Source organism: Oncorhynchus nerka, linkage group LG6, assembly GCF_034236695.1.
Source record: "Oncorhynchus nerka isolate Pitt River linkage group LG6, Oner_Uvic_2.0, whole genome shotgun sequence".
NCBI lineage: Eukaryota > Metazoa > Chordata > Actinopteri > Salmoniformes > Salmonidae > Oncorhynchus > Oncorhynchus nerka.
Genome location: NC_088401.1, coordinates 83,455,523 through 83,516,470, shown reverse-complemented (window position 1 = coordinate 83,516,470; position 60,948 = coordinate 83,455,523). Strand labels below are relative to the sequence as shown.

The following is a 60,948-nucleotide window of genomic DNA, read 5'->3' as shown; positions in this document are numbered from 1 at the left end:
GATCGATCTACCAATTTTGGAATGTTAGATAAGTGGATAATTATTTTTTATATATACACTTAGTCGGTGATTGAGAGACCGACCAAAAGCTGTGGGGCGGTATATAACCACATTGTGTCTAGTCTAGAAAACAACAAATATTTCTGTAAAGGCAGTGAATAGCCACCTCACAGTTTGGCAAGAACCCTTCCACCCCTCCTACCCCCCTCCTCCAGTCCCAGATCTCCCCTCCCCTCCCCCAGTCCCAGATCTCCCCCTGTCCCAGATCTCCCCCACTCCCCCTCCCCTGTCCCAGATCTCCCTCCCCTCCCCCAGTCCCAGATCTCCCCCTGTCCCAGATCCCCCCACTCCCCCAGTCCCAGATCTCCCCCAGTCCCAGATCTCCCCCACTCCCCCAGTCCCAGATCCCCCCTGTCCCAGATCTCCCCCACTCCCCCAGTCCCAGATCTCCCCCTGTCCCAGATCTCCCCCACTCCCCCTCCCCTGGCTGGACCGATGTGTTGTTGTTGTTGTTGTTGATGTGTTCATTACTTCTTGAACATGTCCTGCAGACGTCCAGGGAGGAACTTGAGGACGGTGTCCAGAATGCTCTCCTCATCCTCGTCGTCCTCGTCTCCACACCCGGCTGGGATGGCCTTCTTGGCGCGCGTCAGAGACCCCTCACAGGCCTGCTCCATGGCTGCCTTCTCTTCCGCCTCCTTCTCCTCCTTCTTCTTCAGTCCATACTGCGCGGATGAAGGGCAGAGAGTTAATACTATGCAGTATATACTGTATGAGGATGTCACTTTCAAAGAAGTAACGCCCCCCACCCCCCTGTTGAGGTCATATGGTGTTCCACAAGGTTTGATTCTTGGACCTATATTGCCTTCAGAAAGTATTCACACACGGACTTTTTCCACATTTTGTTGTGTTACAAAGTGGAATTAAAACATGTTGAATTGCCATGTTTTTTTGTCACCTGCCTGTTTTTTTTTAACTAATTAACACCTTTGTTATGGCAAACCTAAATAAGTTCAGGAGTAAATATTTATTTAACAAGTAACATAATAAGTTGTATGGACTCGACAAAACCTATTCCCCCTCAGGAGACTGAAAAGATTTGGCATGGGTCCTCAGATCCTTAAAAAGTTATACAGCTGCACCATCGAGAGCATGCTGACCGGTTGCATCACTGCCTGGTATGGCAACTGCTCGGACTCTGAAAGCAAGGCACTACAGAGGGTAGTGCGTACGACCCAGTACATCACTGGGCCAAGCTTCCTGCCATCTAGGACCTCTATGCCAGGCGGTGTCAGAAGAAGGCCCTAAAAATTGTCAAAGAATCCAGCCACCTTAGTCATGAACTGTTCTCCCTACTACCGCATGGCAAGCGGTACTGGAGCGCCAAGTCTAGGTCCAAGAGGGTTCTAAACAGCTTCTACCCCCGAGCCATTAGACTTCTGAACAGCTAATCAAATGGCAACGAAGACTATTTGCACCCCCCCCCCCCCCCTTACGCTGCTGCTGCTACTCTCTGTTAATTATCTATACATAGTCACTTTAATAATTCAACCTACATGTACATATTACCTCAATTACCTTGACTAACCGGTGCCCCCAGCACATTGACTCTGTACCGGTGCCCCCAGCACATTGACTCTGTACCGGTGCACCCAGCACATTGACTCTGTACCGGTGCCCCCAGCACATTGACTCTGTACCGGTGCCCCCAGCACATTGACTCTGTACCGGTGCCCCCAGCACATTGACTCTGTACCGGTGCCCCCAGCACATTGACTCTGTACCGGTGCCCCCAGCACATTGACTCTGTACCGGTGCCCCCAGCACATTGACTCTGTACCGGTGCCCCCAGCACATTGACTCTGTACCGGTGCCCCCAGCACATTGACTCTGTACCGGTGCCCCCAGCACATTGACTCTATACCGGTGCCCCCAGCACATTGACTCTGTACCGGTGCCCCCAGCACATTGACTCTGTACCGGTGCCCCCAGCACATTGACTCTGTACCGGTGCCCCCAGCACATTGACTCTGTACCGGTGCCCCCAGCACATTGACTCTGTACCGGTGCCCCCAGCACATTGACTCTGTACCGGTGCCCCCTGTATATAGTCTCACTATTGTTATTTTCTGCTGCTCTTTAATTACTTGTTATTCTTATCTCTTACTTTTTTGACTTCTCTTTTTTTCTTCTTAAAACTGCATTGTTGGTTAAGGGCTTGTATTCAGCATTTCACTGTGAGGTCTACTACACCTGTTGTATTCAGCATTTCACTGTAAGGTCTACTACACCTGTTGTATTCAGCATTTCACTGTAAGGTCTACTACACCTGTTGTATTCAGCATTTCACTGTGAGGTCTACTACACCTGTTGTATTCAGCATTTCACTGTAAGGTCTACTACACCTGTTGTATTCAGCATTTCACTGTCTACTACACCTGTTGTATTCAGGTCTACTACACCTGTTGTATTCAGCATTTCACTGTAGGTCTACTACAGGTCTACTAGGTCTAACCTGTTGTATTCAGCATTTCACTGTAAGGTCTACTACACCTGTTGTATTCAGCATTTCACTGTAAGGTCTACTACACCTATTGTATTTCAGCTGATGTATTTTCACTGTAAGGTCTACTACACCTGTTGTATTCAGCATTTCACTGTAAGGTCTACTACACCTGTTGTATTCAGCATTTCACTGTAAGGTCTACTACACCTGTTGTATTCAGCATTTCACTGTAAGGTCTACTACACCTGTTGTATTCAGCATTTCACTGTAAGGTCTACTAACCTGTTATATTCAGCATTTCACTGTGAGGTGAACCTGTTGTATTCAGCATTTCACTCTGAGGTCTGTTGTATTACATTTCACCTGTTGTATTCAGCATTTCACTGTAAGGTCTACTACACCTGTTGTATTCAGCATTTCACTGTGAGGTCTACTACACCTGTTGTATTCAGCATTTCACTGTAAGGTCTAACCTGATGTATTCAGCATTTCACTGTAAGGTCTAACCTGATGTATTCAGCATTTCACTGTAAGGTCTAACCTGATGTATTCAGCATTTCACTGTAAGGTCTACTACACCTGTTGTATTCAGCATTTCACTGTAAGGTCTAACCTGATGTATTCAGCATTTCACTGTAAGGTCTAACCTGTTGTATTCAGCATTTCACTGTAAGGTCTACTACACCTGTTGTATTCAGCATTTCACTGTAAAGGTCTACTACACCTGTTGTATTCAGCATTTTAACCTGATGTCAGCATTTCACTGAGGTGAACCTGTTGTATTCAGCATTTCACTGTGAGGTCTACTACACCTGTTGTATTCAGCATTTCACTGTAAGGTCTACTACACCTGTTGTATTCAGCATTTCACTGTGAGGTCTACTACACCTGTTGTATTCAGCATTTCACTGTAAGGTCTACTACACCTGTTGTATTCAGCATTTCACTGTAAGGTCTACTACACCTGTTGTATTCAGCATTTCACTGTGAGGTACTAACCTGTTGTATTCAGCATTTCACTGTAAGGTCTACTACACCTGTTGTATTCAGCATTTCACTGTAAGGTCTAACCTGATGTATTCAGCATTTCACTGTAAGGTCTACTACACCTGTTGTATTCAGCATTTCACTGTAAGGTCTACTACACCTGTTGTATTCAGCATTTCACTGTAAGGTCTACTACACCTGTTGTATTCAGCATTTCACTGTAAGGTCTACTACACCTGTTGTATTCAGCATTTCACTGTAAGGTCTACTACACCTGTTATATTCAGCATTTCACTGTGAGGTGAACCTGTTGTATTCAGCATTTCACTCTGAGGTCTACTACACCTGTTGTATTCAGCATTTCACTGTAAGGTCTACTACACCTGTTGTATTCAGCATTTCACTGTGAGGTCTACCTACACCTGTTGTATTCAGCATTTCACTGTAAGGTCTAACCTGATGTATTCAGCATTTCACTGTAAGGTCTAACCTGATGTATTCAGCATTTCACTGTAAGGTCTAACCTGATGTATTCAGCATTTCACTGTAAGGTCTAACCTGTTGTATTCAGCATTTCACTGTAAGGTCTACTACACCTGTTGTATTCAGCATTTCACTGTAAGGTCTACTACACCTGTTGTATTCAGCATTTCACTGTGAGGTGAACCTGTTGTATTCAGCATTTCACTGTAAGGTCTACTACACCTGTTGTATTCAGCATTTCACTGTAAGGTCTACTACACCTGTTGTATTCAGCATTTCACTGTGAGGTCTACTACACCTGTTGTATTCAGCATTTCACTGTAAGGTCTACTACACCTGTTGTATTCAGCATTTCACTGTAAGGTCTACTACACCTGTTGTATTCAGCATTTCACTGTAAGGTCTAACCTGTTGTATTCAGCATTTCACTGTAAGGTCTACTACACCTGTTGTATTCAGCATTTCACTGTAAGGTCTAACCTGATGTATTCAGCATTTCACTGTAAGGTCTACTACACCTGTTGTATTCAGCATTTCACTGTAAGGTCTACTACACCTATTGTATTCAGCATTTCACTGTAAGGTCTACTACACCTGTTGTATTCAGCATTTCACTGTAAGGTCTACTACACCTGTTGTATTCAGCATTTCACTGTAAGGTCTACTACACCTGTTATATTCAGCATTTCACTGTGAGGTGAACCTGTTGTATTCAGCATTTCACTCTGAGGTCTAACCTGATGTATTCAGCATTTCACTGTAAGGTCTAACCTGATGTATTCAGCATTTCAGTGTAAGGTCTAACCTGATGTATTCAGCATTTCACTGTAAGGTCTACTACACCTGTTGTATTCAGCATTTCACTGTAAGGTCTAACCTGATGTATTCAGCATTTCACTGTAAGGTCTAACCTGTTGTATTCAGCATTTCACTGTAAGGTCTACTACACCTGTTGTATTCAGCATTTCACTGTGAGGTCTACTACACCTGTTGTATTCAGCATTTCACTGTAAGGTATAATCTGTTGTATTCAGCATTTCACTGTAAGGTCTACCTACACCTGTTGTATTCAGCATTCCACTGTAAGATCTACCTACACCTGTTGTATTCAGCATTTCACTGTAAGATCTACCTACACCTGTTGTATTCAGCATTTCACTGTAAGGTCTACCTACACCTGTTGTATTCAGCATTTCACTGTAATGTCTACTACACCTGTTGTATTCAGCATTTCACTGTAAGATCTACCTACACCTGTTGTATTCAGCATTTCACTGTAAGATCTACCTACACCTGTTGTATTCAGCATTTCACTGTAAGGTCTACTACACCTGTTGTATTCAGCATTTCACTGTGAGGTCTACTACACCTGTTGTATTCAGCATTTCACTGTAAGGTCTACTACACCTGTTGTATTCAGCATTTCACTGTAAGGTCTACTACACCTGTTGTATTCAGCATTTCACTCTGAGGTCTACTACACCTGTTGTATTCAGCATTTCACTCTGAGGTCTACTACACCTGTTGTATTCAGCATTTCACTGTGAGGTCTACTACACCTGTTGTATTCAGCATTTCACTGTAAGGTCTACTACACCTGTTGTATTCAGCATTTCACTGTGAGGTCTACTACACCTGTTGTATTCAGCATTTCACTGTAAGGTCTACTACACCTGTTGTATTCAGCATTTCACTGTAAGGTCTACTACACCTGTTGTATTCAGCATTTCACTGTAAGGTCTAACCTGTTGTATTCAGCATTTCACTGTAAGGTCTACTACACCTGTTGTATTCAGCATTTCACTGTAAGGTCTAACCTGATGTATTCAGCATTTCACTGTAAGGTCTAACCTGATGTATTCAGCATTTCACTGTAAGGTCTACTACACCTGTTGTATTCAGCATTTCACTGTAAGGTCTAACCTGATGTATTCAGCATTTCACTGTAAGGTCTAACCTGATGTATTCAGCATTTCACTGTAAGGTCTAACCTGTTGTATTCAGCATTTCACTGTAAGGTCTACTACACCTGTTGTATTCAGCATTTCACTGTAAGGTCTACTACACCTGTTGTATTCAGCATTTCACTGTAATGTCTACTACACCTGTTATATTCAGCATTTCACTGTGAGGTGAACCTGTTGTATTCAGCATTTCACTCTGAGGTCTACTACACCTGTTGTATTCAGCATTTCACTGTAAGGTCTACTACACCTGTTGTATTCAGCATTTCACTGTGAGGTCTACCTACACCTGTTGTATTCAGCATTTCACTGTAAGGTCTAACCTGATGTATTCAGCATTTCACTGTAAGGTCTAACCTGATGTATTCAGCATTTCACTGTAAGGTCTAACCTGATGTATTCAGCATTTCACTGTAAGGTCTACTACACCTGTTGTATTCAGCATTTCACTGTAAGGTCTAACCTGATGTATTCAGCATTTCACTGTAAGGTCTAACCTGTTGTATTCAGCATTTCACTGTAAGGTCTACTACACCTGTTGTATTCAGCATTTCACTGTAAGGTCTACTACACCTGTTGTATTCAGCATTTCACTGTGAGGTGAACCTGTTGTATTCAGCATTTCACTCTGAGGTCTACTACACCTGTTGTATTCAGCATTTCACTGTAAGGTCTACTACACATGTTGTATTCAGCATTTCACTGTGAGGTCTACTACACCTGTTGTATTCAGCATTTCACTGTAAGGTCTACTACACCTGTTGTATTCAGCATTTCACTGTAAGGTCTACTACACCTGTTGTATTCAGCATTTCACTGTAAGGTCTAACCTGTTGTATTCAGCATTTCACTGTAAGGTCTACTACACCTGTTGTATTCAGCATTTCACTGTAAGGTCTACTACACCTGTTATATTCAGCATTTCACTGTGAGGTGAACCTGTTGTATTCAGCATTTCACTCTGAGGTCTACTACACCTGTTGTATTCAGCATTTCACTGTAAGGTCTACTACACCTGTTGTATTCAGCATTTCACTGTGAGGTCTACCTACACCTGTTGTATTCAGCATTTCACTGTAAGGTCTAACCTGATGTATTCAGCATTTCACTGTAAGGTCTAACCTGATGTATTCAGCATTTCACTGTAAGGTCTAACCTGATGTATTCAGCATTTCACTGTAAGGTCTACTACACCTGTTGTATTCAGCATTTCACTGTAAGGTCTAACCTGATGTATTCAGCATTTCACTGTAAGGTCTAACCTGTTGTATTCAGCATTTCACTGTAAGGTCTACTACACCTGTTGTATTCAGCATTTCACTGTAAGGTCTACTACACCTGTTGTATTCAGCATTTCACTGTGAGGTGAACCTGTTGTATTCAGCATTTCACTCTGAGGTCTACTACACCTGTTGTATTCAGCATTTCACTGTAAGGTCTACTACACCTGTTGTATTCAGCATTTCACTGTGAGGTCTACTACACCTGTTGTATTCAGCATTTCACTGTAAGGTCTACTACACCTGTTGTATTCAGCATTTCACTGTAAGGTCTACTACACCTGTTGTATTCAGCATTTCACTGTAAGGTCTAACCTGTTGTATTCAGCATTTCACTGTAAGGTCTACTACACCTGTTGTATTCAGCATTTCACTGTAAGGTCTAACCTGATGTATTCAGCATTTCACTGTAAGGTCTACTACACCTGTTGTATTCAGCATTTCACTGTAAGGTCTACTACACCTATTGTATTCAGCATTTCACTGTAAGGTCTACTACACCTGTTGTATTCAGCATTTCACTGTAAGGTCTACTACACCTGTTGTATTCAGCATTTCACTGTAAGGTCTACTACACCTGTTATATTCAGCATTTCACTGTGAGGTGAACCTGTTGTATTCAGCATTTCACTCTGAGGTCTACTACACCTGTTGTATTCAGCATTTCACTGTAAGGTCTACTACACCTGTTGTATTCAGCATTTCACTGTGAGGTCTACCTACACCTGTTGTATTCAGCATTTCACTGTAAGGTCTAACCTGATGTATTCAGCATTTCACTGTAAGGTCTAACCTGATGTATTCAGCATTTCAGTGTAAGGTCTAACCTGATGTATTCAGCATTTCACTGTAAGGTCTACTACACCTGTTGTATTCAGCATTTCACTGTAAGGTCTAACCTGATGTATTCAGCATTTCACTGTAAGGTCTAACCTGTTGTATTCAGCATTTCACTGTAAGGTCTACTACACCTGTTGTATTCAGCATTTCACTGTGAGGTCTACTACACCTGTTGTATTCAGCATTTCACTGTAAGGTATAATCTGTTGTATTCAGCATTTCACTGTAAGGTCTACCTACACCTGTTGTATTCAGCATTCCACTGTAAGATCTACCTACACCTGTTGTATTCAGCATTTCACTGTAAGATCTACCTACACCTGTTGTATTCAGCATTTCACTGTAAGGTCTACCTACACCTGTTGTATTCAGCATTTCACTGTAATGTCTACTACACCTGTTGTATTCAGCATTTCACTGTAAGATCTACCTACACCTGTTGTATTCAGCATTTCACTGTAAGGTCTACTACACCTGTTGTATTCAGCATTTCACTGTGAGGTCTACTACACCTGTTGTATTCAGCATTTCACTGTAAGGTCTACTACACCTGTTGTATTCAGCATTTCACTGTAAGGTGAATACACCTGTTGTATTCGGCATTTCACTGTGAGGTCTACTACACCTGTTGTATTCAGCATTTCACTGTAAGGTCTACACCTGTTATATTCAGCATTTCACTGTGAGGTCCTACTACACCTGTTGTATTCAGCATTTCACTTTAAGGTCTACTACACCTGTTGTATTCAGCATTTCACTGTAAGGTCTACTATACCTGTTGTATTCAGCATTTCACTGTAAGGTCTACTACACCTGTTGTATTCAGCATTTCACTGTAAGGTCTACTACACCTGTTGTATTCAGCATTGCACTGTAAGGTCTACTACACCTGTTGTATTCAGCATTTCACTGTGAGGTCTACTACACCTGTTGTATTCAGCATTTCACTGTGAGGTCTACTACACCTGTTGTATTCAGCATTTCACTGTGAGGTCTACTACACCTGTTGTATTCAGCATTTCACTGTAAGGTCTAACCTGATGTATTCAGCATTTCACTGTAAGGTCTACTACACCTGTTGTATTCAGCATTTCACTGTGAGGTCTACTACACCTGTTGTATTCAGCATTTCACTGTAAGGTCTACTACACCTGTTGTATTCAGCATTTCACTGTAAGGTCTACTACACCTGTTATATTCAGCATTTCACTGTGAGGTGAACCTGTTGTATTCAGCATTTCACTCTGAGGTCTACTACACCTGTTGTATTCAGCATTTCACTGTAAGGTCTACTACACCTGTTGTATTCAGCATTTCACTGTGAGGTCTACCTACACCTGTTGTATTCAGCATTTCACTGTAAGGTCTAACCTGATGTATTCAGCATTTCACTGTAAGGTCTAACCTGATGTATTCAGCATTTCAGTGTAAGGTCTAACCTGATGTATTCAGCATTTCACTGTAAGGTCTACTACACCTGTTGTATTCAGCATTTCACTGTAAGGTCTAACCTGATGTATTCAGCATTTCACTGTAAGGTCTAACCTGTTGTATTCAGCATTTCACTGTAAGGTCTACTACACCTGTTGTATTCAGCATTTCACTGTGAGGTCTACTACACCTGTTGTATTCAGCATTTCACTGTAAGGTATAATCTGTTGTATTCAGCATTTCACTGTAAGGTCTACCTACACCTGTTGTATTCAGCATTCCACTGTAAGATCTACCTACACCTGTTGTATTCAGCATTTCACTGTAAGATCTACCTACACCTGTTGTATTCAGCATTTCACTGTAAGGTCTACCTACACCTGTTGTATTCAGCATTTCACTGTAATGTCTACTACACCTGTTGTATTCAGCATTTCACTGTAAGATCTACCTACACCTGTTGTATTCAGCATTTCACTGTAAGATCTACCTACACCTGTTGTATTCAGCATTTCACTGTAAGGTCTACTACACCTGTTGTATTCAGCATTTCACTGTGAGGTCTACTACACCTGTTGTATTCAGCATTTCACTGTAAGGTCTACTACACCTGTTGTATTCAGCATTTCACTGTAAGGTGAATACACCTGTTGTATTCGGCATTTCACTGTGAGGTCTACTACACCTGTTGTATTCAGCATTTCACTGTAAGGTCTACACCTGTTGTATTCAGCATTTCACTGTGAGGTCCTACTACACCTGTTGTATTCAGCATTTCACTGTAAGGTCTACTACACCTGTTGTATTCAGCATTTCACTGTAAGGTCTACTATACCTGTTGTATTCAGCATTTCACTGTAAGGTCTACTACACCTGTTGTATTCAGCATTTCACTGTAAGGTCTACTACACCTGTTGTATTCAGCATTGCACTGTAAGGTCTACTACACCTGTTGTATTCAGCATTTCACTGTGAGGTCTACTACACCTGTTGTATTCAGCATTTCACTGTGAGGTCTACTACACCTGTTGTATTCAGCATTTCACTGTGAGGTCTACTACACCTGTTGTATTCAGCATTTCACTGTAAGGTCTAACCTGATGTATTCAGCATTTCACTGTAAGGTCTACTACACCTGTTGTATTCAGCATTTCACTGTGAGGTCTACTACACCTGTTGTATTCAGCATTTCATTGTAAGGTCTAACCTGATGTATTCAGCATTTCACTGTAAGGTCTACTACACCTGTTCTATTCAGCATTTCACTGTAAGGTCTACTACACCTGTTGTATTCAGCATTTCACTGTAAGGTCTACCTACACCTGTTGTATTCAGCATTGCACTGTAAGGTCTACCTACACCTGTTGTATTCAGCATTTCACTGTAAGGTCTACTACACCTGTTGTATTCAGCATTTCACTGTAAGGTCTACTACACCTGTTGTATTCAGCATTTCACTGTAAGGTCTACTACACCTGTTGTATTCAGCATTTCACTGTAAGGTCTACCTACACCTGTTGTATTCAGCATTTCACTGTAAGGTCTACTACACCTGTTGTATTCAGCATTTCACTGTAAGGTCTACACCTGTTGTATTCAGCATTTCACTGTAAGGTCTACCTACACCTGTTGTATTCAGCATTTCACTGTAAGGTCTACTACACCTGTTGTATTCAGCATTTCACTGTAAGGTCTAACCTGTTGTATTCAGCATTTCACTGTAAGGTCTACTACACCTGTTGTATTCAGCATTTCACTGTAAGGTCTACCTACACCTGTTGTATTCAGCATTTCACTGTAAGGTCTACTACACCTGTTGTATTCAGCATTTCACTGTAAGGTCTAACCTGTTGTATTCAGCATTTCACTGTAAGGTCTACTACACCTGTTGTATTCAGCATTTCACTGTAAGGTCTACCTACACCTGTTGTATTCAGCATTTCACTGTAAGGTCTACTACACCTGTTGTATTCAGCATTTCACTGTAAGGTCTACCTACACCTGTTGTATTCAGCATTGCACTGTAAGGTCTACCTACACCTGTTGTATTCAGCATTTCACTGTAAGGTCTACTACACCTGTTGTATTCAGCATTTCACTGTAAGGTCTACTACACCTGTTGTATTCAGCATTTCACTGTAAGGTCTACTACACCTGTTGTATTCAGCATTTCACTGTAAGGTCTACCTACACCTGTTGTATTCAGCATTTCACTGTAAGGTCTACTACACCTGTTGTATTCAGCATTTCACTGTAAGGTCTACACCTGTTGTATTCAGCATTTCACTGTAAGGTCTACCTACACCTGTTGTATTCAGCATTTCACTGTAAGGTCTACTACACCTGTTGTATTCAGCATTTCACTGTAAGGTCTAACCTGTTGTATTCAGCATTTCACTGTAAGGTCTACTACACCTGTTGTATTCAGCATTTCACTGTAAGGTCTACCTACACCTGTTGTATTCAGCATTTCACTGTAAGGTCTACACCTGTTGTATTCAGCATTTCACTGTGAGGTCTACTACACCTGTTGTATTCGGCGCATGTGACAAATATAGTTTGATTTGATTTGACTCACTCTATGTGCAATAATAATGTTTACCATGATTTTTGAATGACTACCTCATCTCTGCACCCCACACACAAAATGATCTGTAAGGTCTCTCAGTTGAACATTGAATGTAAAATAGTTTCAGACTAGTTTGTGGACTGCTGCAGTACTCACCTTGTCCCTGATGGACTGTCGTACTACTTCTCTTTCTGCCTCCATTTTCCGGTGCTTATCCTTCCTCTCCTCTTCCTGTTGTCTCAGTGCCTCCTGTCTCTCCTCCTCTTCCTCCTTCTTCTTCTTCGCAACCTCTGGATCCTTCTCCTCCTCTCCTCCTAACATTTTCCCCATGTCTTTAGTGGCCCCTTGAGGAAACAGTCACACACACAGAGCCAGAAGTCATTCAAATAAAAATACTGTAGACAGGTGTGTGCCCTTTCCAAATCATGTCCAATCAATTCAATTTACCACAGGTGGACTCCAATCAAGTTGTAGAAACATTTCAAAGGTTTTTTCAATAGAAACAGGATGCACCTGAGCTCAATTTCGAGTCTCATAGCAAAGGGTCTGAACACGTATGTAAAAAAAGGTATTTGTGTTTTTAATTTTTAAAACATTTGCAGAAATGTGTAAAAACTGTGTGTAGATCGACGAGGAAAAAAAATAATTGAATACATTTTATAATACGGCTGTAACGTAACAAAACTTAGAAAAGGGGGCGGGGTCTTGAATACTTTCCAAATGCCCTGTATATGATCATCCAGAGCGGCAGGGTAGCCTAGTGGTTAGAGTGTAGAGGGGGCAGGGTAGCCTAGTGGTTAGAGTGTAGAGGCGGCAGGGTAGCCTAGTGGTTAGAGTGTAGAGGCGGCAGGGTAGCCTAGTGGTTAGAGTGTAGAGGCGGCAGGGTAGCCTAGTGGTTAGAGTGTAGAGGCGGCAGGGTAGCCTAGTGGTTAGAGTGTAGAGGCGGCAGGGTAGCCTAGTGGTTAGAGTGTAGAGGCGGCAGGGTAGCCTAGTGGTTAGAGTGTAGAGGGGGCAGGGTAGCCTAGTGGTTAGAGTGTAGAGGCGGCAGGGTAGCCTAGTGGTTAGAGTGTAGAGGCGGCAGGGTAGCCTAGTGGTTAGAGTGTAGAGGCGGCAGGGTAGCCTAGTGGTTAGAGTGTGGAGGCGGCAGGGTAGCCTAGTGGTTAGAGTGTAGAGGCGGCAGGGTAGCCTAGTGGTTAGAGTGTAGAGGCGGCAGGGTAGCCTAGTGGTTAGAGCGTTGGACTAGTAATCGAAAGGTTGCAAGTTCAAACCCCCGAGCTGACAAAGTACAAATCTGTCGTTCTGCCCCTGAACAGGCAGTTAACCCACCGTTCCTAGTGGGTAAAAAAAGAAAAATAAGGCAAAGATCTTGATCCGTATTTAAAGAAGAGTGGTGAATTCCCTCCTTAGAACGCTAAAGGGTACTTTCAAGCTTCAAGAATGAGATATTAATCAATTAGGCCTAATGCTAATTCAGTTAAGGTCCATTTGAAGTAAAAAGAGAGGGTGGTCGTAGTGAGATTTCCATGAACTTGCTGGATCGAATCCCTGAGCTGACAAGGTAAAAAAAATCTGTCGTAAGAGCTGTGTAAAAAACAAAAAAAAAAACACCTGAAATGTCAGCCTGTTTTGGCGGGATGGAGTTTTGGCCTGCCTGGTGACATCACCTGTCAGTAAATGCGTTAATAGACCAATAATAAACAGTGTTCCAAACTTCGCAGAGTAAGGCAAACAACTTCTTCAAGAGGGAGTGACGTCAACGATTGAAATGCTATTAGCGCACGCCGCTAATTAGCTAGCCATTTCACACCGGTTACAGAGACAGCCTCTCTCCATTGGATATCACTGTCATTGTCCTTTTGCACATATCCTCCCCGTCCCTTGTGTCCAGCTTGCCCTACACCATACCGTTAGTAGTTGGGTCACCATTTGTCCTTCCACACAAAGAATGCAATTTGGAGCTAAGTGCTAAAGTGATCTCTCGTCATACATTCTTTGACTTGATGGTAATTATTTTTTTAATACCTCAATTATATATTCTAACAAAGCTCTCGTTTGATATATTCAGAGGAATGGGAAGGACACAGACTGGGACAAATCATCCTTCAACAGTCTTATGAATCACCATAACTAACCCTTTGACTGCATGGCAAACAGCGTGTTTTGTATAGCCTAGCGTGAAAACAGATAGAGAGAGAGAGAGAGAGAGAGAGAAGGAAGGGGGAGAGAGAGAGAGAGAGAGAGAGAGAGAGAGACAGAGACAGAGAGAGAGAGAGAGAGAGTAGGGAAGGGAGAGAGAGAGAGAAAGAGAGAGAGAGAGAGAGAGAGAAGGGAGAGAGAGAGAGAGAGAAGGGAGAGAGAGAGAGACAGAGAGAGAAGGGGGGGAGAGAGAGAGAGACAGAGAGACAGAGAGAGAGAGAGTAGGGAAGGGAGAGAGCGAGAGAGAGAGTAGGGAAGGGAGAGAGAGAGAGAGAGAGAGAGAGAAGGGAGAGAGAGAGACAGAGAGACAGAGAGAGAAGGGGGGGAGAGAGAGAGAGACAGAGAGACAGAGAGAGAGAGAGAGAGAGAGAGAGAGACAGAGAGAGAAGGGAGAGGGAGAGAGAGAGGGAGAGACACACAGAGAGAGAGGGAGAGACACACAGAGAGAGAGAGAGAGAGAGAGAGAGAGAGAGAAGGGAGAGTGAGAAGGGAGAGAGAGAGAGAGAGAGAGAGGCAGAGAGAGAAGGGAGAGGGAGAGAGAGAGAGAAGGGAGAGGTAGAGAGAGAGAGAGAGAAGGGAGAGACAGAGGGACAGAGAGAGAGAGAGAGAGAGAGAGAAGGGAGAGGGAGAGAGAGAGGGACAGAGAGAGAGAGAGAGACAGAGGGAGAGAGAGAGACACAGGGGACATGGACCATTGGCTTCTACAGGCTGCTAGTCAAAAGGCTGTTGCTGCTGAAAAATGTGTTAGGGACAGGGGGAAGATTGGAGAATGGAACTCATTTGAATAATGGATGACCCTCATTGGTAAATCATGCCCTCGTATGTCAAAAGTAAACCTAAATGTTGGACACTTTGGGATTAACTTTTAAAATGATGACCAGCATCAAGAAGAGCTAATGAAGATGAACTGTAGCTGTATTCTATGATAGAGAACTGTATTCTATGATAGATATAACTGTATTCTATGATAGATATAACTGTATTCTATGATAGAGAACTGTATTCTATGATAGAGAACTGTATTCTATGATATATATATATATATATATATAACTGTATTCTATGATAGAGAACTGTATTCTATGATAGATATAACTGTATTCTATGATATATATAACTGTATTCTATGATAGAGAACTGTATTCTATGATAGATATAACTGTATTCTATGATATACATAACTGTATTCTATGATAGAGAACTGTATGGGGCGGCAGGGTAGCCTAGTGGTTAGAGCGTTGGACTAGTAACCGGAAGGTTGCGAGTTCAAACCCCCGAGCTGACAAGGTACAACTCTGTCGTTCTGCCCCTGAACAGGCAGTTAACCCACTGTTCCTAGGCCGTCATTGAAAATAAGAATTTGTTCTTAACTGACTTGCCTGGTTAAATAAAGTTTAAATTATTATTTATTTTTTAAATTCTATGATAGATATAACTGTATTCTATGATATATATAACTGTATTCTATGATAGAGAACTGTATTCTATGATATATATATATAACTGTATTCTATGATAGAGAACTGTATTCTATGATTGATATAACTGTATTCTATGATATATATATATAACTGTATTCTATGATAGAGAACTGTATTCTATGATAGATATAACTGTATTCTATGATATATATATATATAACTGTATTCTATGATAGATATAACTGTATTCTATGATAGAGAACTGTATTATATGATAGATATAACTGTATTCTATGATAGATATAACTGTATTATATGATATATATATATATATATATATATATATAACTGTATTCTATGATAGATATAACTGTATTCTATGATAGAGAACTGTATTCTATGATAGAGAACTGTATTCTATGATAGATATAACTGTATTCTATGATAGAGAACTGTATTCTATGATATATATATATATATAACTGTATTCTATGATAGAGAACTGTATTCTATGATAGATATAACTGTATTATATGATAGAGAACTGTATTCTATGATAGATATAACTGTATTATATGATAGAGAACTGTATTCTATGATATATATATATATATATAACTGTATTCTATGATAGATATAACTGTATTATATGATAGAGAACTGTATTCTATGATAGATATAACTGTATTATATGATAGAGAACTGTATTCTATGATAGATATAACTGTATTCTATGATAGAGAACTGTATTCTATGATAAAGAACTGTATTCTATGATAGAGAACTGTATTCTATGATAGATATAACTGTATTCTATGATAAAGAACTGTATTCTATGATATATATATATATATATAACTGTATTCTATGATAGATATAACTGTATTCTATGATATATATAACTGTATTCTATGATATATATAACTGTATTCTATGATATATATATATATATATAACTGTATTCTATGATAGATATAACTGTATTCTATGATAGAGAACTGTATTCTATGATAGAGAACTGTATTCTATGATAGATATAACTGTATTCTATGATAGAGAACTGTATTCTATGATATATATATATATATATATAACTGTATTCTATGATAGAGAACTGTATTCTATGATAGATATAACTGTATTATATGATAGAGAACTGTATTCTATGATAGATATAACTGTATTATATGATAGAGAACTGTATTCTATGATATATATATATATATATAACTGTATTCTATGATAGATATAACTGTATTATATGATAGAGAACTGTATTCTATGATAGATATAACTGTATTATATGATAGAGAACTGTATTCTATGATAGATATAACTGTATTCTATGATAGAGAACTGTATTCTATGATAAAGAACTGTATTCTATGATAGAGAACCGTATTCTATGATAGATATAACTGTATTCTATGATAAAGAACTGTATTCTATGATATATATATATATAACTGTATTCTATGATATATATAACTGTATTCTATGATATATATATATATATATATATATAACTGTATTCTATGATAGATTATACTGTATTCTATGATAGAATTAACTGTATTCTATGATAGATATAACTGTATTCTATGATATATATAACTGTATTCTATGATAGAGAACTGTATTCTATGATATATATATATAACTGTATTCTATGATAGAGAACTGTATTCTATGATTGATATAACTGTATTCTATGATATATATATATAACTGTATTCTATGATAGAGAACTGTATTCTATGATAGATATAACTGTATTCTATGATATATATATATAACTGTATTCTATGATAGATATAACTGTATTCTATGATAGAGAACTGTATTATATGATAGATATAACTGTATTCTATGATAGATATAACTGTATTATATGATATATATATATATAACTGTATTCTATGATAGATATAACTGTATTCTATGATAGAGAACTGTATTCTATGATAGAGAACTGTATTCTATGATAGATATAACTGTATTCTATGATAGAGAACTGTATTCTATGATATATATATATATATATAACTGTATTCTATGATAGAGAACTGTATTCTATGATAGATATAACTGTATTATATGATAGAGAACTGTATTCTATGATAGATATAACTGTATTATATGATAGAGAACTGTATTCTATGATATATATATATATATAACTGTATTCTATGATAGATATAACTGTATTATATGATAGAGAACTGTATTCTATGATAGATATAACTGTATTATATGATAGAGAACTGTATTCTATGATAGATATAACTGTATTCTATGATAGAGAACTGTATTCTATGATAAAGAACTGTATTCTATGATAGAGAACTGTATTCTATGATAGATATAACTGTATTATATGATAGAGAACTGTATTCTATGATAGATATAACTGTATTATATGATAGAGAACTGTATTCTATGATATATATATATATATAACTGTATTCTATGATAGATATAACTGTATTATATGATAGAGAACTGTATTCTATGATAGATATAACTGTATTATATGATAGAGAACTGTATTCTATGATAGATATAACTGTATTCTATGATAGAGAACTGTATTCTATGATAAAGAACTGTATTCTATGATAGAGAACTGTATTCTATGATAGATATAACTGTATTCTATGATAAAGAACTGTATTCTATGATATATATATATATAACTGTATTCTATGATAGATATAACTGTATTCTATGATATATATAACTGTATTCTATGATATATATAACTGTATTCTATGATATATATATATATATATAACTGTATTCTATGATAGATTATACTGTATTCTATGATAGAATTAACTGTATTCTATGATAGATATAACTGTATTCTATGATATATATAACTGTATTCTATGATAGAGAACTGTATTCTATGATATATATATATAACTGTATTCTATGATAGAGAACTGTATTCTATGATAGATATAACTGTATTCTATGATATATATATATAACTGTATTCTATGATAGATATAACTGTATTCTATGATAGAGAACTGTATTATATGATAGATATAACTGTATTCTATGATAGATATAACTGTATTATATGATATATATATATATATATATATAACTGTATTCTATGATATATATATATATATATATATAACTGTATTCTATGATAGATATAACTGTATTCTATGATAGAGAACTGTATTCTATGATAGAGAACTGTATTCTATGATAGATATAACTGTATTCTATGATAGAGAACTGTATTCTATGATATATATATATATATAACTGTATTCTATGATAGAGAACTGTATTCTATGATAGATATAACTGTATTATATGATAGAGAACCGTATTCTATGATAGATATAACTGTATTATATGATAGAGAACTGTATTCTATGATATATATATATATATATATAACTGTATTCTATGATAGATATAACTGTATTATATGATAGAGAACTGTATTCTATGATAGATATAACTGTATTCTATGATAGATATAACTGTATTCTATGATAGAGAACTGTATTCTATGATAAAGAACTGTATTCTATGATAGAGAACTGTATTCTATGATAGATATAACTGTATTCTATGATAAAGAACTGTATTCTATGATATATATATATAACTGTATTCTATGATAGATATAACTGTATTCTATGATATATATAACTGTATTCTATGATATATATAACTGTATTCTATGATATATATATATATATATATATATATAACTGTATTCTATGATAGATTATACTGTATTCTATGATAGAATTAACTGTATTCTATGATAGATATAACTGTATTCTATGGTAGATATAACTGTATTCTATGATTTAACTGTATTCTATGATAGATTTAACTGTATTCTATGATATATTTAACTGTATTCTATGGTAGATATAACTGATATATATATATAACTGTATTCTATGATAGATATAACTGTATTCTATGATAGATAACTGTATTCTATGATAGAGAACTGTATTCTATGATAGATATAACTGTATTCTATGATAGAGAACTGTATTCTATGATATATATATATATATAACTGTATTCTATGATAGAGAACTGTATTCTATGATAGATATAACTGTATTATATGATAGAGAACTGTATTCTATGATAGATATAACTGTATTATATGATAGAGAACTGTATTCTATGATATATATATATATATATAACTGTATTCTATGATAGATATAACTGTATTATATGATAGAGAACTGTATTCTATGATAGATATAACTGTATTATATGATAGAGAACTGTATTCTATGATAGATATAACTGTATTCTATGATAGAGAACTGTATTCTATGATAAAGAACTGTATTCTATGATAGAGAACTGTATTCTATGATAGATATAACTGTATTATATGATAGAGAACTGTATTCTATGATAGATATAACTGTATTATATGATAGAGAACTGTATTCTATGATATATATATATATATAACTGTATTCTATGATAGATATAACTGTATTATATGATAGAGAACTGTATTCTATGATAGATATAACTGTATTATATGATAGAGAACTGTATTCTATGATATATATAACTGTATTCTATGATAGAGAACTGTATTCTATGATAAAGAACTGTATTCTATGATAGAGAACTGTATTCTATGATAGATATAACTGTATTCTATGATAAAGAACTGTATTCTATGATATATATATATAACTGTATTCTATGATAGATATAACTGTATTCTATGATATATATAACTGTATTCTATGATATATATAACTGTATTCTATGATATATATATATATATATATATATATAACTGTATTCTATGATAGATTATACTGTATTCTATGATAGAATTAACTGTATTCTATGATAGATATAACTGTATTCTATGATATATATAACTGTATTCTATGATAGAGAACTGTATTCTATGATATATATATATAACTGTATTCTATGATAGAGAACTGTATTCTATGATTGATATAACTGTATTCTATGATATATATATATAACTGTATTCTATGATAGAGAACTGTATTCTATGATAGATATAACTGTATTCTATGATATATATATATAACTGTATTCTATGATAGATATAACTGTATTCTATGATAGAGAACTGTATTATATGATAGATATAACTGTATTCTATGATAGATATAACTGTATTATATGATATATATATATATATATATATAACTGTATTCTATGATATATATATATATATATATATAACTGTATTCTATGATAGATATAACTGTATTCTATGATAGAGAACTGTATTCTATGATAGAGAACTGTATTCTATGATAGATATAACTGTATTCTATGATAGAGAACTGTATTCTATGATATATATATATATATAACTGTATTCTATGATAGAGAACTGTATTCTATGATAGATATAACTGTATTATATGATAGAGAACCGTATTCTATGATAGATATAACTGTATTATATGATAGAGAACTGTATTCTATGATATATATATATATATATATAACTGTATTCTATGATAGATATAACTGTATTATATGATAGAGAACTGTATTCTATGATAGATATAACTGTATTCTATGATAGATATAACTGTATTCTATGATAGAGAACTGTATTCTATGATAAAGAACTGTATTCTATGATAGAGAACTGTATTCTATGATAGATATAACTGTATTCTATGATAAAGAACTGTATTCTATGATATATATATATAACTGTATTCTATGATAGATATAACTGTATTCTATGATATATATAACTGTATTCTATGATATATATAACTGTATTCTATGATATATATATATATATATATAACTGTATTCTATGATAGATTATACTGTATTCTATGATAGAATTAACTGTATTCTATGATAGATATAACTGTATTCTATGGTAGATATAACTGTATTCTATGATTTAACTGTATTCTATGATAGATTTAACTGTATTCTATGATATATTTAACTGTATTCTATGGTAGATATAACTGATATATATATATATATATATATATATATATATATATCAGTTATATCTACCATAGAATACAGTTAAATCTATCATAGAATACAGTTAAATCTATCATAGAATACAGTTAAATCATAGAATACAGTTATATCTACCATAGAATACATATTATATCTATCTATATATATTTAACTGTACCCCCAGCCCCCAGAGCCCCATCCTAACTCAGCCCTCCATCTCACAGCCTCAGCCCCCCCCCAGCTTTCCCCAGCTCCAGTCTCAGGCCCCCATCAATCCCCCATCCCCAGCCTCCCAGGCCAATGACATTACAATCTGCACCAAGGCCAGACCAACCACATGAAAGGTCATCCCACGGCCACAGCCCCTTTCCAGGAAGGCAATTTGCACCAAGCCCATCAGTGGAAAGGAGGATTGGATTGGCAAGAGAGGTCTAAATGTAGTTGTATTACCTATAGTTATTCAACTGGTTGACCCAAATCAGGAAGTTCATTTAAGAATGCATTGACCTCTAGACAGAGTTCACCCGCAGTGACAAGTAAATCTACACAGCTTATACACAGCAGGTAGCCTAATGTTTAGAGCGTTGGACTAGTAAGCGGAAGTTTGCTGGATCGAATCCCCGAGCTGACAAGGTAAAAATCTGTCGTTCTGCCACTGAACAGGCAGTTAACCCACTGTTCCCCAGTAGGCCGTCATTGTAAGTAATAATTTGTTCATAACTGACTTGCCTAGTTAAATAAAGGTTAAATAAAAAAGTAATAGATATAAATGATGGAGCTCTATCTGAGGTTGAGTTGACTATAGATATAAATGATGGAGCTCTATCTGAGGTTGAGTTGACTATAGATATAAATGATGGAACTGTATCTGAGTCTATAGGTTGAGTTGACTATAGATATAAATGATGGAGCTGTATCTGAGTCTATAGGTTGAGTTGACTATAGATATAAATGATGGAACTGTATCTGAGTCTATAGGTTGAGTTGACTATAGATATAAATGATGGAATTGTATGTGAGGTTGAGTTGACTATAGATATAAATGATGGAGCTCTATCTGAGTCTATAGGTTGAGTTGACTATAGATATAAATGATGGAACTGTATCTGAGTCTATAGGTTGAGTTGACTATAGATATAAATGATGGAACTGTATCTGAGTCTATAGGTTGAGTTGACTATAGATATAAATGATGGAACTGTATCTGAGTCTATAGGTTGAGTTGACTATAGATATAAATGATGGAGCTGTATCTGAGTCTATATAGGTTGAGCTGAATATTGCTTCTCTCTGAGACCTAGAACCAGAAACTGGTCATAAATTGTGAGCATTTAATTCCTTGATACTGATCATAGCTTTACAATTACAGTATGTTGTCTACAATACGTTTACCAGGCAGCTTTACATTACAGTATGTTGTCTACAATAAGTTTACCAGGCAGCTTTACATTACAGTATGTTGTCTACAATAAGTTTACCAGGCAACTTGTTTGACTTGTTTATAGTTTAGCAGTTCTTCCAAATTCAATTTGTATTTTCAAGATGTCAAGAGGTACGTGCTCCACTGAGGACAAACATCAGATCCCACGCATGGTGAACAGATGTCCATAATATTGACACGTTCATATAGCAGCGTATACAGTACTTACCACCTAAGGCTTGCTTCATCACAAAATTCATGGTTCCTTCTGATACTCTGGTCTTCTACAGACAAACACAACTGTGCATGTAGTCACCCCTTCTTTACCAGGTCTCTGTTGCCTTCCTCAGTCTGTGTTTACCACTTGATCCAACCTGTGGAGACAAAGGAGAGAGAAAGACAAAACAGTTTACCGGAAGATGTTAGCAAAGGATATGGACAGTGGTTAGGTATGGTTGAGGCGGTAGGGTGTGTGTGTGTGTGTGTGTGTGTGTATGTGTGTGTGTGTAGAGCATAAAGATGTTTCAATCTCTATGTTGTGGAGTCTATGTCTACGTCAATACATCATCACTGAGCTCTATTAGAACAGAGTAGATTTCCTGCTACAGTATCTCATCACTGAGCTCTATTAGAACAGAGTAGATTTCCTGCTACAGTATCTCATCACTGAGCTCTATTAGAACAGAGTAGATTTCCTGCTACAGTATCTCATCACTGAGCTCTATTAGAACAGAGTAGATTTCCTGCTACAGTATCTCATCACTGAGCTCTATTAGAACAGAGTAGATTTCCTGCTACAGTATCTCATCACTGAGCTCTATTAGAACAGAGTAGATTTCCTGCTACAGTATCTCATCACTGAGCTCTATTAGAACAGAGTAGATTTCCTGCTACAGTATCTCATCACTGAGCTCTATTAGAACAGAGTAGATTTCCTGCTACAGTATCTCATCACTGAGCTCTATTAGAACAGAGTAGATTTCCTGCTACAGTATCTCATCACTGAGCTCTATTAGAACAGAGTAGATTTCCTGCTACAGTAAACCATCACAGCTGCTTCTGGATATTTCACCTCCTAGACGTCACTCTGGTCCCCCATTGAAAGACAATCCCATTCCCCAGAGGCCCCTAGGATCAATATTAAGGGTACTCTTTTTTGTTGTTGAGAGGCGAGGGGTCATAAGTGGTTTGGGATGACAGTGACTATGTGCTTGAGACCCAGAGGGGTTAAGAGAAGAGCCTCATGTCCATAAACACACAGTGGGCCTGATGAGCTCCAGTCAAGAGCTGTTGAGATGTAGGCTTGCGTCCCAAATGGAACCATGTTCCTTATATAGTCCACTACTTTTAGGGCTCTGGTTAAAAGTAGTGCACTATGTAGGGAATAGGGTGTACTTTGGGATGCATCCCATATTCTATAGGGCATCAGCACTGAGCTGAGTGCTCTCCCTGCATTAGCCTCTGCTACTCTTCATCTGGTAAAGGTATCTCCAGTTAACAAGAACGTATTATAACGGAGATAGTGGCAACAGCCACCTACATTAGAACAGAGTGTTTTTATATTCTGCTCACTTGTTGTTATAGAGTAGAACTCTATGCAGGTGTAGATGGTTGTTGTTATATAGTAGAACTCTGTCCAGGTGTAGATGGTTGTTGTTATATAGTAGAACTCTGTCCAGGTGTAGATGGTTGTTGTTATATAGTAGAACTCTGTCCGGGTGTAGATGGTTGTTGTTATAGAGTAGAACTCTGTCCAGGTGTAGATGGTTGTTGTTATATAGTAGAACTCTATGCGGGTGTAGATGGTTGTTGTTATAGAGTAGAACTCTATGCGGGTGTAGATGGTAGTAGAACTCTATGCGGGTGTAGATGGTTGTTGTCATAGAGTAGAACTCTGTCCGGGTGTAGATGGTTGTAGAACTCTATGCGGGTGTAGATGGTTGTTGTCATAGAGTAGAACTCTGTCCGGGTGTAGATGGTTGTTGTCATAGAGTAGAACTCTGTCCGGGTGTAGATGGTTGTAGAACTCTATGCGGGTGTAGATGGTTGTTGTTATAGAGTAGAACTCTGTCCAGGTGTAGATGGTTGTTGTTATAGAGTAGAACTCTGTCCAGGTGTAGATGGTTGTTGTCATAGAGTAGAACTCTATGCAGGTGTAGATGGTTGTAGAACTCTATGCGGGTGTAGATGGTTGTTGTTATAGAGTAGAACTCTGTCCAGGTGTAGATGGTTGTTGTTATAGAGTAGAACTCTGTCCAGGTGTAGATGGTTGTCCAGGTGTAGATGGTTGTTGTTATAGAGTAGAACTCTGTCCAGGTGTAGATGGTTGTTGTCATAGAGTAGAACTCTATGCAGGTGTAGATGGTTGTAGAACTCTATGCGGGTGTAGATGGTTGTTGTTATAGAGTAGAACTCTGTCCAGGTGTAGATGGTTGTTGTTATAGAGTAGAACTCTGTCCAGGTGTAGATGGTTGTCCAGGTGTAGATGGTTGTTGTTATAGAGTAGAACTCTGTCCAGGTGTAGATGGTTGTTGTTATAGAGTAGAACTCTGTCCAGGTGTAGATGGTTGTTGTTATAGAGTAGAACTCTGTCCAGGTGTAGATGGTTGTTGTCATAGAGTAGAACTCTATGCAGGTGTAGATGGTTGTTGTTGTATAGTAGAACTCTATGCGGATGTAGATGGTTGTTGACTGTACAACCCCAAGAAGTCAGTCCAGACCCAGTTTTTTTTAATCAACGGCAAACTTGATGACCCTAAAAAGCTTCAAGTTGATAGGCCATTGTGAAATGGATTTACAAAAGATTTAAATGGACACGTAAAATCTGATTTCCTGATTTATCAATAACTCCGTCATCTCTCAACCAATCCCTTAGCTTTGTTGTTATTTGGACTCATGGTTCACGAGAAGAACTTTTCCAAAATATCCAAGATGTAGGAAAATCTGTCCTGATGGGCCATATGGGTTTCTTTGAGGCAAATTTGTTCAGCATGAGGAAAAACAACTTCATACAAAGTTTCAAGTCTCTAGGTCAGTGGTATTCAAACTCGGGGGTCGTGGGGGAACTGCAGTGGGGTTGCCAAATATACAGTATATAAACTGTACTGTCAACTGCGTTTATTTTCAGCAAACTTAACATGTGTAAATATTTGTATGAACATAACAAAAGATTCAACAACTGAGACATAAACTGAACAAGTTCCAGACATGTGACTAACAGAAATTGAATAATGTGTCCCTGAACAAAGGGGGGTCAAAATCAAAAGTAACAGTCAGTATCTGGTGTGGCCACCAGCTGCATTATGTACTGCAGTGCATCTCCTCCTCATGGACTGCACCAGATTTGCCAGTTCTTGCTGTGAGATATTACCCCACTCTTCCACCAAGGGACCTGGAAGTTCCCGGACATTTCTTTTTTTTCAATTTAAAGTTTTATTAAGTTCTTGTTTTTCAATCAACCAACAAAACACATTCCACATTCACAGATGTGACAGGCTTTAAAAAAATAAAAAGTCAAAAAATAATAATACATTTGAAAAAATAAAAATACAATTAAAATGAATGATAAAGTCAAATAAAAGCATTTATTTTTCTTAATCTATATATTTTCCTTGGTACATATATATATATATACATACATACATACATACATACATACATACATACATACATACATACATACATACATACATACGCACATATACATACATACATACATACGCACACGTACTCAAAAACTAAATTAAAATAAAAACACACACACAAAAAAACCCATACCACTTGCAGCAGCACTATCAAGGTTCTTATCAGCTATTTCAAGCATTCGCTGAGACGACGGGCCAATAATTCGTTTTTAGGTTTTACAGTACCTTACACAACATGTATCTGCGCATTTCCCTAGTCACCCCGTTCACTCTGTCCAGTTTGAAATATAGTTGAATAGTGGGGACCAGAGCCTATCAAACTTGGGCTGTCTCTTGTGGAGGTCATAAGTGAGCTTTTCAAGAGGAAGAAAGTCAACAATCTGGTCAATCCACATTTTAAATGTAGGGAGGGTATTAGAGGCCCACAATAGAAGAATACATTTCTTAGCAAAGTATGTAATAGTCATAAGCAAATTTTCTCTGTCAGGATCAAGAACAAAGTCCTGCTGGGCATTAAGAAGATAGATACATGGGGTCATATCAAACTGTACCTCTAGTATTTTCTGTGCAGCGGTATGTACAGATTGCCAGAATCTGGCAATCTCCCTACAGCTCCAAAATACATGCATATAGGTTCCACATTCAGAGGTACATCTTTTACAGTTAGGAGACATATCTGTTTTCATTCTATGGAGTCTCAAAGGAGTATAATAAAATTTGTACAAAAATTTGTAATTAGATTCTTTCATTTTTACACTGGTAGAGGAGCAGTATACCTTGTCGCAAACCTCCGCCCATAACTCATCACTAATAGTCAGACCAAGGTCCTTTTCCCAGATTATTTTCAAAGGAGTAAAGGAGGAGCTTCCTTTCTCAGAAAGGAGTCTATAGATGCAAGATATTTTGCCTTTAATGGATTGTGCTGTGACAAGAAGGGTTTCAACTTCGTTCAACTGAGTTCTAAACCTCCTCTTGGAGGTAAATGAGGAAATTACATGTCTAATTTGAAGATATTTAAAAAAAATGGGATCTTGGCACGTCGAATTCACTGCAGAGCTCTTGAAAGGATTTCAGTGTAGTGGTTTTCTGATGAAATAGGTCTGAAAAGGTCCTGATTCCTAGAGTATGCCAAAGATTAAAGTTGGCATCCCTCAGGGCTTTTGGCAAGTCTGGGTTGCCTACTATAGGCGAGTGAGAACATATTTGGGAGGAAATGCCCAGGTATTTCTTACAGTCCCTCCACGCTAGTAGGGTGCTGTAAATCACAAAGGATTTGGCTATGTTGCCCACTTCACTAAAGTTATTAATGAATATAATTGAGCTTAAGGGCAATGAACCACAGGATTGGGCTTCTATCTGAATCCACGTTGACTCTTGTCTGTTTGTGATCCATGTTAGCATGTTGCGGATTTGGGCAGACCAGTAGTACAATTGAAGGGAGGGAAGGGCAAGGCCACCTTTAGATTCAGGTTTTGATAAAGTGGAAAACTTGATCCTAGGTTTTTTATTGCCCCATATAAATTTGGTGATGCTTTGGTTAGTTGTTTTGAAGAAGGAAACTGGGAGATAGCATGGGAGCATCTGAAATAAGTAGTTCAGTCTAGGGAGGACGTTCATACGGATTACATTAATTCTTCCTACTAAGCTAATTGGGAGGGAGATCCAGGTTTGGAGATTGTTCTTGATTCGATCCAGGAGTGGAAGATAATTTTCCTTAAAAAGGCTATTCAGATCTGGTGTTATGAAGATCCCGAGGTATTGAAACCCCTGTGTTTTCCATTGGAAAGGACAAAGTGTCTTCATAGAGCTGGTGAGTGTAATATTGAGAGGGCAGACAGTGGATTTGTTAAAATTGATCTTATAACCTGAAAACTTGCCATACTGAGCAATTGTGTCTAAAATGGGAGGGAGGGATTTCTCGGGGTTGGATATGTAGAGCAAGACATCATCCGCGTAAAGCGAAATCTTGTGCTGCAGGCCACCTGCAGAAAAACCCATAATACTTGGATTGATCCTTATCAGCTCTGCCAGAGGCTCCGCCCCCAACAAGTAGAGCAGCGGGGACAGCGAGCACCCTTGTCTTGTGCCCCGCTCCAGAGGGAATCTGTCAGAGTTCAGTCCATTAGTAGTCACCATGGCATTTGGATGAGAGTATAGTGATTTGATCCATTTAATAAAATTTGGGCCCATATTGAACTTTTCTAAGACTGAAAACAGAAAGCTCCACTCCATCCTGTCAAACGCATTCTCAGCATCCAGTGAAGCCAGCAGGACAGGGGTCTTTTGTGCGTTTACTTGATCAATAATATCAAAAAGATGGCGAATGTTATCAGAAAAGTATCTGTCTCTAATAAATCCAGTTTGGTCCGCTTTTATTATTTTGGGAAGAAGAGTGTTTAGTCTTATGGCGAGCAATTTGGTAATTATTTTATAGTCGAAATCCAACAAGCTTATGGGCCGGAAGGACGAGCAGGATAGGGGTCCTTGTCCTTTTTAGCAACACTGTAATGCGAGCTGTGTGCATTGAGTCTGGGAGAACTCCGTTTTTGCAAAAATCCTCCAGCATTGGCATGAAGATAGGGCTGAGCTGGGGCCAAAAAGCTTTATAGAACTCTCTGGGGAATCCATCTGGGCCTGGGGACTTATTAGGTGGCATGGAGGTAATTGCCTCCAGGATCTCCTCAGGAGTGAAGGGGGAGTTGAGATTTTCCTGGTCGGTCTCTGATAGTTTAGGTAGCGAGATTCCCTCTAGGAAAGAGTGGAGTTCTGCCTCCGTGTGTTTTCTCTCAGAGGTATATAGTTTGCAGTAAAAATCATGAAAAGTTAAATTGATCTTTTTGGGTCATATGTGACCTCGTCCTCTGCTGTTCGGATAGCCATGATTGTACGCTCTGACTGCTCCTTTTTAATTGGTAAGCAAGCAATCTACTGGGCCTATTGCTATACTCATGGTATTTCTGTTTAGTAAAGAAAACTTTTTTTTATCTCCCGAGTGTAGTCCAAATTCAGTTTGGCTTTGGCTGCTTTAAGATGACTCCAGGAAGTGCTGTCTAGGGATTGTTTATGTATTTTTTCACAGCATTCCAGCTCCCTCTCAAGATCTAGCCTGTGTGCTTCCATTGCTTTTTTCTTAGAGGAAGCATATGCAATTAGATGACCTCTTAGTGTGGCTTTAGCAGCGTCCCACATTGTGGCCGGAGAAACAGGGGAATCTTTATTGTCTTGTGTGTAGTTGTCTATCCATGTAGTTACTAATGTATGGAACTCGTCATTTGATAGCATGGAGGTGTTGAATTTCCAGCTCTTTGACCTCGGGATGTTTTTGCAGAGGTCAAAGCGGAGGTGGACAAAGGCGTGATCTGAAAGTGCTATGGGTCCGATTGTACAAGTGGCTGAATTTATGAAACTCTTTGGGATAAAAATGTAATCTATACGGGAGTAGGTGTTATGGACATTAGAGTAGTATGTATAGTCCATAGATGAGCTATTATTCTCTCTCCAGATATCTATCAGCCCCATCTCTTTAGTAAGAGAGTTCAACATCTTTGCAGATCTAGGATTTGTGGTGGGGACTTGAGATGATTTGTCTAGGGTTGGGTTAAGGGTACAATTAAAATCTCCGGCCACCACGCCGAAGGAGACACAATGCTCATTGAACAGGGTTATAATTTTTGACATGAAGGCAGGAGTATCTGTGTTAGGGGCGTATATGTTTAATATAGTAATTGGTTGACCATATAGTGACCCAGTTATCAAAATAAATCTCCCCTCCGGATCAGATATGTTTTTGTTTATTATGAATGGAACATTTTTATGGATAAGTATGGCTGTGCCTCTACTGTTTGATTTGAAAGATGAGAAATACACCTGTCCCACCCAAGCTCTGCGGAGTTTGGCATGTTCAGCATCACAGAGGTGTGTCTCTTGTAATAGCGCAATGTCTGCTTTTTCCTTTTTTAGAGCACATAGTATCTTTTTCCGTTTTATTGCATGCCCTAGACCATGGCAGTTCCATGTCAATAGATTTAAGGTACTAGTCATCGTCATCGAGCAGTAATCGAACTTTAGTGCAAGTCATCGCTGGGTAAAAGTGGATAGTAATTACAGCTGCATGTTCACATAAAAGGAAAATAAATGGTGTACATAAAATAATAATCTCTGAACACCCCAGCCGAGTTCCCAAACAACTCGACACATCCCGTTGGATCTATTACCCCCCGCTCAGTCTCAATTCTGTGTTCCGAATAAAACAAAAACCGGGAACAGTTAGCAACGCACAACGTCTCCCTCTCCCCACCAAAGAAATGCCTCATCCTCTCCACCCCGCATTGAGTAAATAACACAGTTGCCCTCGTCCAGACCTCAGTAAAAGAGGGGAGAAAAATAAAATCAATAGCCCAGCCTACATATACCTCCCCCAAGGGACATAGGGAACCCCAGGTAATAATAGCAACAACAAAAAAAAAAAACAGGGAAATAAAAGTAGGCTGAAACATTAGTAGGCCTAGGTTAGGCTATACAGCCCATCCCTCTCAGTTAAAGGAAAATAAATATAAATTGGACGGCTGTAATGACATTTAGGGGGTGGGTCTCTGGATATCGGCTATATGTCGTCTTACCTCCTTTAGTAATGGCATTAATCGCATTTAGTCATTGGTCTGTTTCTCATTGGCCAGGATTGTCTTTCAAAAAACGTTTTGCCTCTTCGGGAGTTTTGAAGTGTCGCAAGGCTCCTTGGTGAAGAATCCTGAGCTCGTTTGGGTATTTGAATCCCCTGAAGATGCCTCGGTCAATGGAGTATTTCTTCACTTCGTCAAATTCTCGGCACTTTCGGCGTATTCCAGCTGACAGGTCCTGGTGTAAAGCGAGTTTGGCGTTTCCCACTGTGATGGTGTTGTTTTTCACCGCCTGTAGGACTCGTTCCTTGTCGGTGAATCTCAGGAAACGTATGGTGATTGGGCGCGGTGGTTGTCTGGCTGCTGGTGGGGGCCTCAGTGCTCGGTGAGCTCTCTCGAGTTCTATGGGCCTGTCGGTGGGCAGGTGGAGCCACTCGGGAAGTTTGTCTTGCAGGTAGCGGATCAGTGGCATGTTTCCCTCTTCTTTTTCGCCCAGATTGAATAGAACACAATTATTCCTTCGCCCCCTGTGTTCCAGGTCCTCTGTTTTCTCTTCCAGATGCTCGGTTTTCTTTTTAGCATATGCTATTGTTTCCATGGCATCTGTCAATAAGTTTTCCATGGATAGGATTCGCCCCTCTGCCTCGTCCAGGCGCCCCGCGTTTATGGTTATCTTGTTGTTGATGTCAGGCAATGCGTTTTCCAGGATTGTCACCTTGCCCCCTATCACACTGAGCTGAGAGTTAATGGCATCTAATTTGGTGTTTAGTTCTGTACGTTGGGATCTCAACTCAGAGAGGATGTCTTCGACAGAGTGCGAGGTTGGCATTCGTTGTGCCTCGTGGGGGAGCGGGTTCTCTTGCTCCTGGCTAATGGCGCTAGTTTTTTCTGAAGCTAGCTTCTTCTTGGAGGCTTTTTCCGTCGCTAATACTCGAGTCCGGGTAAAAATGTCACCAGTAGTGTCGCCTTTTGTAGCCGCCATGACTTTTTCTTACTAAAGCTAAATGAGTGTGAACTTGGAATGGAGGTAAGATTAGGAATTGGAAACTACTTGTGCGGAGCTCTTAGTTCACGCGGCCATCTCGTTCAAGGGTCACGTGATCCCCCCCACAATTTCGTTCCCGGACATTTCTGGGGGGAATGGCCCTAGCCCTCACCCTCTGTTCAAACAGCTCCCAGACATGCTCAATGGGATTGAGATCCGGGTTCTTCGCTGGCCATGGCAGAACACTGACATTCCTGTCTTGCAGGAAATCACGCACAGAACAAAGCAGTATGGCTGGTGGCATTGTCATGCTGGAGCGTCACGTCATGAGCCTGCAGGAAGGGTACCACATGAGGGAAGAGGATGTCTTCCCTGTAATGCACAGCGTTGAGATTGCCTGCAATGACAACAAGCTCAGTCCGATAATGCTGTGACACACCGCCCCAGACCATGACAGACCCTCCACCTCCAAATCGATCCCGCTCCAGAGTACAGGCCTCGGTGTAACTCTCATTCTGCGACTCGTCAATGAAGAGCACTTTTTGAGAGCCCTTTTTGTAATCAAACCCTGTAACGAACCCACAAATGCTGATGCTCCAGATACTCAACTAGTCAGCGAGGCCCATGGTAGTGAGACCCATCATAGCGAGGCCCATGGTAGAGAGACCCATCATAGCGAGGCCCATGGTAGTGAGACCCATCATAGTGAGGCTCATGGTAGTGAGACCCATCATAGCGAGGCCCAAGGTAGTGAGACCCATCATAGTGAGGCCCATGGTAGCAAGGCCCATCTTAGTGAGGCTCATGGTAGTGAGACCTATCATAGCGAGGCACATGGTAGTGAGACCTATCATAGAGAGGCCCATGGTAGTGAGACCCTAACATAGCGAGTCCCATGGTAGCAAGGCCCATCTTAGTGAGGCTCATGGTAGTGAGACCCATCATAGCGAAGCCCATGGTAGTGAGGCCTATCATAGTGAGGCCAATGGTAGTGAGGCCTATCATAGCGATGCCCATGGTAGTGAGTCCCTATCATAGCGAGGCCCCTGGTAGTGAGACCTATCATAGAGAGGCCCATGGTAGTGAGACCCTAACATAGCGAGTCCCATGGTAGTGAGGCCCATGGTAGTGAGGCCTATCAAAGCGAGGCCCATCACAGCGACGCCCATGGTAGTGAGGCCCATCATAGCGACGCCCATGGTAGTGAGGCCCATAGTAGTGAGACCTATCAAAGCGAGGCCCATCATAGCGAGGCCCATGGTAGTAAGGCCCATCATAGCGACGCCCATGGTAGCGAGGCCCATCATAGCGACGCCCATGGTAGTGAGGCCCATAGTAGTGAGACCTATCAAAGCGAGGCCCATCATAGCGACGCCCATGGTAGCGAGGCCCATCATAGTGAGGTCCATGGTAGTGAGACCTATCATAGTGAGGTCCATGGTAGTGAGACCCATCATAGCGAGGCCCATGGTAGTGAGACCTATCATAGCGAGGCCCATGGTAGTGAGACCTATCATAGCGAGGCCCATGGTAGTGAGACCTATCATAGCGAGGCCCATGGTAGTGAGACCTATCATAGTGAGGTCCATGGTAGTGAGACCTATCATAGCGAGGCCCATGGTAGTGAGACCCATCATAGCGAGGCCCATGGTAGTGAGACCTATCATAGTGAGGTCCATGGTAGTGAGACCCATCATAGCGAGGCCCATGGTAGTGAGACCTATCATAGCGAGGCCCATGGTAGTGAGACCTATCATAGTGAGGTCCATGGTAGTGAGACCTATCATAGCGAGGTCCATGGTAGTGAGACCCATCATAGCGAGGCCCATGGTAGTGAGGCCCATCATAGTGAGGTCCATGGTAGTGAGACCTATCATAGCGAGACCTATCAGTGCTTCTACAATGATTGTGGACCAGAGCAGAAGAGCAGAAAATATTTTCAGTTATCTGTCTGGTATTGTACTGTACCAGTCTCAACAACATCTCTTAGTCATCTGCATGGTATTGTACTGTACCAGTCTCAACAACATCTCTCAGTCATCTGTCTGGTATTGTACTGTACTAGTCTCAACAACATCTCTCAGTCATCTGTCTGGTATTGTACTGTACTAGTCTCAACAACATCTCTCAGTCATCTGCATGGTATTGTACTGTACCAGTCTCAACAACATCTCTCAGTCATCTGTCTGGTATTGTACTGTCCCAGTCTCAACAACATATCTTAGTCATCTGCATGGTATTGTACTGTGGCGCTAATTTGTTTGTCTGGAGTGGTTCAATGAGCCCACAATGTTTTTTCTCCTCCTAGTGAAATAAAAGAGAGAAAGCCAAGTGCTGCTGGCCGGTAAGTGGCCTATCGGCGACCTCAGAACCAGGTTCCTGGGGTCTGTTAGTGGCCTATCAGTGACCTCAGAACCAGGTTCCTGGGGTCTGTTAGTGGCCTATCGGCGACCTCAGAACCAGGTTCCTGGGGTCTGTTAGTGGCCTATCAGTGACCTCAGAACCAGGTTCCTGGGGTCTGTTAGTGGCCTATCGGCGACCTCAGAACCAGGTTCCTGGGGTCTGTTAGTGGCCTATCGGTGACCTCAGAACCACGTTCCTGGGGTCTGTTAGTGGCCTATCGGCGACCTCAGAACCAGGTTCCTGGGGTCTGTTAGTGGCCTATCGGCGACCTCAGAACCAGGTTCCTGGGGTCTGTTAGTGGCCTATCGGTGACCTCAGAACCAGGTTCCTGGGGTCTGTTATTGGCCTATCGGCGACCTCAGAACCAGGTTCCTGGGGTCTGTTAGTGGCCTATCGGTGACCTCAGAACCAGGTTCCTGGGGTCTGTTAGTGGCCTATCGGTGACCTCAGAACCAGGTTCCTGGGGTCTGTTAGTGGCCTATCGGTGACCTCAGAACCAGGTTCCTGGGGTCTGTTAGTGGCCTATCGGTGACCTCAGAACCAGGTTCCTGGGGTCTGTTATTGGCCTATCGGTGACCTCAGAACCAGGATGCATACAAAGCCCTCCTCCGCCATCCCTTCGTCAAATTCGTCCACGACGCCATCTTGTTCCTACCGTCTTTTTGACAGAAACTCAAACAGGATGTAACAGAGACTAGACCCATTCAACGCTGGTCTGACCAATCGGAATCCACACTTCAAGATGGTTTTGATCACGCGGACTGGAATATGTTTGGGTCAGCCTCAGAGAACAACATCGACTTGTACTCTGACTCTGAGTGAGTTTATAAAGAAGTGCATTGGAGATGTTGTACCCACGGTGACAATTAAAACCTACCCAAAACAGAAACCGTGGATGGATGGAAGCATTCGCGCAAAACTAAAAGCGCTAACCACCGGTTTTAACCATGGAAAGAGGTCTGGGAATATGGCTGAATATAAACAGTGTAGTTATTCCCTCCGCAAGGCAATCAAACAAGCAAAATGCCGATACAGGGACAAAGTGGAGTTGCAATTCAACAGCTCAGACACAAGACGTATGTGGCAGGATCTACAGGAAATAATGGACTACAAAAAGAAAACCAGCCACGTCACGGACACTGACGTCACACTTCCAGACAAACTAAACACCTTCTTTGCCCGGTTTGAGGATAATACAGTGCCACCGTTGCGGCCCGCTAACAAGGACTGTGCCCTCCCTCTCTCTCCCTCTCTAAAACATTTAAACGTGTTAACCCTCGCAAGGCTGCTGGCCCAGACAGCATCTCTAGTCGCGCCCTCAAACTTTTACAGATGCACAATCGAGAGCATCCTGTCGGGCTGGATAACAGCCTGGTACGGCAATTGCACCGCCCTGAACCGCAAGGCTCTCCAGAGGGTGGTGCGGTCTGCACAATGCATCACCGGGGGCAAACTACCTGCCCTCCCAGACCTCAACCACCTGAGCCACAGCCTGTTCACCCTGCTATCATCCAGAAGGCTAGGTCAGTACAAGTGCATCAAAGCTGGGACCGAGAGACTAAAAAACAGCTTCTATCTCAAGGCCATCAGACTGTTAAATAGCCATCACTAGCCGGCTACCACCCGATAACTCAAACCTGCACCTTAGAAGCTGCTGCCCTATATACATAGACATGGAATCACTGGTCACTTTAATAATGGAACACTAAATCAATTGATTGCCTTGCAGAGGGAATAACTACACTGTTTGCATTTGACCATATTCCCAGTCACTTTGCCATGGTTAAATGCAGTGGTTCACGCTTTCAGTTTTGTGCGAATGCTGCCATCTATCCAATATTTTTGGTTTGGGTAGATTTTAATAGTCACAGTGGGAACAACATCCTCTGTATACTTCCTGATGAACTCAGTCACTGTGTCCATATACAAGTCAATGTTATTCTCAGAGGCAACACTGAACATATCCCAGTCTGCATCATCAAAACAATCTTGAAGCATGGATTTCGATTGGTCAGACCTGCGTTGAATAGACCTTAGCACGGGTACTTCCTGTTTGAGTTTCTGCCTATAGGAATGGAGGAACAGAAAATAGTTGTGATCTGATTTGCCGAAAGGAGGGCGGGGGAGGGCCTTGTAGCCATCCCGGAAGGGGGAGTAACAATGGTCGAGAGTTTTTGAAGCGCGAGTTCTACAGGCAATGTGTTGATAGAACTTCAGCAGCGTTTTCCTCAAATTTGCTTTGTTAAAATCCCCAGCTAAAAATAAATGCGCCCCAGGATATGTGGTTTCCAGTTTGCACAAAGTCCCGTGTAGCTCCTTGAGGGCCATTGTGCTATCGGTTTGAGGTTGAATATACACCGCTGTGACTATAACTGAAGATAATTCTCTTGAGAGGTAATATCTGCAGTGTTGTGAAGAATGTGAACATTTTAGCTCATTGAACAACCCCCCTGGTGTCTTGTCTCATTGCCCCCCTGCTGAGAGGTGCCAAAGCAGAGTAGTGGCGATGGTTTGAGTCTCACTTGGAGGTCCTGGGAACTCCCTCCCTCTACACGGTGGGGTCTATATAGCCTCTGTCAAAATGATGCAGTGTTCTCATCTTCAACACCTAGCGTAACAACAACAGTGTTGATCTGTACTGTTAGGCAACCGTAAACACTACACAGGAAAATATTAATGACGTGCTGCTAACTACTTGTGGAAACAATAATTTACCATTTTGAGGGTATGCCAACACCAATCCATTATCATAATTTGATTATCTCAGTTTGTCTGCGAATGAATATGATGTCACTACAGTGTATGTTACTGTGCTGTGTGTGTAGATTACAAGCTCTATCCATGCAGTTCTTAGGGACCACCAGCATACCATTTCAGCTACAGATTACAAGCTCTATCCATGCAGTTCTTAGGGACCACCAGCATACCATTTCAGCTACAGATTACAAGCTCTATCCATGCAGTTCTTAGGGACCACCAGCATACCATTTCAGCTATAGATTAGAAACTCTATTCATTATCTGGTACCATTTCAGCTACAGATTAGAAACTATATCCATTATCTGGTACCATTTCAGCTACAGATTAGAAGCTCTATTCATTATCTGGTACCATTTCAGCTACAGATTAGAAACTATATCCATTATCTGGTACTATTTCAGCTACAGATTACAAGCTCTATTCATTATCTGTTACCATTTCAGCTACAGATTAGAAACTATATTCATTATCTGGTACTATTTCAGCTACAGATTAGAAACTATATTCATTATCTGTTACCATTTCAGATACAGATTAGAAACTATATCCATTATCTGGTACCATTTCAGCTACAGATTAGAAGCTCTATTCATTATCTGTTACCATTTCAGATACAGATTAGAAACTATATCCATTATCTGGTACCATTTCAGCTACAGATTAGAAACTATATCCATTATCTGGTACCATTTCAGCTACAGATTAGAAACTATATCCATTATCTGGTACCATTTCAGCTACAGATTAGAAACTCTATTCATTATCTGTTACCATTTCAGATACAGATTAGAAACTATATCCATTATCTGGTACCATTTCAGCTACAGATTACAAGCTCTATTCATTATCTGTTACCATTTCAGCTACAGATTAGAAACTATATCCATTATCTGGTACTATTTCAGCTACAGATTAGAAACTATATTCATTATCTGTTATCATTTCAGATACAGATTAGAAACTATATCCATTATCTGGTACCATTTCAGCTACAGATTAGAAGCTCTATTCATTATCTGTTACCATTTCAGCTACAGATTAGAAACTATATCCATTATCTGGTACTATTTCAGCTACAGATTAGAAACTATATCCATTATCTGGTACTATTTCAGCTACAGATTAGAAACTATATCCATTATCTGGTACCATTTCAGCTACAGATTAGAAACTATATCCATTATCTGGTACCATTTCAACTACAGATTAGAAACTATATCCATTATCTGTTACCATTTCAGCTACAGATTAGAAACTATATCCATTAACTGGTACCATTTCAGCTATAGATTACAAGCTCTATCCATGCAGTTTTTGGTACCACCAGCATACCATTGCAGCTACAGATTAGAAATCATATCCATTATCTGGTACTTCAGCTCTAGAAGATCTATTCAACTACAATCAGCTCCTCTGGTCAAATGTAGTGCACTATATAGGGAATAGGGTGCCATTTGGCACTGGTTAAAAGTAGTGCACTATATAGGGAATAGGGTGCCATTTGGGAAACACGATGTCTACTGGGTACTGAAATACAGACTGAACCTGATCCTTTGAACCTGTATGACAACATCCTCATCACGGGCTCCTAAAGAGATCATTTGTCCAGGTAATTGTAACAGGAGTTTTTATGGTTCAGCAGCTCAGTCCCTGCCTGCAGCTAGGCTGGGTCTCTCTCTCTCTCTCTCTCTCTCTCTCTCTCTCGCTCTCTCTCTCTCTCTCTCTCTCTCTCCTCTGCTGCACTGCTAACAGAATAGAACGCACACAGGAATCGTCAAACCATCTCCACATCTGTCATCTACAGCCCACTTTTGACAAGATGATTAATCTCCTTCCAACTAGGTGACAGGCAAGCCTGGGTGGCAGTTTTACCCTCCTGTAGCCTAGTATTACAGCTATACAATTATTACAACATATACTGTAGGTGTGTTCCTCAAACATTTTTTTTTGCATTGGATGTATAGAAGGCAATCTATGTAGTCTTAAAAGTGATTGAAAGGTTGTGGATGAGCTCACTGAATTTCATGAAATCTTTATCCAAAATGTTCTCGCACTTAACACGAACGAGGATTACATGAATGAACTGTAGGGTTGGCTGCCTCCAAGCTCTGATAGGCTACTGTACACGCACTTTTCTGAAGCCTGTATACTTATGTATTCTCTCTCTCTCACACACTCTCACACTCACCCACCCACCCACACAGTGTGAGTGCATATAGCATTAATATTTAGGCTAATCCATTCAGCATAACATCAAATATTAAAGGTGTCCATAACATGAGATCTGGTCCATTTCAACAGACGGGTAACCTACACCCTCAACAAAAACACATGGGTCTACGCATACAACATACCTACATAAAATGCATGTATAACTTGAACAACCCAATCAATACATGTTCAGACCGATCGCTCATCGAATAGAGCGTCTCAGTAGGCTATCTAATGCATGCACAACAACCGCCCATTGACGAAAAACATCAGCGCCACACACGCATCACTCTTTTCTCCCCCGCCGCTCAATAGCTTTGAGGAGGACACACGTTTTCCCCCCCACCTACTATGGCGGTAAAATAAGCAACAACCATGATCACTCTTTACATTTTTTCTAACAACATGGTGCTGAAAGTAACAACTCAAAACGCCTTGAAACCAGCGCGTGCTCAACCCTCTCTCCATTGTCGACTCCAGTTCGCACCACCAGTAGCCTAGCTGGTTTCAGTACCAGGCGAGTGGAAAGTCAAAACGTGTTCCCAGCGATGGTACACACCTGTTCCTCAGTGATCGGAGAAAGGGGTGCGTTATATGAGTTGTTTTACAAACCTTGGAGCAGCTGGAGAAAGTCAGGCGGCGTCTCTCTCGGTCCCCAACCAACCAGTCTGTCTGTTCTCCACCGTTTGGTGATGAGTAGTATCGCCCGCCCTCAGCCCCGACCACCCCTTCACTATTCACCACTTCAAGCTACTCCAAAAATACAACAAACAAAAAAATCACAATTTACACAGTTCACATTTTTTGTATCTCCTAGAATTGTTGAAATCTGGATGTAGTGCATTTCATGGACACCAAATGGTTATTTCACTTTTTGTGAAATAATTTTCATGGAATCAAAGCCTAAGGGTTAACTTGCTTTAGAGATGGATAAAGATAGTTTACATTGTGTTGTTATATCGTTATTTAGGACCCAATATGCTATTTGGCAGACTTCAGTAGAGAACCTACAGGCCTACAGAACAGGAAGACTTCAATAGAGAACATATAGGCCTACAGAACAGGCAGACTTCAGCAGAGAACCTATAGGCCTACAGAACTGGAAGACTTCAGCAGAGAACCTATAGGCCTACAGAACACATATGACAATAGACTACAGAGTGACAACGAAGAGCTATTAAGAGATACTCAATATAATTAATTATTGATTTCAATGACACATTCAAGAGCAACATGTAATTTCGATGGGTCTCCGTGCATAGTGACATAAATTATATTGATGCCAAAGGGTAGGAGCACTGATCAGATTGATGCCAACGGTAGGAGCACTGATCAGATTGACGGCAACGGTAGGAGCACTGATCAGATTGATGCCAACGGTAGGAGCACTGATCAGATTGATGCCAACGGTAGGAGCACTGATCAGATTGATGCCAACGGTAGGAGCACTGATCAGATTGAAAATCAGACATAAATGCATTTTATACTGCATGAAGATCATAAGCAGTTTGTTACCAAGGCTCTGTTGTGAGGCTGCATGGTGTGTGAGGCTGCAGGGTGTGTGAGGCTGCAGGGTGTGTGAGGTTGCAGTGTGTGTGTAATCAAGCCTCTGTTGTGAGGCTGCAGGGTGTATGAGGCTGTAGGGTGTGTGAGGCTGCAGGGTGTGTGAGGCTGCAGGGTGTGTGAGGCTGCAGGGTGTGTGAGGTTGCAGGGTGTGTGAGGCTGCAGGGTGTGTGAGGCTGCAGGGTGTGTGAGGTTGCAGGGTGTGTGTAATCAAGCCTCTGTTGTGACGCTGCAGGGTGTATGAGGCTGTAGGGTGTGTGAGGCTGCAGGGTGTGTGAAGCTACAGGGTGTGTTAGGCTGCAGGGTGTGTGAGGTTGCAGGGTGTGTGAGGTTGCAGGGTGTGTGTAATCAAGCCTCTGTTGTGACGCTGCAGGGTGTATGAGGCTGTAGGGTGTGTGAGGCTGTAGGGTGTGTGAGGCTACAGGGTGTGTGAGGCTACAGGGTATGTGAGGCTGCAGGCTGTGTGAGGCTGCAGGCTGTGTGAGGCTGCAGGCTGTGTGAGGCTGCAGGCTGTGTGAGGCTGCAGGGTGTGTGAGGCTGCAGGCTGTGTGAGGCTGCAGGCTGTGTGAGGCTGCAGGGTGTGTGAGGCTGCAGGGTGTGTGAGGCTGCAGGGTGTGTGAGGCTGCAGGGTGTGTGAGGCTGTAGGGTGTGTGAAGCTACAGGCTGTGTGAGGCTGTAGGGTGTGTGAGGCTGCAGGCTGTGTGAGGCTGCAGGCTGTGTGAGGCTGCAGGCTGTGTGAGGCTGCAGGGTGTGTGAGGCTGCAGGCTGTGTGAGGCTGCAGGCTGTGTGAGGCTGCAGGGTGTGTGAGGCTGCAGGGTGTGTGAGGCTGCAGGGTGTGTGAGGCTGTAGGGTGTGTGAAGCTACAGGCTGTGTGAGGCTGTAGGGTGTGTGAGGCTGCAGGCTGTGTGAGGCTGCAGGGTGTGTGAGGCTGCAGGCTGTGTGAGGCTGCAGGGTGTGTGAGGCTGCAGGGTGTGTGAGGTTGCAGGCTGTGTGAGGCTGCAGGGTGTGTGAGGCTGCAGGGTGTATGAGGCTGCAGGCTGTGTGAAGCTACATGGTGTGTGAGGCTGCAGGGTGTGTGAAGCTACAGGGTGTGTGAGGCTGCAGGGTGTGTGAAGCTACAGGGTGTGTGAAGCTACAGGGTGTGTGAAGCTACAGGGTGTGTGAAGCTACAGGGTGTGTGAAGCTACAGGGTGTGTTAGGCTGCAGGGTGTGTGAGGTTGCAGGCTGTGTGCAACCAAGGAATCCATTGTCCGTCTGTCATTACAGAGCTCAAACATCAAGCCCATAGCAGGTGTTCTGCTGAGGTAACACAACACTCACATTGAACAAGAGAGAACATCACAATCAAATCAAATTGTATTTGTCACATGTGCCGAATACAACAGGTGTTGCAGTGAAATGCTGAATACAACAGGTGTAGCAGTGAAATGCTGAATACAACAGGTGTAGCAGTGAAATGCTGAATACAACAGGTGTAGCAGTGAAATGCTTACTTACAAGCCATAACCAACAATACAGTTTTTTTTAAGAAAAAAAGAAAAACCTTTAAAAAAAAGAATAAGAAATAAAAGTAACAAATAATTTAAGAGCAAGTTTTTATTTTATTTATTTAAATAGGCAAGTCAGTTAAGAACAAATTCTTATTTTCAATGACGGCCTAGGAACAGTGGGTTAACTGCCTGTTCAGGGGTAGAACGACAGATTTGTACCTTGTCAGCTCGGGGGTTTGAACTTGCAACCTTCCGGTTACTAGTCGAACGCTCTAACCACTAGGCTACCCTGCCGCCCCTGTATATAGCGAGGCTATATACAAGGGGTACCGGTACAGAGTCAATGTGGAGACTATATACAGGGGGAACCGGTACAGAGTCAATGTGGAGGCTATATACAGGGGGTACTGGTACAGAGTCAATATGGAGGCTATATACAGGGTCAATGTGGAGGCTATATACAGGGGGTATTGGTACATAGTCAATGTGGAGGCTATATACAGGGGGTATTGGTACAGAGTCAATGTGGAGACTATATACAGGGGGTACCGGTACAGAGTCAATGTGGAGACTATATACAGGGGGTATCGGTACAGAGTCAATGTGGTGACTACATACAGGGGGTATCGGTACAGAGTCAATGTGGAGACTATATACAGGGGTACTGATACAGAGTCAATGTGGAGGCTATATACAGGGGGTACTGGTACAGAGTCAATGTGGAGGCTATATACAGGGTGTATCGGTACAGAGTCAATGTGGAGGCTATATACTGGGTGTATCGGTACAGAGTCAATGTGGAGACTATATACAGGGGGTACCGGTACAGAGTCAATGTGGAGACTATATACAGGGGGTACCGGTACAGAGTCAATGTGGAGGCTATATACAGGGGGTACCGGTACAGAGTCAATGTGGCGGCTATATACAGGGGGTACTGGTACAGAGTCAATGTGGAGGCAATATACAGGGGGTACCGGTACAGAGTCAATGTGGAGACTATATACAGGGGGTACCGGTACAGAGTCAATGTGGAGACTATATACAGGGGGTACCGGTAGAGAGTCAATGTGGAGACTATATACAGGGGGTACCGGTACAGAGTCAATGTGGAGGCTATATACAGGGGGTACTGGTACAGAGTCAATGTGGAGGCTATATACAGGGGGTACCGGTACAGAGGCAATGTGGAGACTATATACAGGGGGTACCGGTACAGAGTCAATGTGGAGGCTATATACAGGGGGTATCGGTACAGAGTCAATGTGGAGGCTATATACAGGGTCATTGTGGAGGCTATATACAGGGGGTACCGGTACAGAGTGAATGTGGAGGCTATATACAGGGGGCATCGGTACAGAGTCAATGTGGAGGCTATATACAGGGTCAATGTGGAGGCTATATACAGGGGGTACCGGTACAGAGTCAATGTGGAGGCTATATACAAGGGGTACTGGTACAGAGTCAATGTGGAGGCTATATACAGGGTCAATGTGGAGGCTATATACAGGGTCAATGTGGAGGCTATATACAGGGGGTATTGGTACAGATTCAATGTGGAGACTATATACAGGGGGTACCGGTACAGAGTCAATGTGGAGACTATATACAGGGGGTACCGGTACAGAGTCAATGTGGAGACTATTAACAGGGGGTACTGATACAGAGTCAATGTGGAGGCTATATACAGGGTGTATCGGTACAGAGTCAATGTGGAGGCTATATACAGGGAGTACCGGTACAGAGTCAATGTGGAGACTATATACAGCGGGTACCGGAACAGAGTCAATGTGGTGACTACATACAGGGGGTATCGGTACAGAGTCAATGTGGAGACTACATACAGGGGGTACCGGTACAGAGTCAATGTGGAGACTATATACAGGGGTACTGATACAGAGTCAATTGTGGAGGCTATATACAGGCGTACTGATACAGAGTCAATGTGGAGGCTATATACAGGGGGTACTGGTACAGAGTCAATGTGGAGGCTATATACAGGGGTACCGGTACAGAGTCAATGTGGAGACTATTAACAGGGGGTACTGGTACAGAGTCAATGTGGAGGCTATATACAGGGTGTATCGGTACAGAGTCAATGTGGAGGCTATATACTGGGTGTATCGGTACAGAGTCAATGTGGAGACTATATACAGGGGGTACCGGTACAGAGTCAATGTGGAGACTATATACAGGGGGTACCGGTACAGAGTCAATGTGGAGACTATATACAGGGGTACTGATACAGAGTCAATGTGGAGGCTATATACAGGGGGTACTGGTACAGAGTCAATGTGGAGGCTATATACAGGGTGTATCGGTACAGAGTCAATGTGGAGGCTATATACTGGGTGTATCGGTACAGAGTCAATGTGGAGACTATATACAGGGGTACCGGTACAGAGTCAATGTGGAGACTATATACAGGGGTACCGGTACAGAGTCAATGTGGAGGCTATATACAGGGGGTACCGGTACAGAGTCAATGTGGCGGCTATATACAGGGGGTACTGGTACAGAGTCAATGTGGAGGCAATATACAGGGGTACGGTACAGAGTCAATGTGGAGACTATATACAGGGGTACCGGTACAGAGTCAATGTGGAGACTATATACAGGGGTACCGGTACAGAGTCAATGTGGAGACTATATACAGGGGGTACCGGTACAGAGTCAATGTGGAGGCTATATACAGGGGGTACTGGTACAGAGTCAATGTGGAGGCTATATACAGGGGGTACCGGTACAGAGGCAATGTGGAGACTATATACAGGGGGTACCGGTACAGAGTCAATGTGGAGGCTATATACAGGGGGTATCGGTACAGAGTCAATGTGGAGGCTATATACAGGGTCATTGTGGAGGCTATATACAGGGGGTACCGGTACAGAGTGAATGTGGAGGCTATATACAGGGGGCATCGGTACAGAGTCAATGTGGAGGCTATATACAGGGTCAATGTGGAGGCTATATACAGGGGGTACCGGTACAGAGTCAATGTGGAGGCTATATACAAGGGGTACTGGTACAGAGTCAATGTGGAGGCTATATACAGGGTCAATATGGAGGCTATATACAGGGGGTATTGGTACAGATTCAATGTGGAGACTATATACAGGGGGTACCGGTACAGAGTCAATGTGGAGACTATATACAGGGGGTACCGGTACAGAGTCAATGTGGAGACTATTAACAGGGGGTACTGATACAGAGTCAATGTGGAGGCTATATACAGGGTGTATCGGTACAGAGTCAATGTGGAGGCTATATACAGGGAGTACCGGTACAGAGTCAATGTGGAGACTATATACAGCGGGTACCGGTACAGAGTCAATGTGGAGACTATATACAGGGGGTACCGGTACAGAGTCAATGTGGAGACTATATACAGGGGGTACCGGTACAGAGTCAATGTGGAGACTATATACAGGGGGTACCGGTACAGAGTCAATGTGGAGACTATATACAGGGGGTACCGGTACAGAGTCAATGTGGAGACTATATACAGGGGTACCGGTACAGAGTCAATGTGGAGACTATATACAGGGGTATTGGTACAGAGTCAATGTGGAGGCTATATACAGGGGTACCGGTACAGAGTCAATGTGGAGACTATATACAGGGGGTACCGGTACAGAGGCAATGTGGAGACTATATACAGGGGTACCGGTACAGAGTCAATGTGGAGGCTATATACAGGGGTACCGGTACAGAGTCAATGTGGAGGCTATATACAGGGGTACCGGTACAGAGTCAATGTGGAGGCTATATACAGGGGGTACCGGTACAGAGTCAATGTGGAGGCTATATACAGGGGGTACTGGTACAGAGTCAATGTGGAGGCTATATACAGGGTGAATGTGGAGGCTATATACAGGGGGTATTGGTACATAGTCAATGTGGAGGCTATATACAGGGGGTATTGGTACAGAGTCAATGTGGAGACTATATACAGGGGGTACCGGTACAGAGTCAATGTGGAGACTATATACAGGGGGTATCGGAACAGAGTCAATGTGGTGACTACATACAGGGGGTATCGGTACAGAGTCAATGTGGAGACTACATACAGGGGGTACCGGTACAGAGTCAATGTGGAGACTATATACAGGGGTACTGATACAGAGTCAATTGTGGAGGCTATATACAGGCGTACTGATACAGAGTCAATGTGGAGGCTATATACAGGGGGTACTGGTACAGAGTCAATGTGGAGGCTATATACAGGGGTACCGGTACAGAGTCAATGTGGAGACTATTAACAGGGGGTACTGGTACAGAGTCAATGTGGAGGCTATATACAGGGTGTATCGGTACAGAGTCAATGTGGAGGCTATATACTGGGTGTATCGGTACAGAGTCAATGTGGAGACTATATACAGGGGTACCGGTACAGAGTCAATGTGGAGACTATATACAGGGGTACCGGTACAGAGTCAATGTGGAGACTATATACAGGGGTACCGGTACAGAGTCAATGTGGAGACTATATACAGGGGGTACCGGTACAGAGTCAATGTGGAGGCTATATACAGGGGGTACCGGTACAGAGTCAATGTGGCAGCTATATACAGGGGGTACTGGTACAGAGTCAATGTGGAGGCTATATACAGGGGGTACCGGTACAGAGTCAATGTGGAGACTATATACAGGGGGTACCGGTACAGAGTCAATGTGGAGACTATATACAGGGGGTACAGGGTCAATGTGGAGGCTATATACAGGGGGTACCGGTACAGAGTCAATGTGGAGGCTATATACAGGGGTACCGATACAGAGTCAATGTGGAGGCTATATACAGGGGGTACCGGTAGAGAGTCAATGTGGAGGCTATTTACAGGGTGTATCGGTACAGAGTCAATGTGGAGGCTATATACAGGGTGTATCGGTACAGAGTCAATGTGGAGGCTATATACAGGGAGTACCGGTACAGAGTCAATGTGGAGGCTATATACAGGGGTTACCGGTACAGAGTCAATGTGGAGACTATATACAGGGGGTACCGGTACAGAGTCAATGTGGAGACTATATACAGGGGGTACCGGTACAGAGTCAATGTGGAGACTATATACAGGGTCAATGTGGAGGCTTTATACAGGGGGTACCGGTACAGAGTCAATGTGTAGGCTATATACAGGGGGTACTGGTACAGAGTCAATGTGGAGGCTATATACAGGGTTAATGTGGAGGCTATATACAGGGGGTATTGGTACAGAGTCAATGTGGAGGCTATATACAGGGGGTATTGGTACAGAGTCAATGTGGAGACTATATACAGGGGGTACCGGTACAGAGTCAATGTGGAGACTATATACAGGGGGTACCGGTACAGAGTCAATGTGGAGGCTATATACAGGGGTACCGGTACAGAGTCAATGTGGAGGCTATATACAGGGGTACCGGTACAGAGTCAATGTGGAGACTATATACAGGGGTACCGGTACAGAGTCAATGTGGAGACTATATACAGGGGTACCGGTACAGAGTCAATGTGGAGGCTATATACAGGGGGTACCGGTACAGAGTCAATGTGGAGACTATATACAGGGGGTACCGGTACAGAGTCAATGTGGAGACTATATACAGGGGGTATTGGTACAGAGTCAATGTGGAGGCTATATACAGGGGGTACCGGTACAGAGTCAATGTGGAGACTATATACAGGGGGTACCGGTACAGAGGCAATGTGGAGGCTATATACAGGGGGTACCGGTACAGAGTCAATGTGGAGGCTATATACAGGGGGTATTGGTACAGAGTCAATGTGGAGACTATATACAGGGGGTACCGGTACAGAGTCAATGTGGAGACTATATACAGGGGGTATCGGAACAGAGTCAATGTGGTGACTACATACAGGGGGTATCGGTACAGAGTCAATGTGGAGACTACATACAGGGGGTACCGGTACAGAGTCAATGTGGAGACTATATACAGGGGTACTGATACAGAGTCAATTGTGGAGGCTATATACAGGCGTACTGATACAGAGTCAATGTGGAGGCTATATACAGGGGGTACTGGTACAGAGTCAATGTGGAGACTATATACAGGGGGTACCGGTACAGAGTCAATGTGGAGACTATATACAGGGGGTATTGGTACAGAGTCAATGTGGAGGCTATATACAGGGGGTACCGGTACAGAGTCAATGTGGAGACTATATACAGGGGGTACCGGTACAGAGGCAATGTGGAGGCTATATACAGGGGGTACCGGTACAGAGTCAATGTGGAGGCTATATACAGGGGGTATTGGTACAGAGTCAATGTGGAGACTATATACAGGGGGTACCGGTACAGAGTCAATGTGGAGACTATATACAGGGGTATCGGAACAGAGTCAATGTGGTGACTACATACAGGGGTATCGGTACAGAGTCAATGTGGAGACTACATACAGGGGGTACCGGTACAGAGTCAATGTGGAGACTATATACAGGGGTACTGATACAGAGTCAATTGTGGAGGCTATATACAGGCGTACTGATACAGAGTCAATGTGGAGGCTATATACAGGGGGTACTGGTACAGAGTCAATGTGGAGGCTATATACAGGGGTACCGGTACAGAGTCAATGTGGAGACTATTAACAGGGGGTACTGGTACAGAGTCAATGTGGAGGCTATATACAGGGTGTATCGGTACAGAGTCAATGTGGAGGCTATATACTGGGTGTATCGGTACAGAGTCAATGTGGAGACTATATACAGGGGGTACCGGTACAGAGTCAATGTGGAGACTATATACAGGGGGTACCGGTACAGAGTCAATGTGGAGACTATATACAGGGGGTACCGGTACAGAGTCAATGTGGAGACTATATACAGGGGTACCGGTACAGAGTCAATGTGGAGGCTATATACAGGGGTACCGGTACAGAGTCAATGTGGCAGCTATATACAGGGGTACTGGTACAGAGTCAATGTGGAGGCTATATACAGGGGTACCGGTACAGAGTCAATGTGGAGACTATATACAGGGGTACCGGTACAGAGTCAATGTGGAGACTATATACAGGGGTACCAGGGTCAATGTGGAGGCTATATACAGGGGTACCGGTACAGAGTCAATGTGGAGGCTATATACAGGGGTACCGATACAGAGTCAATGTGGAGGCTATATACAGGGGTACCGGTACAGAGTCAATGTGGAGGCTATTTACAGGGTGTATCGGTACAGAGTCAATGTGGAGGCTATATACAGGGTGTATCGGTACAGAGTCAATGTGGAGGCTATATACAGGGAGTACCGGTACAGAGTCAATGTGGAGGCTATATACAGGGGGTACTGGTACAGAGTCAATGTGGAGGCTATATACAGGGGGTACCGGTACAGAGTCAATGTGGAGACTATATACAGGGGGTACCGGTACAGAGTCAATGTGGAGGCTATATACAGGGGGTACCGGTACAGAGTCAATGTGGCAGCTATATACAGGGGGTACTGGTACAGAGTCAATGTGGAGGCTATATACAGGGGGTACCGGTACAGAGTCAATGTGGAGACTATATACAGGGGGTACCGGTACAGAGTCAATGTGGAGACTATATACAGGGGGTACAGGGTCAATGTGGAGGCTATATACAGGGGGTACCGGTACAGAGTCAATGTGGAGGCTATATACAGGGGGTACCGATACAGAGTCAATGTGGAGGCTATATACAGGGGGTACCGGTAGAGAGTCAATGTGGAGGCTATTTACAGGGTGTATCGGTACAGAGTCAATGTGGAGGCTATATACAGGGTGTATCGGTACAGAGTCAATGTGGAGGCTATATACAGGGAGTACCGGTACAGAGTCAATGTGGAGGCTATATACAGGGGTTACCGGTACAGAGTCAATGTGGAGACTATATACAGGGGTACCGGTACAGAGTCAATGTGGAGACTATATACAGGGGTACCGGTACAGAGTCAATGTGGAGACTATATACAGGGTCAATGTGGAGGCTTTATACAGGGGGTACCGGTACAGAGTCAATGTGTAGGCTATATACAGGGGTACTGGTACAGAGTCAATGTGGAGGCTATATACAGGGTTAATGTGGAGGCTATATACAGGGGTATTGGTACAGAGTCAATGTGGAGGCTATATACAGGGGTATTGGTACAGAGTCAATGTGGAGACTATATACAGGGGTACCGGTACAGAGTCAATGTGGAGACTATATACAGGGGTACCGGTACAGAGTCAATGTGGAGGCTATATACAGGGGTACCGGTACAGAGTCAATGTGGAGGCTATATACAGGGGGTACCGGTACAGAGTCAATGTGGAGACTATATACAGGGGTACCGGTACAGAGTCAATGTGGAGACTATATACAGGGGTACCGGTACAGAGTCAATGTGGAGGCTATATACAGGGGGTACCGGTACAGAGTCAATGTGGAGACTATATACAGGGGGTACCGGTACAGAGTCAATGTGGAGACTATATACAGGGGGTATTGGTACAGAGTCAATGTGGAGGCTATATACAGGGGGTACCGGTACAGAGTCAATGTGGAGACTATATACAGGGGGTACCGGTACAGAGGCAATGTGGAGACTATATACAGGGGGTACCGGTACAGAGTCAATGTGGAGGCTATATACAGGGGGTACCGGTACAGAGTCAATGTGGAGGCTATATACAGGGGGTACCGGTACAGAGTCAATGTGGAGGCTATATACAGGGGGTACTGGTACAGAGTCAATGTGGAGGCTATATACAGGGTGAATGTGGAGGCTATATACAGGGGGTATTGGTACATAGTCAATGTGGAGGCTATATACAGGGGGTATTGGTACAGAGTCAATGTGGAGACTATATACAGGGGGTACCGGTACAGAGTCAATGTGGAGACTATATACAGGGGGTATCGGAACAGAGTCAATGTGGTGACTACATACAGGGGGTATCGGTACAGAGTCAATGTGGAGACTACATACAGGGGGTACCGGTACAGAGTCAATGTGGAGACTATATACAGGGGTACTGATACAGAGTCAATTGTGGAGGCTATATACAGGCGTACTGATACAGAGTCAATGTGGAGGGTATATACAGGGGGTACTGGTACAGAGTCAATGTGGAGGCTATATACAGGGGTACCGGTACAGAGTCAATGTGGAGACTATTAACAGGGGGTACTGGTACAGAGTCAATGTGGAGGCTATATACAGGGTGTATCGGTACAGAGTCAATGTGGAGGCTATATACTGGGTGTATCGGTACAGAGTCAATGTGGAGACTATATACAGGGGGTACCGGTACAGAGTCAATGTGGAGACTATATACAGGGGGTACCGGTACAGAGTCAATGTGGAGACTATATACAGGGGGTACCGGTACAGAGTCAATGTGGAGACTATATACAGGGGGTACCGGTACAGAGTCAATGTGGAGGCTATATACAGGGGGTACCGGTACAGAGTCAATGTGGCAGCTATATACAGGGGGTACTGGTACAGAGTCAATGTGGAGGCTATATACAGGGGGTACCGGTACAGAGTCAATGTGGAGGCTATATACAGGGGGTACCGGTACAGAGTCAATGTGGCAGCTATATACAGGGGGTACTGGTACAGAGTCAATGTGGAGGCTATATACAGGGGGTACCGGTACAGAGTCAATGTGGAGACTATATACAGGGGGTACAGGGTCAATGTGGAGGTTATATACAGGGGGTACCGGTACAGAGTCAATGTGGAGGCTATATACAGGGGGTACCGATACAGAGTCAATGTGGAGGCTATATACAGGGGGTACCGGTAGAGAGTCAATGTGGAGGCTATTTACAGGGTGTATCGGTACAGAGTCAATGTGGAGGCTATATACAGGGTGTATCGGTACAGAGTCAATGTGGAGGCTATATACAGGGAGTACCGGTACAGAGTCAATGTGGAGGCTATATACAGGGGGTACTGGTACAGAGTCAATGTGGAGACTATATACAGGGGGTACTGGTACAGAGTCAATGTGGAGACTATATACAGGGGGTACCGGTACAGAGTCAATGTGGAGACTATATACAGGGTCAATGTGGAGGCTTTATACAGGGGTACCGGTACAGAGTCAATGTGGAGGCTATATACAGGGGTACTGGTACAGAGTCAATGTGGAGGCTATATACAGGGTTAATGTGGAGGCTATATACAGGGGTATTGGTACAGAGTCAATGTGGAGGCTATATACAGGGGTATTGGTACAGAGTCAATGTGGAGACTATATACAGGGGTACCGGTACAGAGTCAATGTGGAGACTATATACAGGGGTACCGGTACAGAGTCAATGTGGAGGCTATATACAGGGGTACCGGTACAGAGTCAATGTGGAGGCTATATACAGGGGGTACCAGTACAGAGTCAATGTGGAGACTATATACAGGGGGTACCGGTACAGAGTCAATGTGGAAACTATATACAGGGGTACCGGTACAGAGTCAATGTGGAGGCTATATACAGGGGTACCGGTACAGAGTCAATGTGGAGACTATATACAGGGGGTACCAGTACAGAGTCAATGTGGAGACTATATACAGGGGTATTGGTACAGAGTCAATGTGGAGGCTATATACAGGGGGTACCGGTACAGAGTCAATGTGGAGACTATATACAGGGGTACCGGTACAGAGGCAATGTGGAGGCTATATACAGGGGGTACCGGTACAGAGTCAATGTGGAGGCTATATACAGGGGGTACTGGTACAGAGTCAATGTGGAGACTATATACAGGGGTACTGGTACAGAGTAAATGTGGAGGCTATATACAGGGGGTACTGGTACAGAGTCAATGTGGAGGCTATATACAGGGGGTACTGGTACAGAGTCAATGTGGAGGCTATATACAGGGGTACTGGTACAGAGTCAATGTGGAGGCTATATACAGGGGTACCGGTACAGAGTCAATGTGGAGACTATATACAGGGGGTACCGGAACAGAGTCAATGTGGAGACTATATACAGGGGGTATTGGTACAGAGTCAATGTGGAGGCTATATACAGGGGGTACCGGTACAGAGTCAATGTGGAGACTATATACAGGGGGTATCGGTACAGAGTCAATGTGGAGACTACATACAGGGGGTATCAGTACAGAGTCAATGTGGAGGCTACATACAGGGGGTACCGGTACAGAGTCAATGTGGAGACTATATACAGGGGTACTGGTACAGAGTCAATGTGGAGACTACATACAGGGGGTATCGGTACAGAGTCAATGTGGAGACTATATACAGGGGGTACTGGTACAGAGTCAATGTGGAGACTATATACAGGGGGTATCGGTACAGAGTCAATGTGGAGGCTATATACAGGGGGTACCGGTACAGAGTCAATGTGGAGGCTATATACAGGGGGTACCGGTACAGAGTCAATGTGGAGGCTATATACAGGGGGTACCGATACAGAGTCAATGTGGAGGCTATATACAGGGGGTACCGGTACAGAGTCAATGTGGAGGCTATATACAGGGTGTATCGGTACAGAGTCAATGTGGAGGCTATATACAGGGTGTATCGGTACAGAGTCAATGTGGAGGCTATATACAGGGAGTACCGGTACAGAGTCAATGTGGAGACTATATACAGGGGGTACCGGTACAGAGTCAATGTGGAGACTATATACAGGGGGTACCGGTACAGAGTCAATGTGGAGACTATATACAGGGTCAATGTGGAGGCTATATACAGGGGGTACCGGTACAGAGTCAATGTGTAGGCTATATACAGGGGGTACTGGTACAGAGTCAATGTGGAGGCTATATACAGGGTTAATGTGGAGGCTATATACAGGGGGTATTGGTACAGAGTCAATGTGGAGGCTATATACAGGGGGTATTGGTACAGAGTCAATGTGGAGGCTATATACAGGGTCAATGTGGAGGCTATATACAGGGGGTACTGGTACAGAGTCAATGTGGAGGCTATATACAGGGTCAATGTGGAGGCTATATACAGGGGGTATTGGTACAGAGTCAATGTGGAGACTATTAACAGGGGGTACTGATACAGAGTCAATGTGGAGGCTATATACAGGGTGTATCGGTACAGAGTCAATGTGGAGGCTATATACTGGGTGTATCGGTACAGAGTCAATGTGGAGGCTATATACAGGGAGTACCGGTACAGAGTCAATGTGGAGACTATATACAGGGGGTACCGGTACAGAGTCAATGTGGAGACTATATACAGGGGGTACCGGTACAGAGTCAATGTGGAGACTATATACAGGGGGTACCGGTACAGAGTCAATGTGGAGACTATATACAGGGGTACCGGTACAGAGTCAATGTGGAGGCTATATACAGGGGGTACCGGTACAGAGTCAATGTGGAGACTATATACAGGGGGTACCGGTACAGAGTCAATGTGGAGACTATATACAGGGGGTACCGGTACAGAGGCAATGTGGAGACTATATACAGGGGGTACCGGTACAGAGTCAATGTGGAGACTATATACAGGGGGTATCGGTACAGAGTCAATGTGGAGGCTATATACAGGGGGTACCGGTACAGAGTCAATGTGGAGACTATATACAGGGGGTACCGGTACAGAGGCAATGTGGAGGCTATATACAGGGGGTACTGGTACAGAGTCAATGTGGAGGCTATATACAGGGGGTATCGGTACAGAGTCAATGTGGAGGCTATATACAGGGTCAATGTGGAGGCTATATACAGGGGGTACCGGTACAGAGTCAATGTGGAGGCTATATACAGGGGGTACTGGTACAGAGTCAATGTGGAGGCTATATACAGGGTCAATGTGGAGGCTATATACAGGGGGTATTGGTACAGAGTCAATGTGGAGACTATATACAGGTGGTACCGGTACAGAGTCAATGTGGAGACTATATACAGGGGGTATCGGTACAGAGTCAATGTGGTGACTACATACAGGGGGTATCGGTACAGAGTCAATGTGGAGACTATATACAGGGGTACTGATACAGAGTCAATGTGGAGGCTATATACAGGGGTACTGATACAGAGTCAATGTGGAGACTATATACAGGGGGTACCGGTACAGAGTCAATGTGGAGACTATATACAGGGGGTACCGGTACAGAGTCAATGTGGAGGCTATATACAGGGGGTACCGGTACAGAGTCAATGTGGAGACTATATACAAGGGGTACCGGTACAGAGTCAATGTGGAGACTATATACAGGGGGTACCGGTACAGAGTCAATGTGGAGGCTACATACAGGGGGTACCGGTACAGAGTCAATGTGGAGACTATATACAGGGGGTACCGGTACAGAGTCAATGTGGAGACTATATACAGGGTCAATGTGGAGGCTATATACAGGGGTACCGGTACAGAGTCAATGTGGAGGTTATATACAGGGGTACTGGTACAGAGTCAATGTGGAGGCTATATACAGGGTTAATGTGGAGGCTATATACAGGGGGTACCGGTACAGAGTCTATGTGGAGGCTATATACAGGGGGTACCGGTACAGAGTCAATGTGGAGACTATATACAGGGGGTACCGGTACAGAGTCAATGTGGAGACTATATACAGGGGGTATTGGTACAGAGTCAATGTGGAGACTATATACAGGGGGTACCGGTACAGAGTCAATGTGGAGACTATATGCAGGGGGTATTGGTACAGAGTCAATGTGGAGGCTATATACAGGGGGTACCGGTACAGAGTCAATGTGGAGACTATATACAGGGGGTATCGGTACAGAGTCAATGTGGAGACTACATACAGGGGGTATCAGTACAGAGTCAATGTGGAGACTACATACAGGGGGTACCGGTACAGAGGCAATGTGGAGGCTATATACAGGGGGTACTGGTACAGAGTCAATGTGGAGGCTATATACAGGGGGTATCGGTACAGAGTCAATGTGGAGGCTATATACTGGGTGTATCGGTACAGAGTCAATGTGGAGGCTATATACAGGGAGTACCGGTACAGAGTCAATGTGGAGACTATATACAGGGGTACCGGTACAGAGTCAATGTGGAGACTATATACAGGGGGTACCGGTACAGAGTCAATGTGGAGACTATATACAGGGGTACCGGTACAGAGTCAATGTGGAGACTATATACAGGGGTACCGGTACAGAGTCAATGTGGAGGCTATATACAGGGGGTACCGGTACAGAGTCAATGTGGAGACTATATACAGGGGTACCGGTACAGAGTCAATGTGGAGACTATATACAGGGGTACCGGTACAGAGGCAATGTGGAGACTATATACAGGGGGTACCGGTACAGAGTCAATGTGGAGACTATATACAGGGGTATCGGTACAGAGTCAATGTGGAGGCTATATACAGGGGTACCGGTACAGAGTCAATGTGGAGACTATATACAGGGGTACCGGTACAGAGGCAATGTGGAGGCTATATACAGGGGTACTGGTACAGAGTCAATGTGGAGGCTATATACAGGGGGTATCGGTACAGAGTCAATGTGGAGGCTATATACAGGGTCAATGTGGAGGCTATATACAGGGGGTACCGGTACAGAGTCAATGTGGAGGCTATATACAGGGGGTACTGGTACAGAGTCAATGTGGAGGCTATATACAGGGTCAATGTGGAGGCTATATACAGGGGGTATTGGTACAGAGTCAATGTGGAGACTATATACAGGTGGTACCGGTACAGAGTCAATGTGGAGACTATATACAGGGGGTATCGGTACAGAGTCAATGTGGTGACTACATACAGGGGGTATCGGTACAGAGTCAATGTGGAGACTACATACAGGGGGTACCGGTACAGAGTCAATGTGGAGACTATATACAGGGGTACTGATACAGAGTCAATGTGGAGGCTATATACAGGGGTACTGATACAGAGTCAATGTGGAGACTATATACAGGGGGTACCGGTACAGAGTCAATGTGGAGACTATATACAGGGGGTACCGGTACAGAGTCAATGTGGAGGCTATATACAGGGGGTACCGGTACAGAGTCAATGTGGAGACTATATACAAGGGGTACCGGTACAGAGTCAATGTGGAGACTATATACAGGGGGTACCGGTACAGAGTCAATGTGGAGGCTACATACAGGGGGTACCGGTACAGAGTCAATGTGGAGACTATATACAGGGGGTACCGGTACAGAGTCAATGTGGAGACTATATACAGGGTCAATGTGGAGGCTATATACAGGGGGTACCGGTACAGAGTCAATGTGGAGGTTATATACAGGGGGTACTGGTACAGAGTCAATGTGGAGGCTATATACAGGGTTAATGTGGAGGCTATATACAGGGGGTACCGGTACAGAGTCTATGTGGAGGCTATATACAGGGGGTACCGGTACAGAGTCAATGTGGAGACTATATACAGGGGGTACCGGTACAGAGTCAATGTGGAGACTATATACAGGGGGTACCGGTACAGAGTCAATGTGGAGACTATATGCAGGGGGTATTGGTACAGAGTCAATGTGGAGGCTATATACAGGGGGTACCGGTACAGAGTCAATGTGGAGACTATATACAGGGGGTATCGGTACAGAGTCAATGTGGAGACTACATACAGGGGGTATCAGTACAGAGTCAATGTGGAGGCTATATACAGGGGGTACTGGTACAGAGTCAATGTGGAGGCTATATACAGGGTCAATGTGGAGGCTATATACAGGGGGTATTGGTACAGAGTCAATGTGGAGACTATATACAGGTGGTACCGGTACAGAGTCAATGTGGAGACTATATACAGGGGGTATCGGTACAGAGTCAATGTGGTGACTACATACAGGGGGTATCGGTACAGAGTCAATGTGGAGACTACATACAGGGGGTACCGGTACAGAGTCAATGTGGAGACTATATACAGGGGTACTGATACAGAGTCAATGTGGAGGCTATATACAGGGGTACTGATACAGAGTCAATGTGGAGACTATATACAGGGGGTACCGGTACAGAGTCAATGTGGAGACTATATACAGGGGGTACCGGTACAGAGTCAATGTGGAGGCTATATACAGGGGGTACCGGTACAGAGTCAATGTGGAGACTATATACAAGGGGTACCGGTACAGAGTCAATGTGGAGACTATATACAGGGGTACCGGTACAGAGTCAATGTGGAGGCTACATACAGGGGTACCGGTACAGAGTCAATGTGGAGACTATATACAGGGGTACCGGTACAGAGTCAATGTGGAGACTATATACAGGGTCAATGTGGAGGCTATATACAGGGGTACCGGTACAGAGTCAATGTGGAGGTTATATACAGGGGTACTGGTACAGAGTCAATGTGGAGGCTATATACAGGGTTAATGTGGAGGCTATATACAGGGGTACCGGTACAGAGTCTATGTGGAGGCTATATACAGGGGTACCGGTACAGAGTCAATGTGGAGACTATATACAGGGGTACCGGTACAGAGTCAATGTGGAGACTATATACAGGGGGTATTGGTACAGAGTCAATGTGGAGACTATATACAGGGGGTACCGGTACAGAGTCAATGTGGAGACTATATGCAGGGGGTATTGGTACAGAGTCAATGTGGAGGCTATATACAGGGGGTACCGGTACAGAGTCAATGTGGAGACTATATACAGGGGGTATCGGTACAGAGTCAATGTGGAGACTACATACAGGGGGTATCAGTACAGAGTCAATGTGGAGACTACATACAGGGGGTACCGGTACAGAGGCAATGTGGAGGCTATATACAGGGGGTACTGGTACAGAGTCAATGTGGAGGCTATATACAGGGGGTATCGGTACAGAGTCAATGTGGAGGCTATATACAGGGTCAATGTGGAGGCTATATACAGGGGGTACCGGTACAGAGTCAATGTGGAGGCTATATACAGGGGGTACTGGTACAGAGTCAATGTGGAGGCTATATACAGGGTCAATGTGGAGGCTATATACAGGGGGTATTGGTACAGAGTCAATGTGGAGACTATATACAGGTGGTACCGGTACAGAGTCAATGTGGACACTATATACAGGGGGTATCGGTACAGAGTCAATGTGGTGACTACATACAGGGGGTATCGGTACAGAGTCAATGTGGAGACTACATACAGGGGGTACCGGTACAGAGTCAATGTGGAGACTATATACAGGGGTACTGATACAGAGTCAATGTGGAGGCTATATACAGGGGTACTGATACAGAGTCAATGTGGAGACTATATACAGGGGGTACCGGTACAGAGTCAATGTGGAGACTATATACAGGGGGTACCGGTACAGAGTCAATGTGGAGGCTATATACAGGGGGTACCGGTACAGAGTCAATGTGGAGACTATATACAAGGGGTACCGGTACAGAGTCAATGTGGAGACTATATACAGGGGGTACCGGTACAGAGTCAATGTGGAGGCTACATACAGGGGGTACCGGTACAGAGTCAATGTGGAGACTATATACAGGGGGTACCGGTACAGAGTCAATGTGGAGACTATATACAGGGTCAATGTGGAGGCTATATACAGGGGGTACCGGTACAGAGTCAATGTGGAGGTTATATACAGGGGGTACTGGTACAGAGTCAATGTGGAGGCTATATACAGGGTTAATGTGGAGGCTATATACAGGGGGTACCGGTACAGAGTCAATGTGGAGACTATATACAGGGGGTATTGGTACAGAGTCAATGTGGAGACTATATACAGGGGGTACCGGTACAGAGTCAATGTGGAGACTATATGCAGGGGGTATTGGTACAGAGTCAATGTGGAGGCTATATACAGGGGGTACCGGTACAGAGTCAATGTGGAGACTATATACAGGGGGTATCGGTACAGAGTCAATGTGGAGACTACATACAGGGGGTATCAGTACAGAGTCAATGTGGAGACTACATACAGGGGGTACCGGTACAGAGTCAATTTGGAGACTATATACAGGGGGTACCGGTACAGAGTCAATGTGGAGACTATATAGAGGGGGTACTGGTACAGAGTCAATGTGGAGACTATATACAGGGGGTATCGGTACAGAGTCAATGTGGAGGCTATATACAGGGGGTACCGGTACAGAGTCAATGTGGAGGCTATATACAGGGGTACCGGTACAGAGTCAATGTGGAGGCTATATACAGGAGTACCGGTACAGAGTCAATGTGGAGGCTATATACAGGGGGTACCGGTACAGAGTCAATGTGGAGACTATATACAGGGGGTACCGGTACAGAGTCAATGTGGAGACTATATACAGGGG

The 60,948-nt window shown here is 42.6% G+C and overlaps 1 protein-coding gene across 1 annotated transcript; it reads right to left on the bottom strand.

Moving 5' to 3' along the window:
- Positions 1–491: 491 nt before the first annotated feature.
- LOC135572123 (complexin-2-like) lies at positions 492–40,406 on the bottom strand. The gene is made up of 4 exons (XM_065019153.1): positions 40,341–40,406; positions 23,339–23,483; positions 12,217–12,404; positions 492–725 (listed from the first exon to the last, which is right to left on the bottom strand). The coding sequence occupies exons 2-4, from the start codon at positions 23,367–23,369 to the stop codon at positions 528–530; spliced, it is 417 nt and encodes a 138-aa protein (XP_064875225.1). The 5' UTR covers positions 23,370–23,483; positions 40,341–40,406; the 3' UTR covers positions 492–527.
- Between the last annotated feature and the right edge of the window lie 20,542 nt (positions 40,407–60,948).

Excerpts from the sequence above, each read along its gene's own strand:
- LOC135572123 (XM_065019153.1), bottom strand. The coding sequence starts at position 23,369 with ATGAATTTTGTGATGAAGCAAGCCTTAGGTG. Across the intron at positions 12,405-23,338 it reads GATGAAGCAAGCCTTAGGTG|GGGCCACTAAAGACATGGGG; the intron begins GTAAGTACTGTA and ends TGTTTCCTCAAG. Across the intron at positions 726-12,216 it reads GACAGTCCATCAGGGACAAG|TATGGACTGAAGAAGAAGGA; the intron begins GTGAGTACTGCA and ends TCATCCGCGCAG.